This window comes from Durio zibethinus, chromosome 19, assembly GCF_047325235.1.
Source record: "Durio zibethinus cultivar Kanyao isolate XHJ-2024 chromosome 19, ASM4732523v1, whole genome shotgun sequence".
Classification (NCBI taxonomy): Eukaryota; Viridiplantae; Streptophyta; class Magnoliopsida; order Malvales; family Malvaceae; genus Durio; species Durio zibethinus.
In genome coordinates this window covers 17,740,530-17,812,618 of record NC_143180.1, presented here as the reverse complement: position 1 = coordinate 17,812,618, position 72,089 = coordinate 17,740,530, and the positions used below count along the sequence as shown (strand labels likewise).

Below are 72,089 nucleotides of genomic sequence, written 5' to 3'. Positions count from 1 at the left end.
TATGTATTAGATATGTTAGATGAGATGAAAATATATGTCAGTAAAATATGAAATAAATATGAGAAAACTCTTCAATTAAAATTGAATGACTATTTAAATTTTTATGATTTTGTTATAATTAACTAAGTTATTAAATATTTATTTCATTAATTGAATCTTTATTATATAAAAATTAATTAATTAATAACATTTATTTTTATTTAATCAAAAAATCAATTTGATAAAAATAAATATTTAAAAATTTAATTAAATAGAAATAATGTTTACCAATTTAATAAAATAAAAATAAATATTTAAAAATTTATTAATTGTAATAAATAATGTTCTCTTGTTTTAATGTTGTATTATTATTGTCTTTCAAACAAGTCAAAAGCTGAAGTCAAACCTTACATCTTACCCTTTCTGTTTCAGATAACATCATCTTCGCACCCCATGTATTTTTCTTCGATTAGTATACTATCAATTTTCTTGTTTTATTTTTTCTTTTCTTTCGTGTGAAAACTCATTCCCATCTCTTACTTTGGGAAAATTATTTTTATTTTTTGTATCATTTGTTTTCCTTATGCATGTTTTTACCATTTGCTAGATTCAATGTTTAGTATGTAATTTGGTATTTTGTGTCAAAAATTTTCAGTTTAGTGTTTGGTGAACTATGCTTAGATTTTGATCTATCACATGTTCTTATGAACCATTCGAGCCAAGTTTTCAAACAATATAAAAAATATTTGTTGTACATAATTATAACTTGTTTATCAATAAGAAAAAATATGCAATTGGTAACATTATTTATTTTTTAAATGAAGTAAATAGAAAGTATGTTTCAACTCTTGTTTTATTTTATTTTTTTAAAGTAAAAGAATTTTAAGCCCATGTTATAAAAGGGCAAACAAATCAATTTTTTTTTTACATATATTATTATTTAAAAAGTAAAGGATTATTTATTAAAAATAAAATTTTTATTTTTAAAAAATAATATATTTATAATTTAATTAAGAAATTGTGTTTTCATAATATAATATATAATGTTAGAAATCTCATTTTGTAATATGGGTGGTATATACATATATATGAAGATGAATAAACTTACAGCAATATAAAACATTTTAGTTTTATACTTGTTTTAAGTATTGATTTTAATAGATTTAAGGGATAAGAGAGATAAGTAAAAAAAATATTTAAACTCATAACTTAAACTCATCTTTTAAGTCTATTGAAATCAATGGTAAAAAAAAGATATAAAACTTTTTTTATGTAACTTAATCCCTCTCCTATCTATCTATCTATCTATATGTGTATATAATGGTATACTTAGGAGAATTTAACCTATTGGTATTTATAAAGTAGTAATTTATTATTCATACTTATCTTTCTCATAAATTTATAATTTAATAGATACAATTAAATTATCTTACTTTTAACTCTAAAAAACACAACAAATAAATTTTTAAAAGAAATTAAAGTAAAACAATTGTTATGTATTAAAACAAATGCTATATTTATTTGATTAGTGAACTTTCAATCAAAATTAGTATTTGATTGACCTAATTAAGAAAATCATTGAAATGCTTTAAGTCAACATACAGTTATAAGAAAAAAAAATATTTGAAATGAAAATTAATTATTTATTGTAAGGTTTCATTATTTTTTTAAATTAGAAAAGTTATCCAAAATATTTTGCAGATGCAATTTTTTATTGACATTTTTTGGAGAAATTATAACATGAAAATTTAACAAATTTAATAAAATTTCACTAGATAAGAAAAAGAATTGTTTTGACATCTATTTGACAGTATATTTTTAGTAAAGCAATTGTATGAATTGAAATATAAAAATTAGAATAAAAATATTGTAAAAAAAGAAAATACATGATAAAATGTTGAACATAAAATTATATTAAATTGATGTTTTTGAATTATTTGGTTAAAATAATTATATCACTTACTTTAAAACTTGTATAACTTATCTTGGTGTATATCATAAAATTGAAAATAAAGAGTTACTTCTGTCTTTTAAAAATTTCCATTAATAATAAATTTTATTTAATTGTTTGTTATGTATCATGTCGGATATTAAACAGCAAAATTGTCTAAGTTATTTTTTTAAAAAAATTTTGAAATCATCAAATGATGATGCATATATTAGAAAACACACATTAAACACACCACTTATTTCTTATTTAATTTTTTATTCAATAGCAATTGAATTAACCATGTCCAAATAGTTGATCATGACAAAATTGTTAACAAAAGGCATCCATTCATGGCATAAGTAAAAGCAATTAATATCTTAATTTAAAAATTATGTTGTCATACCAAAAAAAAATTATGTTGTTGATTCATGCAAAGCAAATTAAACAGAATATATATAATGGAATAAAACTACATATATTAAATGTAAATAAACATGATGTTCGAAAAACTACAAATGAATGGCAAAATTGTTAAGTAAAAGTAAAAAAAAAAAAAATCTATGTTTTCTTTCCTATTTCATGAATTGTGAGATTTTTATCTTGTTGTATTATAAAAATTTTAGATACAATATTTTGAAATCAAAAAGAGATTCTTGCCAGTATGAAATTCAAGCCAATAGAAAAGTAAATAGCTTATCATCATTAAGAATGAATAAATTATAAATGGAGTTTAATTGAATATGCATAAAAAAAATACAAAAGAGAAGTAATACAAAATATGATAAGGTAAAAACATTTATTGGTTGAAAAAAGGTAAAAAAAAGAATAACAATAACTAAAGTAAAAACAATATAGTTTTATTGTTAACAGTGATTAAAAAACTAAATCAAACTAAAAATAATTAAAAATAAATATCATTGGTTGCTATATAAAAGATTCAATGGAATTTTTTTAATAGAGATTTACCTAATCACAACTAAGCAAATGCATTTAGAAGGTTTTGGTGAACCTCTGAACAATCTTAATACAAGGTGATTCTCTATTTATAATAGAGAAGCTCTTGTAAAATTTGAAGTAATTTAAGCAAATCAATTATAATAGGTTATTTAGTTATCAACATATTTTTAGTTTTTATTTTCAAAAATATACTTTTTATATTTTAAACACTTTTGATTAGGAGTAAATTGTGGTTTCAAATTAAAATGTTTTATATGGTAATTAATCACAGATTCCTAAAAAAAGACACCTATATGGTATATAGCAAAAAATATGTTTAAAAATAATTAAACATTTATTTTTATTTGAATTCTTAATATTAAATGATTTATATATTTATTTAAGCTTATAGATTACCTTATTAAATACCAAAATTACATTCATTAGTTGGAATGTCAATGCAAAAAATGGCGAATTGACAATGAAAATCTATTCATATCTTAAAAAGTAGAATTGAATATTAGAAAGTGAATATTCTTTTATAGAAACATAATTCGAAGTTGAAATTTATAATAGGAAAAAATATTAACAAAATTATTCTATATACTAATGATGACAATTAAACTTTTATTATCTTCTATATAAATTTAATTGAAAATGATTTAAGACAAATAAAAATAAATTTGTTTAATTTATTTTTTTGAATTATTAAAATACATTTATTAGAGAACACATGTCAATTTTTTATATTGTTCACATGTTGAAAATGTAAACTATCCACATTAAATTATTTCTTTTTGGTTAGAAGCTTCGGCTTTTATATATTCGTATAATATATAAGATTATTAAGATTCCAAAATCTCTCTTTTTATTTTTTTATGGCACATTAAATATACTTTATACTTGACTATTCTAATTGTCAAGCATAAATTACTCTTAATTTAAAATACTATTACCTTGATTTGATTCTTAATTTATTTTAATCATTCAAAAAATAAATAAGATTTTTTTTTACGTATTAATAAGAAACATTGAATGTAGTTTATAATATTGAAAATAATATATTTGAAAATAAATTTATTTTATCACTAAATTTTAAATTCTAAATTTTAAATACATAATTAATTATGAACACATGCTAATTTATTAGATTGTCCACATGTCAAAAATGTAGACTATTCACATCAGATTATTTCCTTTTTGTTAAAGGCTTTGGCTTTTATATATTTATGTAAGATATAAGATATGGTCATTTCATTATATAGCTGTCAATCTCTAAGGCTTTTGAGATACTTTTAATCTGTAGTTTATACATAGTATTATTTTATTTTATAATTATTTTTTATTTTATCAAATTTTAATAATAATTACTTAAACAAAATAATTATTAATACTAGAATTTTACAATAATGTAATATTTTATTTTAAATTTCTTTAAATTTGTTTTGTAAACAAACTCTTTAATTTTAATAAACAAACTACAATATTTGATAATTTCATATAAAAAATAAGAGTATATCACTTATAATTGTTGTAGTGCAATTAGTTGATTATAATTCAGTATTATGTAAAATTCATAAAAAGTTACGAAAAACTTACATTTTTAAGTGATAAACTTTATATAATTTTTTATTATATTTGACTAATTACTAAATTGAAGTAAAAAAATTATAAATAAAATACTTTCAAATCTTGTATTTTGTCTTAGTAAAAGTTCCAAAGAATAAAAACACTACAAGAAAATGGTATTTAGTGCTAGTTTTTTAGTGACATTTTTCAACAAACGTTATTAAGTTCCGTGTTTTTACAAGCTTAGCGACGTTTTTATTGTAAACACCACTAAATATACATATAGTGGTGTTTGTAACATAAAACACCACTAATAAGAAGCAATTAGTGGCGTTTGTTTCTCAAAACACCATTAACCAATAAAATTAGTGGTATTTGTATATTAAAACACCATAAATGAAATCATAAAAGTTGATTAAATTTAATTTTTTTGGGGAAAAAAAGAATGCAACATTTTGATGAATTTTAGTTTCATTTATTTGAATAAATGCCACTATTTAGAACATTTAGTGGCTTTGTCCTTGTAAGTGTCACTATTTGCTCAACTTTAGTGGCATTTTTTTTTTGTAAATGCAACTATTGTGCATTATTTAGTGGTGTTTGTAACAACAAATGCTTCTAAATTTTTCCCAAAATCACCTATTTAGTCGAGCCCCTAGATTGCTTTCTATTTCATTTCCCCTTTTTTCCCAAACCTAGATTGTTTCATTTCCATTTTCATTTATTTTTCATTTCTATTTCCTTTTTAATTTCGTTAATTTTTCTTTTATTTCTTTAGATTCAAGGGGAAGCATTCATGTTTCAATCAACCAAACAAGAAGACAAGAAAAATTTAAAAGGCCCAAAAATTTTTTTTTTTTTCAAATCTAAAATTAAAAAGGAAGTTTGGGAATGGGAGAAAGCCTTTCTTCCTTTTACATTTTTTTTTTTAATTCTTTACCTTTCTACTTCAAATCTCAAAATGCATCTCCTTTGTTTCTCTCTCAATTTCTCAAATCTTTATTTTTTAGGGGGCTTATCACCGTATTTAACTTTGGGTGTGAGAGAATACTCTTTATGCATTCAAATTTCAAAGCTCTCAACTTCTGAGTTTTGATGAGTTCAAAGTAGTTTCTCTTTTCCCTTTCATGGTTTTCCCTTTTTTTTTTTTATAAAAAAATTAAGTTTGTTGCTTTTGCTATTTCATATAATATTTGATTCTTTGCTTATGAACTTTGGTAAATTATCTAGCTTTGGGTTTTGCTTAGTTTCTATTAAATTATAATTTTAGATGTGGATAATCAATTTAATATTAGTTGCATTTAATCTTTAAGCTACATTATATTTTTTCTGACAACTGAGTATTTGCTTATTGCTTAAGTTAAGTGTTTGAAACTTAAAGGGATATGATGTGTGATTGTATAAGGGGCAAGTTTAGTTGTAGCAATGCTACAGTAGTAGTAGTTTATGAATATTTGCAATGAGAGAAAGGGTGAAAGAAAATGGGTTTAGAAAAGTTTGTGTTTTCAGAATAGTATAGAAAACTCAAAGCATTCTGATTGAAAATTTAACATTTCAACTACCTCATGATGGTACCGGGACTAATTATTCTTTGCAAATTTCTAGTTTTCTACCATTGAATGATATAGTTTTTTTGTTTTTATCTTTTTATTAGAGAAAAGAATGTAGGGAATGTTTTTTTTTTTTTTTTTTTTTTTTTACTTACTTTGGGCATGGTAATAAGTAAGGAGGGGGCAAAAAGGTTATCCAAAGATTTTAGTAGCTTTGGGCTTTACTAATTTTATTATTTCAAATTATAATATGAATTATAATTATTAAAATTAAAAGTTTAATATTTTTCAATTAACTTTTTAATTTTATTTGTTGTGTTAAGATATGATTTTATGCCTAAACCGAGTAATGATACCAACTTGACTTAAATTTATAACCACATCATATTATCCATAAATGGAGTAGCAATCTTCTGACTCTTTTTTAATGAGGACGAAGCTAGATTTAATTCTTATTTTATATAAAAGGAAGGTGCTAACCAATATTTAAATTGTATGTTGCATTCTATCCTAGTATTAATTCTTAACTTGGTAACAAATTGCACCAGTCGATTTTGTTGTTTATATCATATAAATGGCTTTTGTTTTTTGAGAGTTATATCAACACAGAACTAAAATAAAGAAGATTAAGTATTGGGAAACTCAATTCAAAGTATCAATTTGAAGAACTAATAATAGTTCACCTTGAAAAGCATTAAACTTTGTTTTCTTTCAAAAATTGTTTATACCAATTTGAAGCACTTTTTATCCTTTAGAATTTTCCCCTTCTGCTATTAGAGATTCATCACTTTATACCAAAAACTTAAAAATAAAAATAAAAAAAACATAGATACCAACCTACAAGTTAGCTATGAAGCTTAAGTACAACAACATCATATAGTTTGTTTTAAAAATTTGTATACAGAATGGAGTGGATTTGTCTCCCAACAATAATAAACATTGCACATATATCACTGAACATTATTTGCTTTATGTATTTAATTTGATTTTTTTCTTATATCGATTAGTAGTAGAACTCTTTAATTGTCATTTTTTGTTGTATTTATATTTTTTGTTTTTGCATGTGAGTTTTTTTTTTTTTATTATAATATTGTGTTAATGAATTTTATGAGAAAGGGATAATTCAACTTTAGGAGCCCCATACTTTTTATTTTATATTATACTTTACTCATATGATAAGAATGAAATTTCATCACTGTCAAAATTTAAACATTAACCTTGTTGATTATGGATTAAAGTACTACCTATAGCTATAAAGCATAAGCTAAGCTATTGGGAGGAATAATTTATAGTTTAAAGGTAAAAAAGACTGTAAGGGGCATCTTATAGATTTTAAATTAGAATGACTTTAATTAGAAAGCAATACATTATAAGCTTCAAGTTTTATTTTTATTGGTAAAGACACAATCATGCAAACTATAGGGAAAGATTATTGATATGTATGAAAAGTTACAATTTATGTCTGTTTAAGACTTTTTGTACTGTTAAAAGTCAAAAATACAAATTTGTAGTTATTTTTCTATTTTAATAGTTTTGATAACTTCATTACATGATATTAAACTTGTCTGAATGATTAAATTTGGTTTCCATAATTGATATATGTGAAAAAGTTACTGTTTTGTCTATTTTGGACTTTTTTTTTCGTTAAAAGGCAAAAATACAATTTTACTATTATTGTTATATTTTAATAGTTTATAGCTTTAATACATGATATTAAACTTATCCGAATAATTGAACTTGATTTTCACGGTTGATATGTGTGAAAAAGTTACCATTTATGTTTGTTTATGATTTTTTTTTGTTAAAAGGAAAAAATGAAAATTTGCTATTATTATTCCATTTAACAGTTTGTATAGTTTTAATATATGATATTAAACTTGTCTAAATGATTGAACTTAGTTTTCATTATTAATATGTGTGAAATAGTTGCCATTTATGTCTATTTAGGACTTTTAATGTCATTAAAAGGTAAAAATACAAATTAGCTGTTATTGTTCTATTTTAACAGTTTGGATAGTTTCAATACATGATATTAAATTTATCTGAATGATTGAACTTGGTTTTCACAGTTGATATGTGTTGAAAAGTTATTGTTTACATCTATTTATGATTTTTTTTTTCGTTAAAAAGCAAAAATATAAATTTACTATAATTGTTTTGTTTTATCAGTTTGGATAGCTTCAATAAATACTATTAAACTTGTTCAAATTATTGAACTTGATTTTCATGGTTGATATGTGTGAAAAGTTAACGTTTACATTTGTTTAGGACTTTTGGTGTCGTTAGAAATTAAAAATGCAAATTTGCTGTTATTTTTTTGTTTTAACAGTTTGGATAGTTTTAATACATGATGATTGAACTTGATTTTCATGGTTGATATGTGTGAAAAAAGTATCATTTATATCTATTTAGGACTTTTTATACCGTTAAAAGGAAAAAATGTAAAATTGCTATTATTGTTATGTTTTAAAAGCTTTGATAGCCTCAATACATGATATTAAACTTGTTTGAATGATTGAATTTGGTTTTCACGATTGATATGTGTGAAAAAGTTATCGTTTACATCTGTTTAAGACTTTTTGTGCCGTTAAAAGGTAAACAAATTTGCTGTTATTATTCTATTTTAATAGTTTGGATAGTTTCAATATATGATATCAAACTTTTTTGAATAATTAGCTTGGTTTTTACAGTTAATATATTTGAAAAAATCACCGTTTACATTTGTTTAAGATTTTTTGTGCCATTAAAAGGTAAAAATGCAAATTTGTTGTTATTATTCTATTTTAACAATTTGGATAGCTTCAATACATGATATTGAACTTTGTTTTCACAGTTGATATGTGTGAAAAAGTTATTGTTTACATCTATTTAAGATTTTTTTGTTGTTAAAAGGAAAAATTGTAAATTTATTGTTATTGTTCTATTTTAACAGTTTGGATAATTTTAAAACATGATATTAAACTTATTCGAATGATTGAACTTAGTTTTTACGATTGATATGTGTGAAAGGGCAAAATTATGATTGAACTTAGTTTTTACGATTGATATGTGTGAAAGGGCAAAATGTTGTTATTATTTACATTTGTTTAGGACTTTTGTGTCGTTAAAAGATAAAAATATAATTTACAATTATATTTCTGTTTTAACAGTTTAGATAGCTTAAATGCATGATATTAAACTTGTCTGAATGTTTAAACTTCATTGCCACTCTTGATATGTATGAATAAGTCACGGTTGATATGTGTTTAACAATAATATGTGTTTTTATATAGGAGATTGAGATGGATGAAAAAATTGGATATATGAAACTTTTTTAATTAACCCACACACAAAAAAAAGATCTTACCTTATTGTGAAAACATAAGAAATTATGGTAATTTGTTAGATTCATTTTATATAGAAAGTAAATATTTACTATTTTAAATATATTATGAATTAATTATTAAACTTGATAGCTTTATCTAATTAATTTAAGTGAGAAAGTGAAAAAGAAAATGACTGTTGAGATTGAAATAGCATTTGATAGTTTTATCAACATGCAATAATTGAAAGATCAGATTTTTACAAAAGTTGCTAGAAAAGAAAGATATGGACAGTTTTAAGGTTTTGGATTGGGTACAACACCATCTAGCTACTATAGACATAACTCTAAATCATTCTTAGCAATTTAGTATTCATAAGACATCTCTATATTGAGAAAGGGGTTGCAACCTATGCAATAATGTTTTGAGCAAATGAAAGCAGAAAAAAAAAAAAAAACAAGAGCGTGCTAAAATTGAAGAAAATAGTGCTAAAATTGAAGAAAAAGTACTAAAATGGACCAAAAGCACACCAGATTTCAACAGTTGCATGATCGATTTGACAGTCTTATGAATTTTATGCAACAATAATTTTCAAGAACTAATCTAGGTGATCCACCAACTCAGGTATTATATTTAGTAACTATTTATATTTTTTAATATAAAAATAGCTTATTATTAAGTGTTAAAACTTGTATTATTTTATTTAGTAGGTTCTTGAGCACGTCAATGACCAAAGTAAAAAAATCCTTCATCAAATGGTAGTGTTCCAAGTCTATTAGTCATCAAATGCATTTTAAATTTTTGGTTAATTTACTAAAAAAATTTGAATGTTATTGCAAGTATTAAACTTTGTGTTACATGTATATTAGAATAAATTATGTATTTGGATATTTAAATATTTATAATATTCAGTTTATAAATTTAAGTTTGTTTTTATTTCTTTTAATATTTTTTATTTAATTATAATAGTAAATATTAAAAGAAAATAAAAAAAGTAAAATTTTTAATTTAACGACGTTTGCATCAGAAAATGTTGCTAAATTTAGTAGTATTTTTTTATATAAATGTCACTAAATTTAGTAGTATTTGTACTTAAAAACACCACTAAATTAGTGATGTTTTATCTTAAAACACCACTATTTTTTCTTATGCCAGTATAGTCGACACTTTTAATGGAGTTTTTGGTAAATGCCACGAATCTTTTAGCAACGTTTATAAACACTGCTAAATGTGAAAAAAATGCCATTAAAGACCTAATCCCCTTTAGTGAAAGTTATCATTCTAACGAAATAATATCTTTATTCTTTATGCCTTTAATATTATTTTGTTAAATGGGGTACTTCATGCCACATGATCGTTTTTGTTTTTATCATCTATTAGCTTTCGTTATCTCTCATATCTTTGTACATAAAAAAATAATAATAATACTAATGTGAAATTTGTTAAATAAGTAGCCTGTATTAGCACAACCTCATATGTCAATATAGTGGCTTTCCTTGGTTTCTGCTATAAGTAGACTTGTTCAAGGATCGAATTATTCGCTTAAGCTTAAAAGTTTGTTTAAATTTTGAGAGGATTTAGATATAAAATTAAATTTGTTAAATGACAAATTTGTTAGTCCGCTAATGACATAATGATATCAATTCTTATGTATTGAAAAATTATTTAGTCTCCATTGGTGGCAGAAGGTTATTGTGTATCAAAAATCTGTTTTCGGAAGTTTTTGAAAGATTCTGAAAATGAGCGTTTGAAAACCATTGAGAAATTCTGAAAATATATTTCTAAAAATTCTTAAAGGTTTTCAAAATTGGATATCCAAAAAGGGATTCTGAAAATAAATTTTTGATATATTAAAAAAATTTCTAAATATCCATTTTTAAAAGCCTTCAACAATTTCAAAAAATTCATTTTCGAAATGATTAAGTCAATGCTCCAAATCACACCTCTAAATTTAAAATTCTAAATCTTTGGAAACTAAATATAAAATCAAACGAAAAAACAAAAAAAAAAAAACTGAATTACCTATAATTCTTAGTTATCTAACATCAAAACCAAGATTGGAGCTTGATTGGAAGCTGAATCCCTAAAAGGTTTAGGGTTTTGGTGAAGGAGAGAGGGGGTGTATAGTGTTTAATTTTTTTTTAAAATTAGTATTTTAATTTGGGGTATAAAAAGAAGAGGAAATAAATGTTAATAACAGTGAGATATAATGAGAAGAAACGGAGAGGTAAATAATCCCTCCATGATAGTTCATGGCGTGTAATTAACACTGTTGATAACACGCTGAAAATTTTCAATGTATATAAAATTAAAATTTTTAACAATTTAATTTTTTCTTGTATTTGATAACCTACATTTGAAACCACTTGTAGATTTTTTTCAACAAAAAATGTTGAATAAATAAGTAGATAGTTACTTATTACTCATCATACAATACACAGTTAATTTTAATTATTATTATTATTATTATTTTGTAAACTATATTATCTCTAACAAATGATTCTCAATGATTTACATGAATAAGGTATAAAATTTAGTGATTTGATTAATAAAATATAAATCGTATAAAAAGATATAAATAAGCTATTTTTAAATTAGCAGTGAAAAAAAAAAAAAGGAATCCACTTCATTTAAAAAAATTTATATGTAAAAAGGATACAATTTTAAACACTTAAATAACTTCAGCCAATTATCAAAGCAAAATATGCATTAAACAGAGGAGTTTCTTCAGGGTCAACATCAGAGTAACACCACATTAACAAATACAGCCGCCAGCCACAAGCCATTGCCATCCTACACTTGTTATAAAACTCGCCATCATATCGCTGCTGAAGGAAGCTGCCATGCTTAAACGAGCCATTCAGTAACTTGGTACAATAAAACACATTTGTTGTGGTATTGCTATTGATCAAAGAAATTATTCAGTAGGAACCTGATTTGATGGATTGAAAATTACATCTTACAAATAAAAGGTTATCCCTTATGAAGGGCGATGGCCAAACCGAAGAAGAGATGTATCAAAAATATAATTTCGACTCAAAGATATGCTGCAAAATTATCTACCAGATTCTAACAAGAAAATACTTCCAAACTTGACCGAATTTCTTTCCCTTCTTTATGCTATCAACAAGTACAAAAGAATATGGGGGATATTAATGTACAAACATATCATCAATCTTCAAACTAGAGTTATTTTCCTTTTCCTCAACTGTTTCTTGGGTACCACAAACCTGATCATGAAAAAACAAACCCCACTGATTTACATTATATGCTGTAAAAGAATGACCTAATAGATGTGAAATTGCCATTAGCCAACCAAATGTATGTCAGACTTGCTACATGCTTATGCACCTCAGCAATCCTCGGCTCCATTCCAAAATGATTCTGGCATAGGAAACTATACAATACCAACAAAACCGTCTCACACAACTTTTCCATCAACTTCAGAAAGTGTCTGCTCTTTTAGTTCAGGCAAAAAAACCAACACAATGCAGCTCCCGCATTCATACTATCTATGATTACCAGCCAATTGTTTAGAAAAAAAGATTGCTCAAAATGTAGTGAATGCACATAATTGGAGCTATTTGACACGGAATTCGTGTCTGAATATGCTTAGATTCTGGGTGAACTTGTCCCTGTTCTTTGAATCTAAGCTTCGGTTAACATTTGTCATAAGCTTGTCAAAACAAACAGAGAGCCTCTGCTGTTGATCCACCGGCTGCAAAATGATGCATGTTATCACATGATGGACACCAAAGGAAAGGTGTAAAAGAAAAAAAGTAAAGGCAAAGACAGATAGAGAAGACAAAGAGAGGCCAAGGATAAGTGACATGTAAACAGAAAACGTCTTGTATCAAAATTAAGAAAATATGTTGCTCATTCAATGCTGCTAAGCAAATAAACCTATCTTGGCAATTCTTTTTAAACATGATGTTCATTAAAACAACTATAAAGACAGAAGAACAAGTACAAAATATTGTACAAAAAACTTACCTGTGAAGCCAAAATTTGAGCTTTCAGATCAGCAAATATCTGCAGGACAATAGCAGTGCTGTCAGCTAAATATAGAAGGAGGCTTGCATTATTATTAAGATTGTAAAAGTTCAACAAGAAGTGATCAACTCCAATTTCGCTTGAGACTTTGATCAGTTTCCTAGTATCAGCAAGCACATAACAAAACATGATATTGGGGCTAAAGAGTAAGGAAACGAAGAACGCAATGGGCACTATTTTAAAGCAGTCAAATCCTATTATGCAAGCACAACAGAGTGGAAAAGAAAGAAAAATAACCTGAAATCACACTATTATAGATTAAGACAACAAAAATGATTTATGCCCAATATTATATTCAATTTAATCATAACGTACAAATAAAACAATGATGGATTAAATACTATGTATTTTGAGAGAGGGAGAGAAAGAGCAACAATTTCAAATAACAATTAAGAAAAATATTGCAGCCAAACGGATTTTTTTTTTGGTTGAAGATGGGGTGTACGAAAAAGATCTAGTATAAACTTAGAATAGAACCATGAAAAAAAGGGGACTGTGATATGGAGCTGAATTTTTTGACCTTTTGCTTTGAAATAAACTAACAACAAAAAGAGGAAGCCTTGAAAGGGAAGGAACATGAAGAGGATTACAAAGAGGAAATATTGAGTAAAATCTTCACTGGTTCTATTTTATATTTAACATTTCTCTTTAAATCTTGGTAGTCAAATGCAACAGGTGCCACACAAAGACAAGGCACTACTAGCTAACAAGAGCACTCACTTGAGGGGAGATGAGATCAACTGAAAATAAGTTAGTAAAAATCTTAGAAATTGAATATAAAATTCTATGTGATATTTATGGTATATGAACATCATTTTTTTTTTCCTTTTTTTTTTATTTGCAGGGGTTGGGGCTGCAGGTGCTAGTGGTAGATGAAAGGCATATCTTAGTTTGACGGTAGAAGTTATGCTTTTTACTGATGTCATACATGAAATATCCATAGCATAGTAATACGATTGCAATTAGAATATCTCATGTCAGATGGGGTGAGCGCCTAGGTGCCATAGTCAAATGCCGTCTAAAGGTCACCTCACACCTAGGGCTCTAAGATCCTTTAGCAGCTTCTAGCTTGTTCGCCTGCCAAGACAACTGCCTTGTAATTTTAAACGCATCTACTTACCTTCATGACATTCAATAAAAGCAAGAGAAAGGTAAGCATCTAAAACATCAAAGAACCAATAAGAAAAGTACAAAGCAGACTTCCACCTCCCAATGCTACCATAAGTTTCTCGAAGAACCCACTATCTAAAACTTCCTCATCTCCAACATATATGAGAAACTGATGTGATTTCATCACAACTAAAAGAATGTAGCCCTCATATAGGCCAATGCTTTTATAGCTCCCCCACCGTCCCTTCTTCCCCCTCCTTTTTTACCTCCATGATATGAGAGTTTTACAGACAAGGCCCATAGGCCATTGTTGACCAAACCGAACCAGAGCAGATGGTTGAACTGTTTCAAATGAAAACTGTTACCCTTACCACTCCAGATGTAACAGCAGGGGGCATGCAATCAAAATTGGTAAGAAACTAGCGAAACCGGCAACTTGCTGACTTGGAAAAAATAGTTGTTAGAAAGAAGTAAACGCTATCAAAACTCAAATCAGATATCTTGTAGTTTAAAGTGTCAACTATAAAATAAACAAAACTCGAATATGCGATATGAAAATTTCAGATCTAAGAATTTCATAACAGATAATTCATAGTTTTCATAGCAGATTTGATACAAAATTTCATACCAATATCCATGTTAGGCTGCTGGCTTGGGCAGTGATATAAAAGGAGGAAGAAACTGAGGACAGTAAGTGCAAAACAGAGTTGATAGTCATGGCTTGGGCAATGATATAAAAGAAAAAAAGATAAGAAAGACCAATAGCAAAATGGAATTAATAAAAGAACAGAAAAGAAAAAAAGAAAAATGAACAGAAATTAGGTGTGCTAATGTTGAGCCTGCTTTGAAATCACCAAAAGTTTGAATTTTTGTGAAAAGATGAAAAGAACAAGGATTTTGGTCAAATGGAAGCAGCTGGAAGCACTAACACCACATTTATTATTGATGTAACTAAAGGTGAGTTATTAAAGCATGAGAAATTGTATGGTAATATATGTTGAAATCCTTTAGACTGGGCTGCGCAATCAAATTCTTTTACTAGTTGCTTATGAAAACACTGCCTATGGAAATATTTTTCTATCCACATTAGTAATGCTAAAATTTTACAGACAAGACCAAGGATTTAAGTCATATGGAATGAGAATGCTAACACAAAATTTACTCATGTTCTGTTACCAATCTCACGGTACAGTCTATTGACAATGTTCAAAGCATATAATTGTCAGAAAAAAAAAATAAACCATCTGTTGGACCCAAAATAGAAAAGAGGATATAGCAGAGAACTTAATCAAAAGAAATTGCAAATCATTACCTGCTCACTGATAAGAATTAAGCTCAACATAGGCCTGCTAAGACTCCATTGGTTGCCACAATCCTCAAATAAAACTATCTCGAATAGGGTCCTTAATATCTGTAATAGAGGAACATAAAGTAATTGGACTGTCTAAAAAAAGAAAGTTTAGGAAAGAAACCATAAAATATGGATTAAGACAAGAAGCAACAAATGCGAAAAAAAAAATGATCAAACGAAGAAAGACCTTATTTAACTTATTTATTTGTACACAACCAGAATGTTAAGACAAATTATCAAACAACTAAGAATGATGAGTTTTCATTTTCATTCACTTCAATAAGAAGGCAAAAACTTGACAAAGAGAACACCCTTTTTACAGTTTACGGTATCTCACATTTCTATGTTTTGACCTTTAATTAACTTTGTAAAATCATTTCTCATTAAAATGATGGTGTTAAATGACCTCCATGTGGTTTTTCAAATAAGTGCTTCAAATAACCATCTAACTATCATCTGAAAATCATATGTCGAAGGCTAACAATTTGCTTGGTTGAGGGAACGGAAAAAAATGCGATTTTATATGAATATCACACGTGACTTTATTAAAACTATTGCAATATCTATTCTAAAATTACAATAAATACTCAAACTTATTTAATTAAAAGGTATATATATATATATATATATATATATATATATATATATAATGAACGAATTTTTCTCATATACGTTGAGATACAAGATAAATACCAAATATAGAAAATGCTCATAAAATCTAAATAGCAATCAAACAATGCACACACACGCCCCGGGGGGGGGGGGGAGATGAAATTTTAAGCAACCTATTTAAGCAAAAGAAGTTGTTCATGTGTTCATTTATATTTTCTGAATGTTATTTTAAATAAGAAATAAATTAAATCTCTTAATGTTAATTAATGAAGAAAATCTTGCAATTAATTTCATTAAATATTGAGAATAAAAAAGAAATACAATAATTCAAATACTTATCAAAATCTTTATTATAAAAATAATTCACAGTTTAATCTGTCATAGAAATAGCACTTATCTGCAGTAAGAATTAAAAAAATGTTCTTAATAACAGATATTAGGCTCATGGTTCTTTATCAAAATCTTTATCGTGTTTACAGAACTTCATACAGTAGACCTAGTACTTCAAAAGATTTACTGATTTGTTGTACTTAAGTAGAATGTAGTATTATTATTAGATTTATTAAATTGATGACTGATAATTTCAATTAAATAAACACATTATACCTTCAAGAGTTCATAAACTTTACTAACAAGTTTTATATAGTCTTCGTTAATAGACTTAGAGTTGTTTACATGATTCGTGGCCTAAAAGGATTTAAATTGCGGTTACGAATACGTTTTCGGTTGCATTGCGTTTATTGCAGTTGCGAATATAATGAATATCATCGTAGTCATTAAGGTCATTATAGTCGTAAATTTTTTTCAAATTTGCACAACTTGTTATTAAACATAGTAAATATAATTATAATCATAAAAATTTCTTTTTCACGATTTTTAAAGTAATTAATAACATCTTATGTTATTTTATTTATGTAAAAAAATTATTTACAATTTTTTGATATTATAGCAAAATATTCACATTTAGAAAATTAACAACTTACAAATATCAAAATAATAAAATAAAATCCAAATAAAATAAAAATAAAAAATCAAAATTAATATATTAATCATTTAATATTTTATTTTTTCATCTAAATTATAATATAAAATACCTTTCAAATTTACATTAAACTGTTTCATCTCAAATTTCTCAATCTAAATCAAAATTAATTCTCAAAACTTTTCAATTTTAGTCAATTATTTCTTTCTAGAAATTTTGCCCCTAAATTTAAATAAAGAAAAACTAATTTTTGATTGGTCAAGCATAAACTGAACCTACTGCCCACCAAACTCCCCACTACTCAAATATTTCTTTCAATTAAAAGTGTAAAATTCCCCTGCATACTCCAAATGTTTTGACTCAAACTTCTTTTATTTTTCTTTCAACCCCTGCTTCTTACAATTCCTGCAAACCATCCACCAGCCATGGCAGCCAACCAACCTCCAAGCTTCCACCCTCCTCCAACATTCCACCCAATCCATGCCATGACTCATCTGATTTCTTCTCCAATCCAACCACCATAGTCCCAAACCCATGCCCACAGAGTGCTCATTGATGGGTTTTTGAAATTTTAAAGTTTGAAGCAAAATCTCTCTAAGGTCTAAGTTTTTCTAAGTTTTATACCACACAAATTTGCAGAAACTTAAACAATGAAGAAAAGGTAATTTAAATTTTTTATTATTACTTGATTTCAATAATTTTTTTTGATTGAGGCTGGTTTTTTCATTGAGTCATTGTAAATCTAGGATTTCTTTTATGTGTTTGAAGCTTTACTTTGTTAATCTTTATTGAAATTTTAATGCTTGATGATGCAAAAAAAATTTCTTATATTAAATTCTGAAAAAAAAGGGAATAGCACCGATTGCGTCCCATTATTGCCGCTATTATCCGCTATGGCCTTTTTTTGCGGCCGCAATGAACCGCTAGAGACGTGAATTTCTTCACACTCAATATCGGTTGAATGGCGGTAGCGGAGGGTGCCAGTTCTGCTAAATAGCAGCCGCGTTATCGCTATTGCGCCACTGTTTGAATCCATGGTGGTCTATAGCTCTATGAGGCATTTATCACTATAAGTCAATCTCATACGATGTATGTAATGTTATGATAGATAAATATTTCTTAGGATGCAATGCAGTACACCATATTTCACAACGTAGACAAGAAAGAGTTCTGAAACAATGACTGTATATTGTACTGGAATCAACTTTACATGACGCATCAAGCTGTAAAAAAGAATTTAAGCAATCATGTGGGACATAAAGTGTAAAGAGTTGTTATGCTGTTAAGTTATATGGTGTTATGCAACAAAGAAAAGATGTATTAGAGTTTATAGAGGACATAGATAGGAGAATGAAGTAACCCATGGCCTCCTCAACACAAGTTAAAATAATAACAAAGGAAACATAAAAGGTCAGGAAGTCCATCACTCACTTGTGGAAACAAACTAGGACAGTCTGCAATATGCTGGGCAAGTTTGACAGCAGCAGGTGAAGTAGGTGCCTCCCCCATAGTGATGTTGTTAAAGTACAAAGCAGCCAAATTATCAACAACAGATGCACACTGAATTGAAATATTCATACTCTGAGATTGAGTTTTAAAAAGACTATATCTGACATGAAAATTTTCAATAAAGAACTTAGTTAAATTCTACTTATGCAATCATGAAACAGCTTGATTATTATTTTTTGTTTTCACAAAGATCCACACAATGCACAACAAGATTCAAACCTGTGATGAGATATTTGTATCCAGGCCTTTAAGACCAGATTCAAGGGAACCAACAATATGCATAAAGGTTGCCGTATCCAAATTCAATATAAAACTAATGTGGCTGTTGGATAGAACTTCTAGGAAGGAGAAATAGGCCCTCGTTAGCTGCAAAAGAATAAGAAAACAACATGATATTGCCATTAGTTATTGTAATAATACAAGACATTCACATAACATTATAACAAAGTTAACATCATACCTACATATAAATATTTGGTACAATTGCTAGAAGTGCTAATAGTGCCTCAGTACTCATCTTAGTTTTGGTTTGGTAGGGGAAGCTGACCCACATTTAGGTCTTCAATTTTTTACTTTTAGATCTCTTTTTTTGGGTGGCTGTGGTTACAAAAGCAATGTTTGCTCCTTACTCGTTTTTCTAATTATAGATCCACTTGGTTCTCAACTTTTTTTCACACTCTACAATGCTTGTATTATCCCTTGAAAAATCTCTTCCTTTTCCCAACTACCATTCTTGCAACTTACTACAAACATCGGCTAAAAACCTTAAGTTTACAGTTAAAACAACAATCCATTTCAAAGTTCAAATTAACTGGTATTAGGATTTTCAAAAAGAAAAAAATAAACGTCTACAGATTGAAGAGAATGCAAAACCAAAAGTATATAGAAAACCAACTAAATCTAAGTTTGGCCATCCAAATTTACAAGAGAGACACATAGAAGAGAAAATGGATAAGGGGAGGAACAAAGAGGAATGTCTATTATTGAGAAATTTAAGGTTTTTACAAATTTTAATGAGAGGATTGAGCCTAAAAAATTGATAATTCAGAATGTAAATTGTTTTGGAAATGGATAGTAGAGAGGATTGACATTAACAAAACAGAAGATATGAAAAGGTTGAATAAACGTTGTGAAAAATTAGGGAGCAAAAGTTGAGTGGTTACAACATTAAGGAGGACCACAGAAGTCTTTGAAGTGAAGAATTACAAGAGAAGTGGTTGAACCTGAAAGCAATGGTAGCATATCATTTGCTAGGGAGTTTACATCATAGCATTGGCTGAATGATGATGAAAATGTTAGATATCCTCCATTTACAAATATTATTTGTTTCTGCTCCTAAAATTTGGTGATTAGTTGACGCTGGTATTGATATACACATGTCCATGTGTATATATAATTCTTTCCAAATCAGAAAATCCACTTAAATATAAACATCAACAAAGTCAACCAGCAAAATTACCTGTGTTACATTTTTTATTCAACTGAGATCCTTAATGAATTTGACTTCTTAAGTTATAAGCCATAAACCACAAGTCCTTTGAGTGGAGGTTTCCCAACAGATTTGGTACTTATTAGACAGACACTTCAAACACTAGAATTGTAAACCATGTTTCAGTGGAAACTCAAATAAAGAATTGCAGTCAAAATCCGCATACCTTTCGATATACCAATACATCAGCCAAAGGAATTGACAGTATCGTCTTTAGAGAAATGTCAAGCACATCAGAGAGTGCTCTATCACCATAGAGTTCAAATACACCAAAATTTACATAGTTTCCAGCAAGAGCTGCCAATTTGGTGGAAAATGACAAGCTAATCAGTAATTTGGTGGAATCTTCAATAAAACACAATATGCAACAAATACAACTTAGATGGTACCAGTAACGAGAAGGTCAAAATTAAACTACTGAAGTAAAAGAATACTTTGATGTTGGCAAATAGTGAAATAATACCTCCATGATATAACAGAAAACCAGTAAAAGGAAACTTTGCACCTAAATTATCTAATTTCTTTTTTTTTTTTTTGGATAAGTAAATTAATTTCCTTAAGGAAATACTCTAGTGCCTACTTTGCTGATAAATGTTTGTATAAGCTAGTTTTAATATCAACCACACTTCCATTGAAGAGGACAAATTTAAAAAGTTTCAAAACATCTAAGGGAACCATGAACAGTATGGGATAATGAGATGATGGCATGATATGAACAAAAGAATCTTTTTGAGCAATATGGGGTATCTCAGCATTAAACATCTTTCTGGCTATCACTTGAAACTATTCCTTCCACTAGCTACTTGTTTTTGGCTAAGTAACTAGTCTAATTTCCTTTAGGAAATACTCTAGTGCCTACTTTCCTGATAAATGCTTGTATAGGCTAGTTTTAATATCAATCCCACTTCCATTGAAGAGAATAAATTTAAAGAGTTCCAAAACATCTATTGTAACCATGAACAATACGGGATAATGAGATGATGGCATGATACGAACAAAAGAATCTTGTTGAGCAATATGGAGTATCTCAGCCTTAAACATCTTTCTGGCTGTCACTGGAAACTATTCCTTCAACTGGTTTCTTACTTCAAGTTCAACTAGCAACCCCCAATCCCAAAAAACTAGGAAAGCAAAAACAGGTCAAAATCAGCACATCATGGAACAGAGCAAAAATTCTACAGCCCCCAATTTTCTTACCAGTAGCCAGCTCAAGCATTGGGCTGGGCTAGTGGGATGGTGGGTTGCTGAGCCTGTGGACAGCTCAATACTACATGCTTATGAAACTTTAATTACTACAAAACTTCCTAAAAAGATCGACACTACATGCTTGCATTACAAAACTTCTTAAAAGGCTAGTTCACCATAACATTTAAATGTTTACACCAATTAAACATCTCTATCAAAAGAGAGTGGAAGCACAGAAATAAAAGGAAGAAAAAAAATAAAAGAATAAATATCAATCTAATGGAGCATGTGCATAGCAAAAATAATGAAAAGTTGAGCTCTGTACTTCAACTAACACCAAAAATAGAGAGTGCCTTAGGCTTTATTGATCTTCTAGACCTAAGAACTTAGACTAGTATAGGGTTTACCATCCCTTGGTTCAATTTAGTGCTCGGTATCTTCATTTGTCAAAAAAAGAACAAATAAATAAACATAACATTTGCAGGTTCATATTCTTACCCCTTGCAAGAACACTGAGTGAAATCCATATCCCCTTGTACTTGAAAGCATATATATCAGCAGGATTAGGCAGAGATAAAATCCTTGTCCCATATGCTACAAGTAGTTTACTGACTTCACGGAAAAGAAGAATCCCATTAGGAGAAGATGAGTCAAAAGTCAACCGTTGTGCTTTGTTCAAGACAAACTCAGCCATGAATTTTAACAATGGAGTGGTAACCTGCAGTGTTAAATCAAACAATCACATACCCAGGATTAGAGTTTATTGGCAGATACTAATGCCACAAATGCACCACACACAATAACTTATTATCTAGATGGATACAAGTGAATATGACTACAAAAAGACATGCAGAAGTTACAATTAACCCCAGTTCACAATATCTTCCAGTCATACATGAGGGTGAGAGAATGGTGGAGCAACTTCAACAACCAAATTAAACAACAAAGAAACAAAAAATTGTTTCCTGCATATTACAGAAAGACATTGCATAGACAACAGATACTCATGCTTTTAATGTTAAGTCCTGCTCATAAAACAAAAATGGGAAAATTTTTTGCAAAGGCCACAGGATGAACGCAGCATTAATATTTTGAATATCCTGACAAAAAGAGTACAGCAAGAGTGTTAGATGGATGAACAAGGCGAGACCACAACAAATAAAAAATCCAGGACAGCAGCAGCTGAGAAAAAACTGGGAAAGACTCCAGGAATAGCAAAGATGGTTGGGTCATCTACAACATTCACTCACTAATATGAGAGCAAAATTGTTCTAATTAACGGTAACACATGAATTGTGGGACTGAAAATATGTATCTGACCTAATGCTAGAACAAAACAACTTCATAGGATTTTTTGTCCAAACATTTATATGTATAAACACAACTTGCTAAGTAAAGACCCTTGCTATAATTAGAGTTATGAATTTACCTCTGGTGTGTCAGTCCAGTGAGAAATACCTTTTAATATAAGTGGCATGTGCGCAGGGTATAGCCAATCAAACAGAAGACCATATGTTCTACGACTGAAGGGATTCAAGAAATAAAAGAATACATTATTTGAGGAATTGTCTAAATTTAAAAGAATTCACATATTGCACATCTACGAACCTGTTTGTGGCCATTGCAATACCTCTAAGATCCCTCATTAATCCAATTAAAGCATACTTAACCGCATCAGTACGAAATACTGAATCAGGTGTTGACTCCAAGCTGAGAAAGACCTGAAGCACCATGAAACATTATTTTAGTGACTAAAGTCAAAATGAAAAGATAAATAATGGAAAAACAACAGAACAATGTCAATGGAAAAACCATCAAAACAGAGAAAGGGCATTAATGCACATTTAAGTTGTATAATAAAAACAATATGTTGACAAAGGTTATGATACTAATAATGGTACCAGTAAGCACATCTAAAAGAGATAATTTTACATGTCACTTTGTGTGTGTGTGTGAGAGAGAGACAGAGAGAGAGAGAGATTACTTGCAAAAGTGGCTCCATTGAAGACTTGAATTTCACAGGGCTATCCTCCATAAATATTAACAAACCAATGGTGTAATAGAAAGTTGTCCTGCTACGAGAGCATCTATATTCTTCTAGGAAAGGAAAATGCTCTTTCTGAAATAAAGTTCAAGAAAAATTTTCATTCTTGAGAATTCATGTAAGTTCAGACAAACAAATTAAACTGATTACACAAAAATTAAATATGTTGTGAGTGGAATTACAGTATGATTTGCAATTATAAATTTAATAGTCTCCAGCTTCAGAAGCAACTTTCCAGTCATGTATCTGCCAAAATTATGCATTGGTCAAACAAGCAAATTATTGTATGGGGAATTGTACAAGTTTTATCAGACAAACAACAAACAGCTTTAATTCTATTAGACAAACTGAGAAAATCTTACCCAGATGCCAGCTCCAAGAACAAACTTAGTGTGTGATCAATGACTTCCTCACTCTGAAATAAACACCAATTAAGTTAAAGTATGGCCCAACAGCATGATATAACCAAGACATAGCAATAAAAAGAAACTCCACCTCTGTGTAGCACTTCAGGTTTGTTGCTATCTTCCCAACAATCACATTTAAAAGTAATAGGTGATCATGGAGTCCAAGCAGCTCTGATAAACGGGCATACAACTGCTGTAACAGAAAGTGAAAGGCTCAACTAATATGCAGGCCATTAAATTTTACAAAGAATAAAAATGAAATTTGTTTTACCTTAGATGAATGCATCGCTTGATCACCAACATAGGACTTGCGAAAATGCTGAAAGAAGGTGAGAATTGCTCGATCAAGTCTTTGTTTACTTAACTCCCCATACCTCTGCCAAAATGCCAATTTGATGGAATCAATGACAAATAAATTTGTAAAGTTCGTGAAGTCTGTAGATTAATAACAATACTTCGATGCATAAAAAAAGATGGCTAAAACATCTTCAATATGTGTTAAGTACCTTACCTTCAGAGATTGGTGATTGTAAACATCATTAATGGACAATTAAGAGATTAGATATGCAGATGTTATATAGCAGAAAATAATCTTTCAAGGTTAGTATGGAAGGAATGAGAGTGCATTTGGTGCACAGGAAAATGGAGAGGATAGATAAAATAAAGTGGATTGGTTTAGATAATATTATCCTATTCTATGTTTGGTGTGTGAAACATAAAGAGTAGGCAAGGACATTTTTGTTAGTGGACATTTTTCTTCAGCCATCCAACTTCCAGCATAAAAACCAAAAGCAATGGTAAATAAACAAAATTCTGACATGTTAAAATGAAAACATTGACCCACATCTCACAATAATAATCAAGCCACTTCCATTCATGCAACAAATTAACCATAACCTCCTCAATCAACAGAATTTGCATGTCAAACCTTGGAATAAAACTAAATATTTTGATCATATACACATCAATAAAGACTCAATTTTAATCCAACCATGCACACAACATAAACCAACAATCTACAGATTAATGATCTATGGATAGAAAAAAAGTTGTAAAATCTTATCCTTCAAACAAATAATCCCCCCATTTTCTAAAATAAGCTAATATTAGTAATATTTTTCTTCTGATGTAGCACCTAGATCTTCCCACTTTAAAACAAGACAGAATTTAACACTGTACTCCAAATAGTTGCAATTACAGATTCAAAAAGACAAAACCTATACATCTTGTTAAGCATCAACCTTAAACCAATTAGTAATAAGTGGAAAGGTATAACCTGAATATAAGGCTTCAAAAAATCATCAAATTAAACTGATGTGCAGTAACAGCGCTTAAAACTTCTGACATGTAGGCCCAATACTAACAACAGAAACAAATAACCCAAGGACATTGACAACTATCAACAAATAACAAAAAGCAAAAATAGCTTGGGCTACCATGATAAGCACCCAATGTAAAACCAATTGACAATAGGTAAAGAGGATCAATTTGAATATAAGGCCACAACAAACACTAAAATAACTGTAAGATAAGACCACTTAAGACATTCACTCTTGACAATTGCTAAACATGCATCTTACACCACTCAAATGCACCTTATGCATTACCAGACAAATTTCAGCTCAAAACTTTGGGTAGATGTGCTTGGTACATTAGAGATCAAATATTACCCATAACATCCGTAAAGACTATCTTCCAGTCATCACCACTCCTTATCATGGTTGGTAATCACTTCTTAGGTCAGATTCAGAGAACATCATAGAATCAGTAACTAACTGAAAATGTTTCTTAAACAAGGTAAGGAAACCAATATTTGATGGAACCACACATCCTCATGAACCATCCCCCATGGGAGCAAGGCTAGACAAGCATGACAGATTTTGCTCTCTATCAAATTGTTTCTTATGGAATAGGCATCCTATAAGCTGGAAAGTAGGCTAATACAGCTCTAGAATCAAATCAATTGCATATTAGACAATCATGGTTTTTAGTAAAACAGGTGGCAAATCATTGCTAATCATCCTTATGAACCATCCCTCATAGGAGCAAGGCTAGACAAGCACAACAGGTTTTGCTCTCTATCAACTTGTTTTTCATCTAATATTATATAATAGGCATCCTACAAGCTGGAAGGTATGGTAATGCAGCTCTAGAACCAAATCAATGACATGTTAGATGATCATGGTTTTTAGTAAAACAGGTGGCAAATCATTGCTAACCAACTCTTGAGATTCTTCTATCAATTGCTGATCTTCAAGACTTTGCTCTAGAAATTCATTGATCTGATCATTCTACACAAAGTCACAAACTTGCTAATTATAAGATAAAAAACTCAACATTCACTACTCTTAACTTCAAACTCCTACAGGGACAAAATATATGAACAGTTCTATTTTAACAACTTTCTTTTGTTGATTGCCACTTCCAGAAATTGCATAAGCATTAAGCTTAGCAAGAAGTTCCATGTCATGATCACATTACGAAGGTTAGCCCAAGACATATGAGCACCATCCTTTAGCAAAAAGTCACAGAAAGCATTATCATCAATATAAACATTTAGTAAAATTCTAGGATGCTCTTGCATCACAAAGTTAGCTTATACTCTAGTGGAGAAATTGGAAAAGCAAGTGTTGCTATGCGAAACTAGTCAATTTTATTTGTTTAAGGCCTACTACATTTAAAAACTAAATACAAAGACCACTATTAGCTCACTCATTATACAGCCAACACATCAGAGTGAAAAAAAAAAAAAAGTTTAAAAGAAACCCAAATAACAAATCAGACCCTGAATTATTATTTCAAAATTGTCCCGAACCTAGGTATCATGTTAAACCTTTTCTTTTCCCTTCCCCCTTTAAAACAAACAAGCACACCAGCTCCAACTCATTATTCACCATCTTTGTGACAGCAGTGGTCTGCCAAGATGACATCACTGATTATAGCACTTCATCTTTCTTCCTCTCTGTTTTAGCCTTTCTTTTTGTTTTCTTCTCCCATTGAAACACATAAACCTTTTCTATCATAATGCACTATGGCACCAACAATCCAGAGATCCTGTCTATTGCCAACAAAGTTGTTGGCATGCCATGAAGACATGCCTAGTGTCACGGTCCGCGCGTTCCTCCTTCTGAAACCATGCGACCGTGCGGCACCAAGACTACTCGTAGTCAAGGTCAGCCTTCAACGAGTCCATTTTTCCTTGGACAGATCAATTTCGATCCTTCAAGCTGCATACTCATGAACCTTTTTTGACTTTGACCCCGTAGGGTCGCTCATTCCGAACTCTATAGGGAGGAACCCAGCTTCCATCGCTCACCAGCCCACGATTCTCAAAAAGGCCCCGAGCACCCATCTTTGCCCGCAGGGCTCAAGGCCTCCATCACCGACCCTCGAATACCTGTGAGGCTCGCAGCCCCGATTCTTATGATATTATTACTTCTTGACATGGTGAGAACCTAACACCATGCCCGCCCGTATCGTACGCAAGCTCCCGTATCAAGTTTACGCAAGCGCCACATTTAAGCTGGTCAACAGCCAGCTCAGAGCCTCTAGGCTCATCTCATCCCACGGGACTCAATTCTTAAGGCTAAGGCCCTTAGCATTCGTGTAGGCCGCCTGCACGCATGATTGACACCCAACATCATGCTAGTCCTACAAGGGGGACTTGGATGGACTGCCCCAGCTGCAGCACACCTCTACCGATTGGCCACAACGGTCTAACAGCGTGCCTACTTGCTAGCCCGCACATCCCTCAGGCTCGATGGCATCCCTCCTACGCAAACACCATCTCATGATCCTTCCGGCTCAAGGAAGGGAAACCGAAGGGCATAACGATCTCTACCGTGTAACCCCATGGCTCAACACAAAGGAGCGATACGAGGCCGGCTGGCCCTAAACGTCCCCGGGTTTACCATGACCCGAGGAAACATCGTGCCACGCTCGTGACCCTACGATGCCCGCCCACCTAAACACCACTAGTGCCTAGAAGTAGCTCACTTCAGACTAGCCAAGCCCCCGCCTGCCCACTAGCCAAGGGGTGGTGGAAAGCTGACACCAATCATCCCCATAAAGAGCGTAAAAGATTTTCTTAGTCTCCTACCAGTGACCGTACGATTGTCCGAAATGGGAACACTTTTCTCTCCAGCCATCTCAGGGCCTTTCTCCGACTAACTCAGGGCCCCATAACCTTCCTCTTGGTCACCACTACTCCTTGATTCTGCTCGTTGCTCCACCAACCCACTCGAAGGTGCCCGCACATGGCTTCGACCGACAGCACCTGACTAGCTAGCTGGTCCCAAGGGCACCAGCGCACTGCCTCACACTTGCTTGCGTATCTTGGGGTTTATGGCTCATACTATCCACGCACAATATTCCCAACATATTCCCATGCTCAGAATGCCCGCACATTGCTTCCACTGATGGCACCCGCCGGGCTACTTGGCTTGAGGGTGCTTGACCACTGTCCCGAACTTACCCGCGTATCTTGCGATCCAGGGCTCCCACTGCCCGCACAACACGTTAGTAACATGTTTCAAAGCTCCAAATGCACGCCCGCATCTCTTAGAATCACTTTCCCGCCAGCTTGGTCTCAACCGCTGCTCGGTTCAGGTGGGGGAGACGTGATTCCCTGTGGGACTAAGTCAAGACAGAGGAGCCTGAGCTGATGGAGCATAGTGTTTGAGCTAGGAGCAGAGACCGAATTAGCGTGCGCTAAGGTGCCATCTTGAGGGCGGTTGGCCAAAGGGCCACACCGAGCGGGGTGACCTTGGAGGGGCCGAGAGGACCCAAGTTGGGAGATGACCAAAACGCCTGAATGCCACTGTGCTAAGGTCTATCATGTGGGGTGCCGTATGAGTGCGGTTGACCTAAGCACCACGTCCAGAGGGGCGCATCGAAGAGTAGATGCTGCAAGCGTGCAGTCAGTGTGAGGGGTCACGTCCGGTGGGACACACCAATGAGTGGCAAAGCGGGTGGTCATTCATTCTACTGAGGGTCATTGATCAATGATGGTGCCTCGAGGTCACAACATGATATGATCAGGGATGAAGCAATGGTATGGCCCATATGAAAAAACCAAGATAGGGTTAGACGGTTCGAGCTGGAACAAAGCAGAGCGGCATGGGTGCAACAATGTGACCAATCTACATCAACAATGGACGAGTATTGTGGGCGGTGCCCCATGTGACGGGACCTCGACCCAATCCTTGAGGGCACAAGTGAGAGACATATGAGTAAATGTCAGCTGTGTGCAACAAGAAAGTTGGGTGTGGTCTTGGCGTCGATGAGGGCATCGACATAGTAAGTGGGGGAGAGTGTTATGGCCAGGCCTTGGTCCTGCCATGACTGACCCTGAGCCGAGCAATGATCGAGATCAAGCTGGCGGGAAAGTGGTTCTAAGAGATGCAGGCGTGCATTTGGAGCTTTGAAACATGTTAATAACATGTTGTGCGGGCAGTGGGAGCCCTGGATCGCAAGATACGTGGGTAAGTTTGGGACAGTGGTCAAGCACCCTCAAGCCAAGTAACCCGACGGGTGCCATCAGTGGAAGTAGTGTGCGGGCATTCTGAGCATGGGAATATGTTGGGAATATTATGTGTGGATAGTTTGAGCCATAAACCCCAAGATACGCAAGTAAGTGTGAGGCAGTGCGCCGGTGCCTTTGGGACCAGCTAGCCAATCAGGTGCTGTTGGTCGAAGCCATGTGCAGGTCCCTTCGAATGGGTTGGTGGAGCAACGAGCAGAATTAAGGAGTAGTGGTGACCAAGAGAAAGGTTATGGGGCCCTGAGTTAGCCGGAGAAAGGCCCTGACATGGCTGAAGAGAAAAGTATCCCCATTTCGAACAATCTTACGGTCACTGGTAGGAGACTGGAAAAATCTCTTACGCTCTTTATGGGGATGACTGGTGTCAGCTCTCCACCACCCCTTGGCTAGCGGGTAGGCGAGGGCCTGGCTAGTCTGAAGTGAGCTACTCCTAGGCACTAGTGGTGTCTAGGTGGGCGGGCATCGTAGGGTCACGAGTGTGGTACAATGTTTCTTCGGGTCATGGTAAACCCGGGGACGGTTGGGGCCGGCGGGCCTCGTATCGCGCCTTTGCGTTGAGCCGTGGGGTTACACGGTAGAGATCGTTATGCCCCTCGGTTTCCCCTCCTTGAGCCAGAAGGATCATGAGATGGTGTTTGCGTAGGAGGGATGCCATCGAGCCTGAGGGATGTGCGGGCTAGCAGGCAGGCACGCTGCTAGACCCTTGTGGCCAATCAGTAGAGGTGTGCTGCAGCTGGGGCAGTCCACCCAAGTCCCCTTTGCGGGACTAGCATGATGTTGGGTGTCAATCATGCGTGCGGGCGGCCTACACTGATGCTAATGGCCTTAGCCCAAAGAATTGAGTCCCGTGGGATGAGATGAGCCTAGAGGCTCCGAGCTGGCTGTTGACCAGCTTAAATGTGGCGCTTGCGTAAACTTGATACGAGAGCTTGCGTACGATACGGGCGGGCATGGTGTTGGGTTCTCACCATGTCAAGAAGTAATAATATCATAAGAATCGGGGCTGCGAGCCTCACAGGTATTCGAGGGTCGGTGATCGAGGCCTTGAGCCCTGCAAGCAAAGATGGGTGCTCGGGGCCTTTTTGAGAATCATGGGCTGGTGAACGATGGGAGTTGGGTTCTTCCCTATAGAGTTCGGAATGAGCGACTCTACGGGTCAAAACCAGAAAAGGCTCATGAGTATGCAGCTTGAAGGATCGAAATTGATCTGTCCAAAGAAAAATGGACTCGGTGAAGGCTGACCTTGACTACGAGTAGCCTTGGTGCCGCATGGTCACATGGTTTCAGAAGGAGGAACGCGCGGACCGTGACACCTAGGGTGTTTCACTATGTAAAACATAGATCACAAATCATTTTATCAATAAAGATAATCAATTTTAACAAGTCCAAGCAACATAGTTATACAATTATAGTGTGAGAACAATAGGCTTCAACATCAGAATCATACAAACTGCTTTTATAATTTATTGAAAATGAAAATAATCTAAACTGAGTTTCCAGTCCTGGTATACCTGACGGTGTAATCCACTATCAGAGACATTTATTAACTGCAGAACACGAGCTGAGAGTTCTGCATCAAGCACTTCTTGTGACTCCATGCTGCATGAAAGAAATGCAACAGATAGATTGATAACTGCAAAGGGTGCAAGCCAAGTAAAACCAAAGAAGTTTGGAAAAACTAAAAGTATCCTCTGAAAGTTTGAACCCTATGACTAAAATGTACATACAATTTCGTATTTAACAATCAAGTGAGCAAAATTTTCAAGAAAGATCAATTAATTTGTTCATTTAGTTCAAACCACCTCTAAAATTAAGGCTTTGCTTTGCAAGGATGGAAAAGGGTGAGGATGGAAAACTTGTTAATCTAATAGTTAAAATTCATAACCACTTTCCTACTCTACAGCTTAACCATTAGATTAAGAAGTTTTCAATCCTTACTATCAAGCAAAGCCTAAATGTACCATATCAACAACCTGACATGTTCATAGTTGCTTCTATTTGCATTTTCTTTCTTTTTTTATTTTTCTTTTGCTTTTTCAGTTTTCTTCTTTCTATGTTAACTACCACAATTTCTCTCCCCTCCTCAGATTTCCCCTAAAATCCTTTCTTGTTTTATATATCTCTAAAATCAATCTCATTGCAATGTCCTCAAACTACACACCCTCAAATCCTTTTTTTTTTTTTTAATTTTCCTTAGCATACTCTTCAAAGCTAGTCCAGAGCCCCCAATTCTGCAGCTCATATAATCTTTAGAGGTATAGACAAATCTCTCCCTTTAAAGCTCATTTCCATAGAGAAACATAATTATTTAATTACTTTTGTATTTAATTGAATTTTTAAAATTATATCCAGAAATTTGTTGGTTTAGTGGAAAACAGAAGAAACACAGGACATTGCAGAAGAGCAGCATTAAGTAAAACGAAGAAAAGAAAACCCTCCAACTGTGAAACTAGTCAAGTCAAAGGTCAGGCAGCTAAGAAGTCGGTTGTAGTCATTCCAAACCCCACAATTAATTTTTAGAGGGGCTATAAGTTATAACAGTGATAAAAGCAAGATCTCCTGATATGTCCTCATGTTGCACCACAACCAACAATTAGAACTTGAGACTCCAACATAGAGGTCATGAGTTTGAATCCTCAAAAGAGGGGTGTGAGTTAAAGGACGGGAGAGGGCTACTTCCCATTGCGTAGCTAAGATAACAATTACCCGAAAAAAGAAGGGGTAAAACCAATGATTAATTACCTGACAACCGTTACAAGATCCAAAAAGAAAAAAAAGCCCTCATCTAATTTCGGGGCAGATTCAAGCCACTGACAAGAGTTCTTCCCTGATAAACAGGTTTGAGGAAATTGAGTTCAAAACTTTTATTTTTCTCTGTGAAACGACTACCAGGAATTCTCAAATTTCACTTGTGGATATTAAGGTGGATTCAATTTTAAAATTGGGATTTTAATTTATTGGGTTGTCCTTTTTTCTTTTAAGGTGTCATATTTTGTGACTGTCAATTGTTATTTGGTTTCATTAAAAGGCAAACTAAAGCAATATTTCAATTACTATGAGCTAACTATTTTCATTCTTAATCAAATTTTATTTAATTTTTATCTAGCAGAAAAATATTATTTTCACGTCAGAATGCCACATAAGATGAAATCTGGCATTAGTGTTAGTATATTGCACTGATGTGGCAACTAATGTGATCAATTTAATGCCTATTCTAATAGAAACTGATCATTATTTCTTGAAATTATAGTCACTTGAGTGCTAAAATTAGAATGTTTAGGGCATTTCCATTATTACGTCCAACTTTAAGGAATAATGTAATTTTAAAGTTAAACTAAAATAAAAAAGGAAAAATAGTTTCTTACCTACAACCGGTACATTGTTTTATCTTAAGAATGGCAGCAATAATATGAACAGTCCAAGTAAGTTTAGCTTCAATAACAGAAAGTTCATTTTTATCACAGGTCTGTAATTGTGCTCTTTCCTGCAAATGAATTGAAAGTATTGAGTAGGGTTGAACCATCAAGTGAAAATATCTATCAATATGACAACTCCAAAACGAGGCCTCACCCATAAAGGACCATACCGTGTATGACTGCAGAATAGGCTCCATCATGTTTATTATATACAAACCACTGCTTTCATACTGCAACTCAAGGAAATAAAGGAATTAAGAAGCAACTAAAATTTCATATTTATGGCAAAAAGTATACAAGCACACTTCAAAAGATCAGGCACTAAAAGTATCATTCCCTCTTCTCATTTTAGATATCACAGCTGACCAGCATAAGTTTTGAATGACATAATAAATGCCCTTTGACTTAGTTTTTTTTTTTTTCTTGCATTAAAGTTCTGGAACTTTTTTCCCAACTGCTAAAGTGTAATGGTTTTTAAATAGTAAAAATGGAAAACTGAAAGAATAAAGAAAAGTCATAAATTCTAAAATTGACATTCATTTGGAAACATCTGAAAAAGGCAAGACGTCAAACCTAAGATAAGGGAGTTAAAGAAAAGCTTAAAAAATCTGGACCATATCAAACAAAATGAATATAACAAGAGGTAATGGCAATTAAACCTGGAATCTGCAAAGGTAAGGAAAGCAATCCAGCTGATCCTGAAGCAGTTCAACATTATCTAATGGATTCTCAGAGAGATCATCAGGGAATCCAGCCTACAGAACAAAAAGAAAAGGAGAAATCATATTTTCAAGTTATATCAATCGATCCCAAAGGATAAGAAAATGACATTATACCTGCACAGAATTGAATCTTGATGTTAGAAAACTCTCAGTGATCTTAGGAACAAATTCATCAAGCAAACTCGGAGCATCACCCTTCAAATATGGAAGAGATGACACCAATCTGGACCACAGACCTAATAGGTAGTATACACTGCTACTTGCCCACTGGTATGAAAGCACAAACTCAATTAAGCTTCTGTTGCAGTTTATGAATCACAAGTAAATGGTTCAAGGTTCTCCAACAAATAGTTCACAAGTAATGGCTCAAGGTCCTAGAAAAATAGTTTACAGGCAGTTGGAGCCCTCATTAAGACATACAAGAGCATAAATTATTATACTGAATACTTAGGTTTTGCTTGGTAGAGAGAATGGAAAGGGGTGAGGATGGAAAATTTGTTAATCTAATGGTTAAAATTCATAACCACTTTTCTACTTTGAAGCCTAACCATTAAATTAATAAGTTTTCCATCCTCACTCTTTCCATCCCCTCTACCAAGCAAAGCCTAAAGTTATAAACATCAATCAACCTGCCAGGATTGCAAAGACTTCAAAGTGAACTCAGCCACCAATCTTATCCAATCACTGTAGCCATCCACATTCACTAGCTCTGACAACTGTGACAATTTTACAAATCTTGCTAACATTAGCAGTAATTCTTGTAATTGCAAAGCAAGGAATCAAGTTCATTCACAAGTGTCATTAAGTAAAAAAAACATATGATCTGCGAGTAACTCAACTAAGGTGATAAAATCAGCTAGCAATTCACTGGTTTAAAATCAGAAATAGAAGAATAAAGAAAAAAAAGTAATATATAAATAAGGCAACATGTCAAACTATTGCATATATCAAAGTTATAACCATCAAGACTGTTTACAAAAATTTCAGCAACTGTATGGCACAAAGCAACCAGCATGTGCCTAGATGTCAAACAACATGCATGAAGGCTACCACAAGAAGACATGAATGGACTAGCATAGAATAAGATGAACAAAAATCAAACCAAAGGAGACCAGATGAATTTGTTTTAGATGATTAACCAAAGCCACTTTTAGCATTCACTTCCAAAACTTTTACCAGCCATTTAGCTTCTATAAATCAACAAAATATGTAATTGAATTTTAAGGCAGTGCTAACAACAAATGACATAAGCATTGCAAAGTAAAATAAGAATCTAACTGTCTACTATTTACCAAATGATTATCAAGTTCAGTTAGTTAGCTTCACGAAATTCTGCACTTAAGCCTACATCACCAGCCATACAAACTGAAAAATATAATCTCTAATAACCATTCTATTAAGGCTTTCCCAAAAATAAGTGGATGTTTGGCCTAGCTTATGGAAGAGCTTTTCTAATACAAAAGTAGAAGCAAGGTGTTTGGCTCTCAAATTTTCAATTAAAACTTATGCAGGAAGTCCATTTTTGTTTTAAGACAAAGCTATAAATTAATGCTTTTTCAAAAAGTACTACCATGTAGTAATAAATATTTAATGGGATTTTTTACATTCTTAATTTACCCTTCAACAATATAAAACCATAAAGAGAATTAAATTATTTCACACTTATGTTTTCACTTGTTTCCATTTTTTTTAACTTGAAGATTCAAAACTACAACCTAACATGATTTCTTTTTCGGCCTTTCACACAGTTGGCCCCAAGTTATAGGATATAAGGCTTAGTTTGTTGTTGTTGTTGTTTGTTTCAATTTTTCACTTGGTTGCATGGTGTTTTTATTTGATTTATTTTTTATTTCCAATTAAAAAAAAAGGTTCTTTATTTATTTAATTTCACTTTAAAACTTATGACTTCGTTTATTATAGTTGAGTCAAAAATTCTATCAAATAGTTTTCTAAATCCTACAATGCTTCTGCATTAAGTTTTCCCAACACTAGCTTAACTTCCTTTTACAGCACTTATAAGCAACTCTACTCTCCCAGCATTTCATAGAGAAGTTGAAGCCCAGCTAAAAGGGCTCCAAATTCTAGAGATTCAACAGTGCATATAACTATACACGAACTAAAAAATTGAACTACAGAGACCACATGCAAAGATAAAGTTCATCAAACATACAAAGCAACATACTTGCAGTTATCTGACATACATAAGCTACAAACAACCATGTGGACTTATACACAGCTAGAAGATTAACGGCAATAACAAACATTAAAAAGGGTAATATAATACACACACACACACACACATAACCTATATAATTACCTGATAATTCACCCGAAAACGTCCAAGAAGGCGACAGTACTCATGGTAATTATCATGATCAGCAAGACCTGATATCCAGTCCAAATATGATTTAGAAGTGATAAATAGTGAGGGAAATTTTTTTTAATAATTAAAGAAAAAAAACCCTAAAATAATAGAATGCATTACATCGCTTGAGAACCCAATTCCATTTCACAGGGCATTAGTGCTCAAGAGTCAAGCTATTGGTGCAAACTTCTCAAAAATCAGCATAAATTAACCGTTATTACTAAATTCTTCATGAAGCGTATTACAATTAAGCTACATAAAACATAATTACTAACAAATTTCACCACATAACAAACAGATAACAACAGAAAAGTTCCACGCATGAAAAGGGCTTACACAAGCATATTTTAGTTTAGAGTTATTACCCAGATCCATGAGTAGATAAATCCAACATCATTCAATTATTTTTCCCAAATCGTTGATTCATACCCAACAACAAATAGAGGGATCAATAAGTCACATCTTCAGAGAAACATTTCATCCATCCAGATTGAAACATAACAGCAAAAATTGCAAAATTTCATTCAAGAGAAAATTCAGTACAAGGCAGTCCAAACAGCTTTGTAAGCATGTGTTTGAAGGCCATGCCAAAATTGACCTGAATAGCCACAATAGTACCCTGGAAAATAGATGAATGCATCTGATTTCCCATTTTATAGTAACAACATAACTTGAGGAAAGCAAATATATATTCTGCTAATCCAGGAACAAATAAACAGAGAAGAAAACTATTGAATTTATCCAGGAAGGTAAATAACCATAGAAAAAGATCAAAAACAAAGGATTCAAATAAAGCAGAAACATATTATGCTTTATATCCAAGTAAATACCATTGAGACAACTAAGTAATAAAAAATTTAATGGTAATTGCCTACAAAATTAAGTACCATTAAGACAACTAAGTAATTAAAAATTTAAAACTAATGGCATACAAGCAAATGATACCTTGTCCTGATTGGAGAATTTCTTTGGTTCCTGTCATTAAATGGGCCAAAAACTTCGAACGGGCTGCGTCATTTACAAATAAAGCACGTCTTACAGATGCTAGTCTTACCAAGCATTCCAGTGCCTAAAATAAACGTTAATATAAGTTTGAGTACAGGAAATCCCTCAATTATCAGCAAGGAAAAATCAATTCAAAAAAGTGATAATTAGTTGAACTTACAACTTTCAATAGAAAAAAACAAGTTATGGTTTGAAACTATACGTTCAACACCACTACAAGAAGCAATATGAAAAAAGTGCAACCACTGACTAAAATATTTGCTCATACAGAAGATTTAGTCAAAATTTTAGGAATAATCAATGAGACTCTTTTTCTCATTTTTGTGAGAAGACCTAACAAATGATATTACATATGCAAGAAGAGCACATCATGCACATCCAATTGGGTTAGACAATGAATTATGCTGAAGTAACAATATAGCAAAACATAACGGGCTAGTAATTACAATACAGTTACACACACACAAACACATATCTTAATCTGATTTCTCTAATTCCACTATCCCAACAGCCACTAACACTGCAGCCTGCAACACTGCCTGAATCACCTTCAAACCAATCACTCTATCAATCACATTCTAACTACTTCTACACTATTGTTATTTGCTGGACAGTGACAGTCACCCTAATTGTTACCATAAACAATATTTCAGGATGACAACTTAACACAAATTCAGGTGCCAAACTGCATTCAAGCCCTTAAATACACACAATTCCACATACAAGTATGCATACATATATAAGCATGTACTTGATTACTAACTATAGCTAGCTACCTACTGTGCAAGGGACACTAATCGTACTAAGCCTTTTTGAGCCTATCTAGTCACCTCAAAAAGGAGTTCCTTAAAATACTTGAAGTGCTCTTTGCTTGAACCAACCTTGCACGCTAATTCATTACTGTTTTTATGGCTGAAACCCTAATTCATTCCTCACCAGTGGACTTTTTATTTCAACCATTGTAAGTGTCTGATATTCCTTTGGCACTATGAAAGAAACAAAACAATCTATATTATGCATTATCACACTTATTCTAAGAGCAATGGTAATTTGTGAAAACCGCCATATGCCTATATCCATCTCTCACTAATAATTCAAAATACACGTATCAACCGCATTCATGTTTTTTCACATGCACAAGCAAAGGATAGATTATATATTAACCTTATAAACTTGTCATAAGGTAGGCTGTGAATATTTTCCAAAACAGATCCATAAAATTATTAACACCGTGAACTGCAAGACCCAATGTTCTGTATTTTCTTTGTTGGCAGCATGCATCAGTAAATTATTTTGTGCTATTTGCCTATTTTCCTAACTACATGGTCTATAGTATGTAAAACAAAGAAACATAAATTTCAAATTGAAAAAGAAGCTTGTTCTAGATTTCACTTTGTTTAAAGCTTCATATTCTGTTTACAATGGAAAGGAATCTTGCAACACCTTAATATATTCTATTTTTAGTAAAAATCTTCAATATTCCTGTTGTAGCAAGAGTAGTCGAAAACTCAAAACACTCCAGAAATAATCCAAATTCTCAAATATCCAGAAAATATTAATAATTCATAAATCCAATCCTACATGAAACTAAAACAACATAGGTATTTTATAACTAGATACAATACCCTAATAAAATGAAAAATACCAAATATAACCCTAAAGCCCTAATACTTGAAAAAGAAGTGGAATTACTAATTAGTATAAAATAACCTAAATAATCTAAATAATCTAACTATATGTAACGATTACAATCAAACCTGTAAAATATAAAACAAAGTCCTAAATAGCTTAATTCCTCAACTAGCATTCCCCTACTCCCTCAATTCCACTGCATCTTCAGGATTCTAGCCCCACCTCAATATGATTTATACTAAGTCATATCTATTATCTTCATGTTTTGCTGCATTTTGGATGATTCCCACCCCCACCTTACTATATACTATTTTACTTAAATCTTTGTATTCTGCCACATTTTCAGGAAGTACAGTAGTTCAGCCCCACTCAATAATTTTATATTTATTTAAATCTTCAGGTTTGGCCGCATTTTCAAGGACTTAGCCCGACCTCAATATTTTTTACACTTTGCCCCACCCCGGCTAAACCATTATTATCTCCAGATAAAGATAGATACGACCCTTTTTTCCCATGGAATTTAGGTGAAATCTGCCCTCATCTACAAAACCATTTTTATCCCTCAACAGAATCAGCATTAGTACCATCTGAACAGTTCTATTTTAACATCTTCTAACTTATCAAAAACAGAACTAACACAACCACCAAGCATGGATAGTAAGAACTCCCGCAGAATAATGATGCATCATACCTATATACTAATACTCATGCATAACCTTTTCAACAATATGTTAATTTCAAAGCTTAATGCTATCCAGACAACAATTTCTGGTCTAGAAGGGATTCTGATCCTAATTTAGAACCTAACAAATTGAAAGAAGTTCCAAACAGTAAGGCATAGTTGCTTCCAACAATTTGAAAATATATATATATGGTTAAAAAGAAAGGAAACTTTAAAGCAATATAAACTAACCTCCTTTGAAAGAGGAGCTTTAGTAATTGAATAGTAATCAAAAAATATCTGAAGTGTTGAAGAATCCTCCAATACAGGCCTCCAAGTTGATGGAATCTGTAAGGTTAACACCAAATGCTTGATTATTTACAAATAATTCCCAATGAGAGACTTTCAAGCAACTGAAAGTTAAGAGAAGTGCACAGCTGAGAAAATATTTCACAAATACCTGAACTGTACCAAACTCTTCTGAACTTTCATCAATTGATGTCCCAACAAAATCAAAGGATAAACATTGAAGTGCAAGAGAAAGTGCCAGCTCTTGCAGTCGACTTGCAACTGTATATTTCATATCACACAAGAATCACCACAAACAAATCACATGAAAAATATGAAAAGGACAATAATAGGGAGTTGGGAAGAAGGGAAGGGATCAAAATAAAAACATGAGCAAATATAAGCATGTTACCATCAGTTTTCAGGTGACGCAAAGATGCTAAAGATATTTGGAATATTTGAAAGAGTGACTGATCCCTGAAGGAACAAGCTACCCTTCGATGATTTGTTGATGGCAACCCTGGATTAGGCTGAGAATTAAGGTGTCAAGAAATGCACAAGCATATGGAATAAATTCATTGCAAGTGGATGTATAAATAGTAATTGAAAAGAAGTTGCAAGTAGATGTATAAATGATTGTACTTGAAAAGAAGTTAAGACAATGGAAAATAAAAGTACAAAACAGAAAAAGTACCCAGTTCTGAATCCTAGGTGAAGTTAAATAACCTTGAAATTACAAATTAGGTCCAACAAAAGTAACAGCATTTCTAATTTTTTTTAAAGGGGGACCAGAATACTGGATATTAAGCCTACCTTCTTTTTTTATTTTTTGATGGAATATATTAAGCTTATCTTAAGGTTTCTTCTAATGCTATTTCCTGTCAATGGTAGGCACATTCATACAATACATAAACAACAAACTACACCAATGTAATGTGAACTGGGGAATGTGCCTAATTATAAAGTGCAAATCAATGACCTCCCTCAGTAGTCAATAGAAAGATAGCACCGGATTCTTGAAACATATCAAAGAAAAGCCAACTATAACTACTTCTGCCACACATGGATGCATCATCTTAAAAATTCTTGTTCAATGTTTGATGTTTAATTCAAGGGTTAATAACCGTTCCTAAACTTCCAATGCAAACTGAGAACAAGCCAAGAAAAATATCTTTGGAAGAGTAATTCACTCATTACAACTTCATTGGATGAACATGAGAAAATTACAGGACAAACAGCCAACAAATGTAACTCTGCTTACAGTTTTCAGCTATCAATAACATAACTGCATAAAAATATATACAAAGTCACTGGCCTATCAATAATATGGTGATCAAGGACATGCAGCATGTTCCATCCCATAAATTAAGATATTGAAAAGTATATACTTTCATAGGAATTCCATTGCAGTAACATATTAAAATAACAAGTTTCATACCTTCAGATAATAGTTAGCACTATCAGGCATCAGAAGGATAAACTAGGAAACAAGAAGAAAACTAACCTGGTTCATCTCGGAGACAAGTTGATTCAGTATCTTCAAACCAATGGCATAATGTTCAGGAGTTCCCTGGTATACCATAATGACAATAAGAAAGAAATGTCAGCAAACTTTAAAAACTAACAACCAGGACAGGACAGCAAGTAACAAAAGCTTCAGAAGCAATACATTCATCAATGCACAAAAAAGTTGCAACACAAACATTTCCAGGAGATATCAATAAAATTGAAAATTTGAGGATGCTAATACGAACAAGCAACAATGTTGACACAGATAAACAAGATAAAAACATGTATTTTGACTCCAATAGAGGTATTGCATTAAGAAAATTATCCAAAACAGTTTGGCCAAGCAGAAAAGAAAAAAATACATAATGGGTTTAGAAAAGTAATTCAATATTGGAATTCATATTTCAGGGAGAAGAAGGAAGTAAGAAAGCTAAAAACTATGAAGCCGAAGACTTGTCCATCACACATTTCATATGTACAGGTGCGGATCTATGTGCCAAGTACAATCATCGGAACTAAAAAAATGACCAACTTTAAACACATATGGTGTGAGATATATTCGTGGACATGCAATAAGGTACCATTTTATTGTTACTCTTACCACATTGTTCTTTGCATCCTGGAGAATTTACATTTATAACAAAATGCATGATTTCCCTTTTGTATAAAACAATCAAGGTAACAACAATTGCCTTTTAATCAGTTATCATGATCTTGATTTCTTCCATTTGCTTTTGATTTATAGCAATCTATTAGAAAAAGCAACAACTAAACCGCGAGCCTAAAACAATAATGAAATTACCAGGCTCAAGAAGTTGGTTGACTCTTTAACCACATCGCGGAATCTTTCATCATCAAACCATCCAAACTTCGTCACCCGACATAACAATTGAATCAAAGATGCGGTAACAAAAGGTTGCAATTTGGGTCCTCGAGTGGCCAAATAGTTGAATATATAACTCCCTATAAATATTTTAAAAGTAAATAAAAGATAAAAGCATTTCAAAACGTTAAAAGGAAAGTGAAAGAAATATACTCCACATACAGATATCGAGACGAAGGGTCAAAGCGAGACTATGATCAGTGACTTGTTTCAAAAGACTAGAACTAGCAAGCATCAAAGCATAAGGAGTCATAGCATTTTCAAGAATGTATTGGCATTGCGATATGTAATCAGTGTTAACCGAAAAGCATTTCAGAGTGTTCTCCGCATGAGCTCTCTCAGCTGAGTCCTGCGAATTGTATAGCCTTTCGCATAATGCTTCTAACTGCGCCAAGTTCACCATTTCTTGATTATCTGAAGAAGAAAAAAAATCAGAAACAAAAAAAAAAGAAATATAAATCGATTTGATCGTTTCAAAAAAAAAAAAAAAAGGGAGGCGATGGTTTTAGTTTTACCTTGTTTGAATCGTAAGTGAAAGATCTAGAAAGCGGCAGTTTAGTGGCATGAAGGAGAAGAAAAATATCGAAGAGGGAGAGCGAGGGTTTGGTTTTTCTAAGATGGGAAGGAGGAATCAGCAACGCTCTTCTTCATTTTCTTTTTTTATTTTTTGGTTTGCTTTTTTGTTCTGGGTTTGTGGATTTTTTTGGTATGGTTATAGTGTAGGTTTTACTTAATTTTGACCGCTTGATTTGATTACTCATTCCTAGATCAAACGGTCGAGTTTTAATCAACAAAAATGATGCTTTTAATAAATTTTGGTTTTATTTTTATTTTTTTATATTTCCAGTAAATAAATACAGATAAAAAGTCATTTGATTATATTTTTAAAAAGCTACTTAATTATTACTTTTTTTTTAATGTAATCACTTATTTTTTTATTTTTTTATCTCTTATCATCTATATGTAATAATATGACACATGTTCATGTGTTAATATCACATTAGTTATTATATGCTGTATAATATTAATATGTCATCTAACAAATCATGTGACATTATAAATTTTAAAAAAATTTTAAATTTTGAAAATTAAAAAATAAAGATAAATTATGTTTCGATTGCTTTATTTTTAAAAAATATCTATATCGATTACTCAATTTTAAAAATTTACAATTTAATCATTTAAGAAATTAATTCTTAAGTTTTACAAAAAAAAATAAAAATAAATCTTTGATCTTTTCATTACATAAAATTAAATTATAAATTTTTTTATTTTATTATAATTATACCATTAAAATTTAAAAAATATATGAAAATTATCTCTTACCAAATTACTACAATAGCATTATTTCAAATCCTTGTCACTCATCCCATCCTAATAAATTACGTACATATATTTCATAATGTCATGATGTCAAGGTGTTAATTCCAATGAGAGTTTATAATTTTAATTTATGTAATAAAATATTAAATGAAATATAAATAATGAAATAATAAAATAATTGATTATATTAAATTTTAAAAGAAAATTAAATCCTTAGAAAACAACGTGGTCACCGAATTGTTAAATTTAAAATGTTTAAATTTATTTGAATTAATTGAATGGCAAATACTCGAAGAAACAATATTTAATAATTTTGACAATTAACTAATATTCATCTATTTTTTAAATTTAAATGGTATGATTATAATAAAAAAAGTTTATAGTTTATTTTCAAGCAATAAAATAATGATTATTTATTTTTATTTTTTATAAAATTTAATGACTTATTTGAATATTATCTCAATAAATTTTAATGAGTAACATAAATAATAAAATAATTTATTATATTAAAATTTATAAAATTTGGCAATCAAGTCAAAATAAATCTCTGTGATAATAAATTATTATTAACAATAAAAATCAAAATATTAATAAATTTCTCAAACATTAATGATCAAATATTAATAAAGTTCATATTTCATAATATTAATATTCTAATTGTAATAATTTGTTGTTATCTATCTTTCGTTTAATATTTTATTGCATGAAATTAAAAAAAAATTTCATTGTACTTAAAACCTTTAAATTACGAAATATGAAATATTTGAATTTATTTGGATATGCTAATTAATATAGATTTGAAGTAATGCTATTTTAATAAATTTGGTGTTTAGAAAATATTCATTAATTATTTAAATTTAAATGGTATAATTATAATAAAATAAAAAATATAGAGTTTAGTTTCATGTATTAAAAATATCAAGTACTTATTTAAATTTTTTATAAAATTTGAAGACTTATTTGTTAGTTATCAAATTATAAATTTTCAAAGTTGAATAATCAAAATAAAAATTTTTTAAAAATTAAGTGACCAATGTGCAATTCATTTTTATATTTTTAATTTCTAAAGATTATTTTTTTTTAAAATCTATAATGTCATGTGGTCAGCCAAATAATGTAATTGTGACACCCAAATCTCTTATTGAAATTATTTGAGATTTTGTTATGATATATATATAAAAATTTAAATTTAAATTTGTGAGATATTTTTTATGAGACAAAATCGTAAAATTTTAAAATCAAAACGAATACTTCGTAAATTAAATGCTTATTATTTTTTTTAAATGTCAGTACAAGTTGCTTAAAATTTTATATTATTCTGAACTATTTTACAGTGCTTATTATTTATTTATTTTGTTAATTATAACGACTTTATTGATTTAAATTAAAGGATACAATGCAACAAAATAAATAATAATTATATAAAGAGCTAGAAATAATATTTTTGAATTGGGTTAGCTCTTTTTTTTTCGTTCGGCATGGGCCTATTAGGCTTGATTATTTTTGTTGGGCCAAGACAGATAATCTTAATTGGACGTGCACTAAAAACCACCTGATTCTTTTCTTTTTCACCTCCAAAATGTACATAGTTTAAAAATAAAATAAAATTTAGTCGTTATATTTATATTTATATTTTTGGTGTTTGGTCAAAGTAAAAAAAAAAACACAAAAAAAATACAAAAACACAGACAAACGAGGAGGACTTTGAAATTGATTGTTCTTAAATTTGAAAATTGATTGCTGAATTTATTTTAGAAATTCTTAGGCACCAATTCACCGAAAAAAAGAAACTAAAATTTGAAGGTGTTAAAATTGAGTCTATTTAAATTAAGTGAAATTAAAAATTTTCAAATATTGAAAAATACTAAAATTCATATATTATATTATATGTTATATAAAAATTACGTATTATAATTTATGTCAATACAAAAATATAAAATATTTTTTTTAATTTATTAAATTCATAAATAATAACTACTAAAATTTTAAGTCTGTGTCCTTTATCCACTTTTTATATCAAGATGATGTTGTATTATCATATCATGTTTTACATTGTCAAAGTCTAACATAACAGTGAAGCAATTAGCAATACAAGAACCAGAAGAAATCCAGCAAAGAGAGCAAAAAGGCGATTTTGGTTGAAGTTTTGAATCAATATAAGAAAGTCAAAACACCAAGCAATCCCGAGCAAAAACAAAATTTGGCATTCAAGCCTAATTTTCCAGCTAGCAGTACGCAGCCTCACATAGTCCCACAAGCAATTCAAAAACCTAAACCCATCAAGCAATCATCAGCAATTGGCCACAAAGTATCATAGCAAACAAAGCAATTTGAAAAACACAATCAACGTCAATTTTAAAAAACAAGCTTGCAAACCTAAAACCAGCAAGCAATGGAAGGAACCAAGAACACAAGCTGACAAGCACTCAATAATTAGCTTAACAGGATTGAAAGATGGCAGGAACCCCAATTCAATAACTCAATCTCGGCTATTGACAACAACGAGAAGCAATTCGAACATAAAAGATTTGAGAGAGCAAGAATAAGCAATAGAGCCAAGCAATTTCCAGGAATGATCAACAATCTCCCAAGCCCAATCTGTCTTGCAAATCGAGAACACCCAGCAATCTAAACAATAGAATCACTAACGGGAAGAATGGAAAAAAACCAACACAGACTCGGCAAAAATAAAGCTGAGAATTAGCCTCTGACAAACCCAAAAACAATAACCTATTTAGCAAACAGCCTCCAAACAAAAAACCCAAAAGCCAGCAACAGCACAAACCCAAACCCAAAAGCAAGGAAACACAGGCAATCATCTAAAAAAAGCAAACAATCAGAAACTTAGAATCGAGACACACACAAGACAGTGGTTCATTCACAAATTCCAGCAGTAAAAAAACAAAATCAAATCAAATCAGTGGTGAGAGGTTCTAATCTTTGGTTTTAAGTTTCTCGAAACTTTTGAGGTTACAGAGAAGGCTGAAGAAGGGACCCAGAAGAACTCCTTGGTGGTCTCGGAAAGCTAGCATACAGCGACAAAGGTAGTTGGCCGTAACCAGTTTCTGGATTTTCGAGTTCTGCTGATTTGGTATTGTTCTTGAGAGTTTGAAGATGGTTTGGAAGTTTAGAAAGAGGCGGCGGTGGTCGTGATTTAGATCTAAGCTTTCTTGGGTATAGTTTTGAAAATTCTAATCTTATTGCGATGCTTAATTGGTAGAAGAGAAGGTCGCGTGGATTTGAGAAATGTCTTTTTGGGGGTTTCTGGCGTTGGTAGACAGCACCAACTAGCATAGGCAGCGGCAGTAGTAGATCGGTTTTTGGCATTTGGAATTTCCGATCAGGCTTGCTGCGAAAAAGTTAGGAGAGATTTGAAAAGAGAAGCAGAAATAGAAAGTGCAAAAGCGCTTTAATTTTTTATTTTTATACAAAGAAACACACCGTTTTAGAGAAGAAATGAGGCTTTAATCTGTTTGTTTAGATCCGATCAGACCTGATTTGCTTGGCAAGCTTTTTTTTCATTTTTTTCTTTCGATGTTTTCATTTTTATTTTTATTTTTATTTTATTTATTTATGTTTCTGTTTTCTTTTTTTTTTTTTCATTAGTTATTTTTATTTTTTGAATTTCTTAATTCTATTTTTCATTTTGTTTTTTAAATTACTTTTTTAAGTTATTTTTTATATTCCATTTTATTTTTTAATTAATGATTTGATTTTTGAAAGATAATTATGAAAAAAAGAAATTTTGAATTTTGTAAAATTTTAAATTGTAAATATATTTGCATAATTTTTTGTATAATATTTTTATTAATATTTGTAAATAAAATTTTTTTGTCTGTTCATAAAATATTTAATATTCAACAATAGAACCTTTTCAAGAAAATGATGTATCTTTCTTGAACACTCTTTAGGTGAGAAAATTTTTTTTTGTGAAAGCCTAAAGATTTTTATCTAATATTTAATTATCAAAATTAAAGAAATAAGAATAAAAGATCATTTTAATTTAGGTTTAGATAAGATAATATAAGACTAATTTGGTACCAATTTATGGATGTTGTTGGGGTGCTAAAACTTTCTTCATACGTAATTAATTCTCGAACTTAGTTCTAAAGATGTATACTAGAACCTATTTTTATCTCTTAGGTAAGTTTAGGATAACCTTAAAAAAAATAAATTCACTTAAATGGCTAATCACACTTATATAAAAAAAAATATTGATAGTAACTGCATTATTTTTGTGTTTATTGCTTAGGTTCTTAAACTTAAATATTATGACAATTTAGTCACTTCACTGGAAATATTATAAAGTCAAGTTAGTTGTTAGTCATATATTATCTTAAAACTTATTTTGATGGTTTTTATTTTGATTATTTATGTGTATGTTTTTCATGTATACTAATCCATTAGTTTATTCTTTTGTATCTCTTGTATATTATTTGATTTTGGGGCATTGAGATTTATGAATAAAATGTTAAAAAGTTCATTTGTTCCTTTACACACACTATACTTGCATGTTCATGCATAAACTCTATACCTAGGCTTTTATCCTTTATGAAGAGAGAGCAAGTACTTACATTCTCATAAGGTAATAATCTTCGCATGAGCTAGTTAAAGATTCTAACCCAAATTGAACCCTTTTCTTTTAAACTTATAATAGGTGAGAATTGGGATGCCTTATTAGTCTATCATGAACAATGATGTGAGGAACAATTTGATAACCTTTAGATTGTCAAGACCTTCAAACCCAGCATGTAGACAAACCCTAAAAATCTAACCCCAAGTTAGAACCCTACCATTCCTTTTATAGAAAATCTTAAAATAAGACAATGAGAAGATGTATTTTGTCAATCACCTTGTATTTGTTTATGTTTATATTGTTGTCAAGATAATTTTGAACTTATACACAAATAAAATTGCTTTCTAATTTGTTTTTTCTTCAAAAAATAAAAAAAATGAAAAATGAAAGAAAAATATGTGAGATTTTGAATTGGAATGTATTATCTTCTTAATACATTATCTAGGTTTATATCCATTACATACATGCATTTGTACACCTTTTTTTGTCCACATTCATTCATGCATTATTTCACTTCACTTTTTCATGTATAAAAAGATTGAATGCCTAATTGTTAATTAAGGGTAATTTTTTTTTCACTTTCTTCAATTTTGTATATGGTTTTGAATATGTATTCTTATTTTGCATTATGCATATACATTTTTAATCCATGAAAAGATCTTTATATGTATATTATTTAATTTGTTTGAGGCATTCTTCGCCCTCTTCAGTTTTGTACATAGTTTTGAATATTAATTTTTATTTTTCATTGTATATTGCATACATATATTTGCATATACATTTTTTATCCATATAAACTTTTTCATATATAGATTTTTTTTTTTTAACAATCTTTGCCTTTGAAATTTTGTACATAATTTTGAATATGAATTCTTGTTTCTCATAATGTATTGGATACATGTATTTGTATATATAATTTTTATTTATATAAATATTTTTGTATGTACATTATTTATTTGGGGCAATTTTTGCCCTTTTTAGTTTTGTACATAGTTTTGATTATGAATTCTTATTTTTCATTAGATATTGCATGCATGTATTCACATAATTTTTTATCCACCTAGACATTTTTGTATATACATTATTTTATTTGTTGAAGGCAATCTCTGCACTCTTCATTTTTGTATATATTTTTGAATATGAATTCTTACATATAAATTTTTTTCATTCATATAAACATATTTGTATATACATTTTTCACTTTTTAAAGGCAATTTTTGCTCTTTTTGGTTTTATACATAGTTTATTTAAAATTGAGTTCTTGTTTTTTGGTTTAGAATTGAATGACTTTTAGTGTGTGTTAAAATTACGACATGCTTTCATGAATTAAGTGGGATTTGTAAATATTGAAAATTATTTTCTTCATCCTTTTGACTTTAGGATTTCGGATAATTAAAGCTTACATAATTTCTTTTCATGATTGAAAAAATGTTTTTATGTTGACAATCTTAAAAGAATTGGTTGTTACTATTAAGAATGAAATACCCAATCATTTCACTAATAATTTCATATGCTAATCTAGTTGAGAATCATGCCATTCAAAAACTTGACTCCATAACTTTCATAAAACTTATTTTCACTTGACCAAAGGGATTTTAAGGTTGATGATCTTCATTAGGGCTATAAGTAATGAAAGAACTAAAATTTGCAAATCTTTTTTAAAATTTTTTTTGTAAGCCAATATATGAGGCACTTTATTTAAGATTTTGGATTTTGGTGATTTGATTGGTGCCAATGCTATTACAAACACATAGCTACCTCAAGTTCCCTCACAAAGTTTGAACCCCTTATATTCTTTCTTAGGGCATAATTACTAAAAAAGCCATGTTCCTTCATTTGTCCACTATCTTGACTTGTGCAACATTACTTTCTTTTTTCAATCCTTTACCCAAAGTTTTCCTTTGCCTACATATTGGAGCAAACTCACTAAAAAGTCAAAATTACCTAGTTTCCCAATATTTTTATACCATATCTTAATTTGGGTGGTATTTGTTTCATCTTTGATTGAATATAGATTAAATGAACAATTAGAGTGGATTATGAAAATGAAGATTATACATTGACCCTTCACTTGGTATGGCAAATTAAGATGATACATTTTAAGCATAAGTTGTAAAAAAAAAATGAAAAAAAAAGAATTGATTATAACATCATGCATGTGAGATATTCAAAAGATTCCAAACTCAAAGAGAAAAAAAATCCTCTCCTAAGAATTGCTTGTTAACCGATGTATCTATATGTGATATGATAAATGACTATCTTTCATATTCTCTTCAAAAAAAAAAAAAGATATCCCCTTTTAAGCATATTGAATTCTTTTTGAAAACTCTAACCAAATGTCACCATCCATTATAGGGGGCAAGTATAAGTGAGGCTTTATTTGAAAAAATATTAAATCCAAAGTTAAGGATAAGGAAAGAATCCTTACTGTCAAAAGGCAAGTTTGTAGTAAATAGAATTCCAAACTTTTAGACTCAATTTGTTAAAAGTGGAAACATGCAAGGAGAAAAAAAAAGAAAAAAAAAGAAAAAAGAGAAAATTAATGAAAATAAAAAATGAAAAGAAGAAAAAAAAATAACAAATGCATGTTTTGAGAAAAAGAGAAAACATCTTTGGGAAAAAGATGATTTTTAGTTTGATCACCTTCAAAAACACATTTTTTGGGTATATTTCTCCTTTCTTTCAAAGCCTTAACCCTTGGCCTATGTTATGTCATTTGAAGAACCTATTTTGATCAAGTGTGGATATCTAAGTTGAACAATTTTTCTTAGGAAATCATCATCATTATTTGGTTTTGGATGAATTTTGATTTTCAAATGCATAGAAGAATAATAGAAAAAAAATGAAGCTTTAGGACGAAGATTCGAAATGGTAGTCTAAAGTAAGATTGAAAATTTATAAGCAACTCATGTAATTTCATGCAAAGCAAAAAATTAGAGAAAATAGTTTTGAATGAATTAATAAGCAATTGAAACCTTTGAGAAACCCAAAAAGGTCAACCTTAGTTTGAAAATTAGTTCTAAAATTTGAGCATTTTTTTTTCTTAAAAATTTTGAGCCTATTATAACTAGTATTAATATTTTTTAAAATGCCACTTATTAAGAACTTAAAAGAGTGCAAAGTGGATTATGCTTTAAAAGGAACTTTTCATTTTTGAGCTTAAATGAAGAAACATTAATATTATTTTTCCCATTCAGTGGCAAAGTCTTTTTTGATAATTAAGATCTTGATATGTCAAACTATTTTTATCCTTTTGGAAATATTAATTTACGATTAACCTAATTCGTTCTAGATAGAAATCACCAGTTTTTAAGAGATCCAACTATCATATATTTTCAAAGGAAAATTAAGAATTGATACATTTTTATTTTGATTATGGAAGATAATTATGTGGGGTAACTTTTTATTGTTTATGATGATAAGATGAATACTTTAAAGAATGTAGAATGGAAAAAGATTTTTATGATTATTTTAAGGGAAACTTTTATTATCATTATGTTGGGAGTTTTTGAAAAAGAACATTCAAATTTGAATTATTGCATATATGAATTTAGATGGATCAAAGACAAATCATTTTCAAACTAATATAATAGGAGTGATCGTTCTGGGGTAAAAAAAATTCTTCGTTTTGAAATTGCATTTGCATAATTGCATGGATCATGCATTTGCATCTTTTAGTGAGCTTTTGAATTATTGTTTGGATTATTGCTTTGCATCATTTAGTGACCATTTAAATCATCATTTGGATCATGTATTTGCATCATTTAGTGAGCTTTTGAATTATTGTTTGGTTTTTTGCATTTGCATCATTTAGTGAACTTTTGAATTATTGCTTGGATTATTGCATTTGTATCAATTGCATTGATCATTTCATTTGTATTTTTGAAATAAGACATTTGTATTTTTGGTGAATAATATGTCCATCTAAATCATAGGGTTAGATATTGTGTTTGCATTTTGATAAGAAGCATTTGCATTTATGAGATAAATGTTTATGTCTATATTTAAGCCTAATTTAATTGTCACATGAAGAGGTTGAAGCCTACAAAAATGGCCTATATCATTTTCCTAATCATGTTTCCTCTATGATTTTACCTCAAAAAATGATCAAAACAAATTCTAGAATTATAAAACAAAACTCTAAAGATTAATGCAAAAACAATCTCATGCTCTCATAATCAATATTAGATAAAAATGTAATTTAATGTTCAAAACATCACTTACAAATGAATACCATATTCAAGAATTCACTAAACCTAAGTATTATCTCATATTTCACACACATTTAATCTTTTCCTAAAGCTATATTCATTATCAATCATTACCTATCATTGGCTTCATGAAGAACTAATAAAGAAAAGTATAATAATGATTCAAGCTACCACTAATCAAGCTTAATTTCAAGGCAAAAATCAAGGAAAATTCAAAAAAAAATTTCAAAATTTGAACAATTTTCCCATACCCTCAAATTTAAACAACACATTGTTCTCAATGTGTAAGCATTAAGTAATAAAACCCAAAAGAGAGGAACAAGGAAACTCCCCTATCATTATAAAGGCTGGTGACCTTCTATTTATTGCTTTGGCTAAAATTAGTGTATCCATTTCGAACTCTTATTTAACCTTTAAAAGAAAAAAAACAACTACACAAAGAAACTACATCAATATATACAAGAAAAGATAAGCAAAATATATAAAAACAAGACATAAAATGTAAAGCTTGGGTTACCTCCTAAGAAGCACCTTATTTAAAGTCGAAAGCTGGACTATTAGAACAAGCTCAACACTATAGGTTCATAGTAATTAGTCCACACATAATTTCCAAATCCAACCATTTCAAGACCTCTCTCTTTACCCTCTCATCAAAAATATTGTCTAATGGTGGATCATGTGAGAGAGTAGGAGTACTAGTAAACTTCTCAAGAAAACCCTTAACTTAACACCTAAAAAGACTAAGGTAAATGGGTTTTGATTGTGGCATTCAGTCAATCACTCTATCATCAATATGAACCATATCATATCCTTCTTGCATCATATCCACACCCTCTCTCCTAGAATGACTATGACAAGTATGATTAAACTGAAACTACTTAATGACTAATAAATTAACTAAAAATGAGATCCTAGCAATATCAACTAGACCATTAACCCCCAAACTTCACATGACTCTGATAAGTATCATCAAAATGAAATATCATATAATTCGATGAATCTAGATTTGAAGGTTTAATCACTTTAAAAAGAGTGTTAGGATCAATTAAAGGCTCACCACTCGAAGGTAGTGCAAATTGAAAACTAGAGAATATCAATATTTTACCATCATCCTCACTCTAATCCATATTCTTTACTTCATCAACTACAGGGAGTCTTCAAAATGTGAAATATGATGCTCTAAGTGTAAAACACCATAAATCACATCACTAAATACCTCTACCCTTGAGCAGTTATTAGAATCATTAGGGAATGGTAAAGTTTTAAAAACTTGAAAAGTGACCTTCTAATCTTGAACTCACATGGTCAATTCTTCTTTTTACACATTAATCAAAGTCCTTATATTGGTTAAAAAGGGTCTCTCTAAAATAATCAGGATCTCATGATCCACCTTCATATTTAGACCATAAAGTTAACAGGTAAAATGAATTTTTTTACCCTAACCAAAACATCTTCTACAATCCCTCTAACGTATTTCAGTGACTTGCCAGCCAACTGTAGAGTAACTGAGGTAGGTTTAGCCTTTTCTATGCTTAATCTCTAAAAAATAGACTAAGGCTTTAGGTTAATGCTAGCATCTAGGTCACACAAGACTTTATCAAAGGACATATTGCCTATAGTACATGAAATAGAAAAGCTACTAGGATCTTTAAGTTTCATAAGTAGTCATATTTAAATCTCAGATGTACACTCATTAATCAATGCAAATGTCTTATAATCCTTCAATCTTCTATTTTGAGAGATAATGGCTTTCATGAATTTGTATAGCTAAGCATATGTTCAAGTGTATCTGTAAACGGGATATTAATGTGCAACTTTTTAAACACTTTAAGAAATTTAGAGAATTACTTCTTCTCTTTTTGCTTTTCAAACCTTTGAAGAAAAAGAATATAAAGTCCTGGTGGCTTAACTCTAGAAAAAGCAGACCTAGATAGATTCAATATAGCACTAAAGGATGGAGTCTATAGTAACTAGGTAAGAAAAGATATTATACCTTTATCTTTTTTCTTGGCCTTCTCTCTATCATAAACTAAGTTTCTATAAGGCTCATCATCATTAAACTTTTCATTTGCCATATCTTGAGAACCTATTAGGCCTTAGCCATTAGCTAACTGCCTACCACTTTTAGGTGTAATTACTTTGCAGTGTTTCTTCCCCTTTTTCTTAGGGTTGATCTTTATGTTACTAAGTAAGGTGTGATATGGTCGGGGTACTAAAAAGGATTGCTAACTAACCAATCTATGTCTTTATATTTTTTATGGATGCAGATTGGCTCTGAAACATAGTATTTTGGGTTTACATAAATGAAGACTGAGCTCTAATAAAAAAACCTAAAAGATCATCAACTGAAGTTTTTTATCCTAGGGGTGGCATAGATGGATATTAGGTTTATAGTGCTGTAAAAGCTACTGTTAAAAAAGTGACTACTAAAAACTTGGTGGGTAAATTGGTCTAGTGTATTGAGACTGCTGTAGTGCCTAAAGGGATTTAATAGACTGAACTGGATTATTCCTTCAACTTAGGCCGTATATGAAAACATGAAGGTTGTTGGGTTACCTAAGGGTTTATCTTAAATAATGGATATTCTCTAGGTCGGTGCTAGAACATGACTCCTCTAGGTGTTCAACCCCGCATACATCACACATAGCTAAGAAACTATAGATATAAGTAAACCTAGAATGACTAGGACTCAACTCTAAGGGTGTAACCTTACTATGTAAAGTCTATACAAAGTTGGCTAAAAAATTTACCTTAGCACTAATCTTTATAAGCTCACTAACCTCATACACCCTTAAAGTTTTCCTAAAATATTGTCTTTCATTAGATCACTGATAATTATTTGTCGCATTATCCTCAATAAGCTCATAAACTATGTCAAAAGTCTTACTCATCAAACAACTCATGATGCAGCAAACACCTCTTGATGTAGCATCTAAAAATGTCCTATTGTTAGGCATTAATCCATTATAAAAGATTTAAATTTCTAGCCATTTAGATAGTCAAGGGGTGGACACCATCTTTTGAGCTTTTTGTATCTCTCCCACGCCTTATACAAGGCTTCTCAATCATGTTGGGCACATATAGTGATCTCATTCTTAAGCTTGGTCGTCTTTGGTTGGAGAAAAAAATTTAGCCATGAACTTTTACACTAAATCATCCTAAGTGGTGATAGAATCTAGTGGCATTAAGGCTAACCAACTTTTGGCTCTATCTTTAAAGGAAAATAAAAATAATCTAAGCTTTATGGCATCCTCAGTAACATCATTCTATTTAAATGTATCACAAATTTTAAAAAAATTCCCAAGATAAGCATTCGGATCCTCATTTAAATAACCACTAAATTGCATGGATTGTTGTATTATCTAGATGATTGTAGGTTTAATTTTGCAATTATTAGCTTGAATTGTTGGCCACTAATACTAGGTGGAAAACCGAATATTGGGCACAACATAATCCCTAAGGACTTTAATGTCTTGCTCGACCATAATAATGATAGGATCAATTTGTCTCTCCCTCTTAATCCTCTTACAAGTAGCCTTAAGCTAAAGGGATCAACCCATGATTCCTAACTATGTTTATACATGGGCCATAAGAACACTATATCTAAAGATCATGCTAAAAATGGAAACCTAAGTATATACACCTAATAAAAAAAGGGTCAACAAAGAATCCTATGATTTGTACACCTAAAACTGAAGCAAACCTAAACTCTAGCCTAAAGTATGTACACTAAAGGGAGCCAATCTATAAAAAAGCATAGTAAAGATTAATATTAACCTAGGACTCTTAAATCCTAATTCTTAGCAACAGTGCCAAAAACTTGATTGGAAAAATCCTACAAGCGCATAGGCTATCAAGTAATAATAGAGATTGTAAAGTCTAGATGTCGATCCTACGAGGATTAGTTAAAGAGATTCATAAGCTAAATACCTATTATCCCCATACATTTCCAAAGTTGGTTCAATCAAAGAATATCCATGAAAAATAAACTAAAACAAAATTAATAAATAAAAAAACTAATATGAAAAATAATGGAAATTCAAAATGTAAGTAACAAGCTAAAACCAATAAAAAAAACAAGTCATGAAAATAGTCCATTATTCCAGTGAAATTAAAATGCACAAACCGAGACATGAAGTGATAGCAACCTATATCTAAATGTAACCGATTTTAATAAAACTAAACCTAAAATGCAAAATCAAATAAAAGCTAAGATAAAATGCAAAATGTAAAAATCAAATGTGAAATGCAATTACAAACCTCTCATGAAAATCGTGCCTACATTTTAGAAGTAGAGAAGTTGAAATTAACACCTATGTATGACCATAAAAGGAAAAAGAAATCTACAACATGCAATATGAACTTTCTACAAACACTAAGCAGCTATATTAAACATGAGTTTAAGAATGAAGACATGAAAGAACCTAAAGAAATCTACACGTTGATGTAACAAGATAGAACCTACAGCTTTGACTATATGATGTAGACATGACAAACATAAAAAAAATAAAAAAAATTGAAAGCTAATCCAATGGACCTTCAATTAAACTTGAGATGTAAGAGATTAAAGAACTAAATGAAAAGAAAAATCACAAAAGAAAGCATGCAAAAATTAGAGAAATAAATGAATAAAAACTAGATTACATCTAGTGTGTACTGCAATTGCATGAAATTTTAAAAGTAAAAAGTCAACCACCAATGATCTACTAGAAAAGAACTTCACCTAAGCTAAAACAACCTAGATTTATGAGTTCACTACCTAAATCAACAAGAAAATAGTATGAATCAATAAAGAAATCAGCTAAAAAAACTCGATTTCAAAAATAGTGCAAAATCTGAAAAATAAAAAAAAATCTAAGAAAATGATCCAAACAATAATGACATGTATAGAAATAAATTGAATCAAGTAAGAATCAATAAGTGAACAAGTAAAACTAAGGATTTAGAGTGAAAAGAAGGCAAACAACTCACCAAGGAGAGAGCAGTTCCACACCAAATTTGCTAGATCAAAATTGAAAACGCACTGTCAAAGCATCTAGTCAGATTTTTCAAGCTTGATCTGGAATGCTATGGTGTGAGTTTGATGCTAAATTTTTAATATGTTGTAGCTAATTGAAATAGAAAACTATAAAAAAAAATTTAAGTAAAAACAAGTAAGATTTGAATGAGATATCATTAAAAAACTGTAGGTATGCTAGAACCAGTAGATTCAAAAATGAATTTGAATATCAATGAAAAATTAGTAGATTTTAGCTAGAAATAAATAAAAAAATGAAGATCAATAAAAATACTTAAGGAAATGTAAAAGTGCAATCAAAATCAATAGAAAAACATGAAGATCAAAGGCTGTTTGGTTACTAAGAAAGTAAAATGCAATAAAGGAAAGTATAGAAATTAAATAATAAGAAAAATAAAATCCAAAGCTAAAGTCACTCTAAAATAGCTGGATCCACTCTTATTTATAGGCATGTGAGTTTTGAATGGAGCCCCAAAAAATCTTTTCAAAATATCTACAATGAGGTGTGCTTCTAGAGACTTCTTTCCTCTTTACTTTTGCATTTGGTGCATAGTTGTTTGGCTTTAAAACTTTTCACTAGTTTGCAAGCTTTTCTTCATGCATTTTTGCCATGCCAAAATGTCCTATTTATAGCCAATAGGAGCTTTCCAAAGTGGTAGCTCATATGCTCCTTAAAACCTCCTTTAAGTCTTCAAAAGATGGCACCAAAGTGCATTCGTTACATAGGTAACTTCCAACGTGTAAGCTTGCATCTTTGTTACCTCCTTTTGGCGTTAAATGCAACCATTTGTTCTTTAAATTTTTTTGCCAAAATTCAAGCCATAAAAGGGAAATTTTATGCATTATAGTGATTGAAAAAAAATTTGAAAATTTATCATATAAAAATTAACTTCTAACTTATTAATGCACACATTACCTTTCAAGCATGTATTAAGATCCTAAAAAGGTACTGACGCATAATTGAGCTAAGAAAGATAATTCTAAATGAAAATTATAAGAATTGGGACTTGAAATATTGTTTCATGAAGTTCATGTGAGCTCAAAAAGCTATAGAAGAAAAGGGTAAGAAGTACTCCTTTAATAGGCAATGAAGCACAATTACACTAGTTGTGACCTTTGCTAGCATTTACCATAATAAATCCTCCAAAATATGTCCAAATTGTCTAAACTTTCTCATTTTCTCTATTTTCACCTATACATGAGACAATTGTACATTTAGGAGTATTTTACCACAATTTTAAAAGAACAAGCCAAAATATAAGTAAAATTGCACTAAAAAATAACATGAAAATACTAAAATTTTAGTGCAATCAGTAGATGTAGAAAAGAAAAAAATAAAAAATAAAGTTTTCCTTATTTATAATAAACACTAAAAGTAGATAAAAATAAAAATATTTTATTTGTCTCAAAATAAAAAAAAATTAAAAATGTTCTTATGTTTACATTTTTGCCATTTCTCCCAAACTTGTTTGCATTAAAAACAATGAAATCATCTTTTTTTTTCTTTAATTTTGGCCTATTTTTATTTTCATGTTTTAAAAAATATCTTTTATTTTTTCAAGTAAGTTTTCTCACACATTTTCTATTTTCTATGAAAATGAAAAATAACTTTAATTTCATAAATAAAAAACATGCTTATTTTTTAAAAATTTTTGTTTTTTCATTTATAAAAAACTTTAATGGATCTGACAATCATATGGTAGTCACATGTGCATCAAGTTGTTGCCACATGTGTAAGTTAAAATGATTTCATTAAATGAAGCAATAGTTTTACTACTACATGTCATATTTTTATTAGTTAATACGTCCATTAATAGTGTTATAGGTTGGACTTGATTAATACATAAAATTAAAATTCAAGTACCACATTGAATAATTTTTTAGTATATGCATCACATTAGACATTTTCCTTTACTATATGGGCTAAATAGGACATTATCCTTTTAGCATTTTATTGCTAGAATATTAAAGAACAATTCAAAACACCTAAAAAACTCAAACAAAAATAATATCTAAAATCAAACTAAATCCTCAATAATGCTCAAGTTAGTCTAAATTCCAAAACGATTCCCATAATAAGCTCCTTTAAAGTTTAAATATTGTTGTACCCAAAAAAATAAATGAAATACTTTGAAGAATAAAACTAAAAAAAAAAGAAAAAAAAACTAAAATTGCAAAATACCCAAAAATAAATTAGAAAAACAAAAAAAAAATCTAAAAGAATTCACTAACAATTATAGATTAAAAATAACAAAATATAAAAAGAAAAGAGGGAGAGAAAGAGAGAACTTGCTAATAGAAAAGATACCATTCTCAATGACTAAAACAAAGAACAAGAGAAAATGAGTAAAAGAAGCAAGAAGGAAGAGCAAAGAGAAAAGAAAAAAAAGAGAAAAAGAAAACGAAAAGTTGTGTCAGTGTGGAAACAATGAAAGGGACAATGTGGATAGCTAGGATGAACAAGAAGGGAAAAAGGAGAAAATAAAAACTAAGGTTTTTAGAGTTTTTTTTTTTTTTTTTGGTATTTACTAAATTTAAGAGTCTAATATTATGTCAATGGACCACATGACCTTTTAGGTTTTAATACTATACTAAACGATAATTTTTTTGAGAGAGAAAATTATGCCCAATGTATCAAGTTAAAGTGGGCTTTGAATCATTAGACAAATTCAAGTTAGATTGGTAACTAGGTTGGGTCAAGTTAATATGCCACCCTTTTTAGTCTATTTTTCTCCTTTTTTTTTATTATATTCTACTCCAAAACACATCATTTTATTGTTGACATTATATATTATATTAGGACAAGCTCGTGCTCTTCCGTAAGGTCTAAATAACCTTTAATATATAATTATCAAATATTATGGTATTAAATAAAAATTATTACATAATGCAACATTTGTATAATTGAAAGCTAAAAGTAATTATAAAATATTAAAGAGATTGATTGAAGTTAGGTACATAATCCAACATTAAAAGTTAAGGCATACATCAAGAATTTAATTCATGTTTAAAGAAAAATTCTTTACATGCAATAACTTTGAGCTATGATCGATCAAAACTCAGTTGACGTTTCCCTCCTTTGTTGTCTTTACCACATTTTTTTTTCTTCGTTCTCTTTATTACCCTAAACCCCTTTCATTCTCTTTGTTACCCTCAGCCTTTAAACCTTAACCTTCTAAAGCTTAACACCCTATGCCGCCTATTAACCATCAAATATATGCACCCTAAACACTAATGAAGAAAGAATAATAGCTTCCTCGTTATGTGACCCACGTTGCTAATAGATCAAATCATAGAATATCATGAGTTTTACAAATAGGTATATTAACAAATAGGAAATAAACGTTTAACAAATAAAGATCAATGAGAAAGGCAATTAACCTCTACACCTTAACATTGCATAGTCTTTTTAGCTATGAAACATATTAATTATATTAAAAAAGTAATTATCATTTAAGCAGCAACCTTCCAATTAAGTCACATATCCTATAAACAAATCAAACCTTATAATATAGCGAGTTTCAAAAAGGTATTAAATCAAAGTTAGAGTAAATTTTAGCATCAGTCACTAAACTATCACTAGAGTATCAAATAGGTTAATCAACTTTGATTTGTATCAATAAGATCATTAAAGTTTATTAAATGTATCAAATTTAGTCACTTAATAGATTTCATCCAAACCATTAACAGGAAAATAATATGATAGCCATATAAACAGCCATGTCAGCTACCATATAAGCCAAAATCGTGTAAAATATTAGTTCACTTTCTTTTTCTTTAGTCAAATGACTATCCCTCTATTTGACTAGACCTCAAGATTGGATTTTCCCCAGATGAAACTGTCCAAAGTCTCTTCACCGTGTTGCTGTTAGCCACCATTTAGACGCCAACCTTTTCTTTTTTCGCTCATCTTCCTCTTGAATAGATTAAATTCTCTTAAATATGGTTTGTTTTGATGTTGCAAATGCCAGTATTAAAAATTAAAAAAGTAGACTTTCTGTCATTCGAGATTAGTTTGACAAGCTCGAATAGCCTCAAGACTCTCTCTCAAAACCTCACCCAATTTGTACACCCCCATCTTAAACAACATAAACATGGCCCCTTTACAAACATTCCCCGTAGGAAGCAACGTCCTTGATTTCTCCCCAACATCATATTCCTTATCATCAGCCATTTCCTATGCTATTACATACGCCACTGCATTCTCATGCTTCAGATTGGATCCTATTTCAGGCCAGGTAGTCAGTGAAAACACTCTACCATTGTGCAATCGTGCCACCGAGCACATGGCATCAACGGTGGAAAGTCTTCTAGGGCCGACTGAGGCTATGAGAAGGTACGTGAAAGTAATCGAAGTAGTCATGTTAAAGACGAAGAGAGAAGGGAGGCCCAGATGAGCTAGGTTCATGTGCCACGGGTTGAGACTTTAGCTCCGAACCCGCGCCACTTCGAGATCCGGACATCCACTCATCCGACGTCTCAGATCAACCTAACCGTCACGGTTCACACCCTTGTGAGGTATTATCCCCTCTAGCCCCTCTAGCTCACGGTTTTATCCTACAAAGGGTGCTTCACAAGAAAGAGATGGTGGAACCCTTATATACCCCAATGACCCTCCTTTTATGTTCGATGTGAGATTTAAAACTCTTCCTTAGGTCCGTGACATTCTCCCGCACCCAATCTCGTGACGCCCTCGTCACGGAGGCTGGCCACCCTACCTACTTCCCTCGAGGTGCTTGGCGTGGATCGAACAGTTTAGGGCTGGCTCTGATACCACTTGTCATGGGTCAAAACTTAAGCTCTAAACCCGCGCGGCTCCGAGACCCGGGCATCCACTCATCCAGCGTCCCAGATCAGCCTAACCGCCATGGTTCACACCCTTGTGAGGTATTGTCCACTCTGGCCCCCCTGGCCTTACGATTTTGTCCTACAAAAGGCGTCTCACAAGAAAAAGATGGTGTGAACCCTTATATACCCCAGTGACCCTCCTTTTATATTCGATGTGGGATTCAGGACTCTTCCTTAGATCCATGACACATGCATAGGGCTTTTAGCATTAGACCTTCTTGGCCTACTCCAGAGATAAAGACGCGACCCTTTTGGGTCGAAGCTATGGAGGTCAGCTTGGCTACCATAAGGTATAAGGTTAGTGGGTGGGCAGTGGGTTTAGATGAGATAGAAGCTCTATGGTTGCATATTTGCGAGGCTAGGCGTGCCATTGAAGTGTTCTCCGTTCCATGGTGGTAGAGTTTTTGGGTTATTGAGTTAATAGAATTTAGAAGATCGTCTCTGGTATATTGCTGCTAGGTCCTTATCTATTTGAGTCGTTTATTTTATCTTTTGTAAAAGACAGATGACAAGATAAATGGAGAAAAGATGCGTGCTCAATAACATGAAATTTTCTTCCTCAAATTTGGGAATGAATCTTTAATTCATTATCAAATTCACTTGGAAAAAATGACAGTAAATACTTAAATTTCCCGCGTTGATTTGCCACTGTCCCAATTGAATCTCCATCATTTCATCATGGTGAAATGAAAGGCTAACATAAATTTTGGCTTATGTGGCAGTTGACACGGCGTCTACATGGCTGTCATGACAATTTTTTGTTAACGTTTTGGATGAATCTGTAATAGTGATTGAATTTGGTACACTTAGCAAACTTTAATGATTTTATTGATACAAATCAAAATTGAGTGATCTATTTGGGAATCTATAAATAGTTGAGTCACTAACGCTGAAATTTACTCATCAAAGTCATAACCTATAAAAAACACAAACTTAGTTTGCAGCAAATTATATGACAAAATTATTCACCTATATCATCATATCATCATAATTTTTTAGTTCAACATCCTAAAACTTACCCTATCAAAGCAATTGGAAATAAGTTTTTCGTCCCTTCTTCAATAGCATATCTTAACCAACAATGTCAAAGCACATCACCTTAGATCACAATTAGCTTGTTTAGTAACATTTACTAAGGTTTGTGGTTTGGAACAATGAGTACTTTCAGAACAAAGTAAAAGACATAACAGTATAACACATGCTAATTGCAAGACATAAGCCACTTGCCTTCCTCTTTGATATTCCTTTTCCCTCTTTTGCTATTGTTTGTTCCGACGTCCCTAACCTTTAATAGAACCAAAAGGTAAAACGCATCCATCAATAACTTTAAAAGCAAATAAATCATGAAACATATGCTCTAAGAATCCATAATTAGGATGTTGATCAATTATCAATGAAAGGCAATAATAAAAATATGATGCAAACTCCATAAGATAAAACTTGCATAAAACATTAATGGACAAAAGTTATATCATTACGCCTTCCAGTTAGCCTAATACATAAAAACAAATATAAAAAAGGCCAAAGGGAAGAAAGTTATCTGCATTAAAAATCACTGGAAAACAGGTTCTCTACCTTTCTTTTAGAAAATATAAAAAATATAGCCAAATGACTCCAAATCATTTGAGGAATACAAATTCTAAGCCTTCAAAGCAAATTTCTTAGTCCCATAATATCCTTTGTAATGAACTTCTTCTCAGCAAGCTCTTTAGCTTTGGTGGCATCATCTTTATGGCACTCCATTTCCTTTTCCAGCGTTGCTTTCTGATAAAAGAGCTACCAATAAACTCTTAAAAATTTTAACCACTCGACTTATCAATTCGGTAATTCCTCAACTTTTATACTTACTTTAGGGGAAAAAAATATCTTAAAGCCTATTGGAAAACTAATACAAATAGCAGGACAAAATCCAAATAACATTTCATATAATTTTTTTATAACTTTTCATATAATTTTAAAACATTCTAAATAGTTTTCTTGTTTTAAAACTAGACAGAACCCAAATAGCTGAAAATTATAAAAACATTTTAAAACATTTTTTAAATGTTACGGGGTTTTTCTTTGTCTTTCAATTTACAATTTTCTTGTTAAACCATCTTTATTATTATAACAAAGGAGCTAGAATAGTGCATAACTTATTGGTCTTCTTTCCCCCTTTCCTCCTTTTTATTTCATTCTAGAACCTTCTTCTTTCCTCTTTCTTTAGTTTTTTTTTTTTTTTATTAATTTTAGCCTTTGTCTATAAAATGCCACAAACATCCTTAACAAATTATGTAATACTTTTTTTTTGTCCTAAAAAGAACACGTGTCATATAAATAAATGGTTTGTAGACAAAAATATATAGAGGTATAGATAAATACTATAATTGAATATATATTTACTATTCATTTCACAAATTTACTGTTACTGGCAGAAATAGTTGTAGCCAATTTGTCTTCTTCTACAATATTTCATTGGTGTTGAACTAGGTACCACTTAATATAGTCATCCAATAAAAAAATCTCACAGCCATTACTATAGATATTGATAGCCTGAATAAAAATTCATTTATTATAAAATAATAATAGTTTTTTTATCTCTTTACCAAATATCGTAACCACATATTTTTTCTTCTATTTGAATCATGTCAATTTTTTTTATTTTTTAATAAACATTTACATCTGTTTTAATGATAAACTAATATTATGCTAAAATTTAGTTCTTAGCATAATTAGTGGGCTTTTTCATTATCTTAGAAAGCAAAATGTCATGGAACCTAAGCTAATGTTTACATAATCACATAATCATTATATTAAATTTTATCTCCCTACTATTTTTAAAATTTATTTATGCTTGAATTAAAAATTATATCTTAAAGAAAGAATTAAAAATAATACTAAATTTTGATAGATTTTATATGTTAATGTTTGTTAAGATTAAGAAGGATAAAAAGTATTATTACTCAGGCAAAATTAAATTTTGAAAAGAAAAAAAAAAGCATGTTGAATATGTTTAGTTAGGTTATTAACAAACTAATTAAATTATGCTTAGATGGGAGGACAAAATGAAGGACAAACTAAGGCACAAATGCAGTGAGGTGTACCCTTATCCAAACACAGCCTTAATTTTGTCAATGAAAATTCTTATCCTTCACTTCATTTAGAAAGGTTAAATTACTAAAAGAACAAGTGAATTATTTTAATTTTTTAAAATAAACTTTTATATTTTTATTATAGCCAAATAAATTTTTATACTTGAAATGTATCCAAATAAACCCTTATTTCGAATGAAAGAATAATTAATGTTTTAAGTATTAATTAGTCTAAGGTCTTATTTGAATACAAATTAAAAATTAAGAATTTGTTTGAGTGCAAATTAAAGCTTAAGAGTTTGTTTGAATGTAATAAAAATATAAAAATTTATTTAAATAAAACTATAAAATTTAAAGGCTTTTTTTTATTATTTTAATCAATTAGAAACTAGTAATTGTTTTGCACATTGTGACAAGTGTGAAATTTATTTTATTACTTTATTATTTAAAAATATTATATGTTTCTTAAGTATCTTCATATATGCTAATATCACTATACTATTTTGTTAATAGCAATAATTCTAAAACAAAAAATTAAAATTAAAAAATAAATATATTAAAAATAATTATTCATAAACTACATAATTTATATCATGAACATTCTTACAAGTGTGGTTAATATTTTTTATTTTTAAATATTTATATTTTATTATATAATCTAACATACATAAATATTTCATGGTATAAAATATAATAATGTTTAAGTCGTCAAAACATTCATTTGCAAAATTTCATTCATTGATTAATAACAAAGATCATGATTTTTATTATACTTCTACTTATATTCATTTAAATGATTATATATAAGATATTATATTTAGAATAAAAATGTAACAAACACAAATTTTAAAATCATTTCCACAGTTAGTAATTAAAATTAATTGATTTTTTATTTACATTAATAATACCAATAACATGATTTTTTTTTCTTTTATGGACTATTATTTCTTAAAAAGCTAAATGCTTAAATTGGTAACAACATTTGAGGAATTACTTAATACAATATTTTACTTTTTAATTTTAACAAATCGGTATCTAATATTCAAGACCTACCAATGAAATACTTATATGGATGAAATTTGGGATGTGTAGTACATGCATTGTTAGTTGTGCTAGGTGACTATCATACTTGCCAAATAATACAAATAATATGTCAAGTTGATGCTTACATGTAAATTACCCTTTTTGAAAGAAAAATTAATTAAAACTCACATAATAAATTAATTAAAAAGTTAAAAATAAAAATTTTCCTTGGCTAAAAAATTAAAACCCATTTTCTAAAAAAAAAAAACCCTTTTTCTATTTCAAAAATTCAAAAGAGGCTTCTTTGATGTTATAGTAGACCAATAGAATTTTCCTAAAATTTTAAATTATTCAAGCACACCTAGCAATTTATCAAGGCTTGACAAAAATTAAACTGGTTCAATATCTCACAGTAACAAAATTTTCAGGAACAAAAATACTAGCGAGTTTCAACTTACGTCCTTGTTAGTGAAAGAAGGAAGGCCCAAAGCATCCATTGGTAATGTGCTAAAATATGAACTAACAATAATAGGGGCCGAAAGAAAATAAGGCATTGAATAAAAAAACTACTTGAGATACAGATCAATTATCCTGGTTATGTTTCACTACTACTAATATACAAAATAATTAAAACTATAGACGAGTTCAAAATAAATTGTAGATCACTTACCATTGGTCATATGAAAAATGCTTAACCGGCTCTTGTCCTTTTGTCGAGGTGATTTTTGCATTTAAACAAACAAAGGGTAAAGAAAAAATAATTAAAAACAAAAAAAAGAAAGAAAGAAAGGAAAGAATTAAACGAGAGAAATTACATTGCTTTCACTTTCACATAAGCTAGAAAATTATCGAGTCTCTTTAGAATTATCATTTTCGGTCGGGTTGTAACTTGTAGCATTTTGAATATTTGAGACACCATACGCCCAGAAATTTCCCACCCATTTTGCAATAATTAATTTTGTCAAAAAGAAAATGATTCACTTGATTTAGTTGTCAAAGAGAAAACAATTTACCATTGCATTTCTCACTACAGCTCCTATGAGTCGAATGTTGGCCTTCAAATGCATAAAAGGTCAATATTCAGGGTTTTTTTTGCATGAACCAAAGTGAAGAGTCAATCGGTTTTGGTTGAATCGATCGGTAAAGGTAATGTTAAAGATTTTAATTTATGGTGAATCGATTTTGGGTGACTCAAGAACCAAGATTCTTTCTGTGGCAATTTTGGGTTATGGGTTAATCACGTTTGGGTGAAAGAGATTTATCATTAATAATGATTTTCCTCAAATATATTTTGTATTTTTGAAGGAAATTTATTAAATAAATACAGAAATTTATTTTCATATCATATGATAAAATATTTAACAGTTCACACAAAATTAACTGCACGTATTTTAAATTTCATACATCGAAGTATTACGTTGTTAAATCTTTAATACATTAAGTATTGATTTGTTAAAATTTAAAAAATTAAATTTTAAATTGAATAACCTTTTAAATATTGGATATTAAATTGAACATTTAACTTATTAAAAAAATTATTTAATTATTTTTTTGTAGTTTATTTTTCTCATTACCAGTTTTCATAAAAAATTTCTAATTTTAAAATTTTATTTTGATTGAGTTTGTGTCACAAGTCAAGTGACAAACTCAAGTGACACAAACTCAAAGCAAATGACACGAACTCAATTGATGAAATTATTCAAAGATAAAAAATATAAAATAAAAAATATATTTAAAAGGTATTTAAATCTTTTGCTATTTTTTAAAAGTAAAATTTAAATTTAAATGTTTTAAAAACTACCCACATCTGCTTAAGAAACCATTAATAACTTCTTCTCTTTCATAACAAGGTTTTATTTTTCGCATAACTTTTCTCACTTTCAGCCACAAAGTGGCTTCCACTAAGTGGAAAAAAAAGGTTGAAAGTCTTGTCTTGTTTGTTAAAATCAAATAGACCAAGTGGCAATGATCTAAAGTGTAGTATTGAAAATTACTCAATAAAAATTTCAATGGAAGGAGTTGAATTCTTCTAATGTGTTGAACTCTTTTAACTGCTTAACTCCTTTAAAATATATTTATATTTACATGAAAATTTTTGTGTATATTACCAATGAAAATATATATTTTCAAGTTTACTAAAGTGGAAACATTATTTTTGAATAATTTATTATGCATGTATATTAAAAAAAAGATTTTTAAAAATTTGAAAATTCTTTCTAATGAAGTAAAGAATCAATAGTTGATTTCCTTATTAATCGTTAATGTGCCCCAAACATGAAAACTATGATGTGTTTTGTTTAGGTTCGTTTAAGCAAAAGAAAAAAAAAGAAAAATTAAAGTTTAATTGATTGATAAGTTTGCATGCTACAACCAATCAAACAATGGATGATTCATCACACTCTTAGAAAAAATGAAAGAAGAGTGATAAGAATCAAGATTAATTCATCACAAAACAAAAATATTGTTTGGATAAGAATTAAAAAAAATACAAAAGATGCAATTCAGATTATTGTTACTCAAAAAGATGGTCAGCTATTACAATAAGAAGGCATATTTAAAATGCCTAGTACAAAAACCCATATGTGAAGCCCATTATATGCAAAGCCTAGTTAGCATAAAAAAAAAACTCATAAAAGCTTAATTATGCTAAAGTACCCTTATAATTAAGTAAAGTGATCATCTTGGGTTTATTTCCTTTAAACATCCATGTAAGTTGCATTCTGCCTTAACAAAAACATAAGGGCCGTTTGTAACTTTTTGGCCCTTGGCCATATATCGAGTAATTAAGTTAAAAGTAGACTCAATGGGGCCTTGATTTAACATACCATCACTATGATCCATATCAACCTTTACCAAGTCATCATGGGTCTCATTATTTCTCCTCGACTGATGATTTGTCCTTAAGTCAAAGTCTTCATTATCTTTCAAATATGGTGGCAAGTCTTTTACATTAAAAGTAGCAGAAACATTATACTTACTTGGTAAATCAATCTTGTATGCATTATCATATACCTTGGTAATCATTTTAAAAAGATTTTCGGTTTTAAGCATGAGCTTTGATTTTTTTTTGTTTGGAAACCTCTTCTTACACAAATGAATCCAAACTATGATACTTAGATTGAATTGGACTTGTTTTCTCTCTTGGTTGATAGCCTTTTCATAAACGATATTTTTTTTTCTCAATTTCTACTATACACTCTCATACATATTCTTTACCATCTTAGCCTTTTTCTTACCATCCAAACATATCTTTTTATCAATTGGTAATGGTGCTAAGTTAAGTGGTGTTATGGGTTAAATCCATATACCACCTAAAATGGTGAGTGTTTGGTAGCACTATGCGCATTTTAATTGTAAGCAAACTCAACAAAGGCTAAGCATTCATCTTAATTCTTCAGGTACTTGTTAACTATAGCTCTAAGTAATGAAGAAATAGTGTGATGCACTACCTTCGTTTGACCATCAATTTGTGGATGACAAGTTATACTTAAAAGTAATATTGTACCATTCTTTCTCCACAATGTCTTCTAAAAATAGCTTAAGATTTTTGCATCTCAATTAGACATTATACTTTTGGACATTTCATGCAGTCTAACAATCTCTCAAAAAAATAAATTAGCCATATGAGAAGCACCATCGGTTTTGTGACAAGGCACAAAATGTGACATATTTGACAATAGATCAATAACAACCATAATCAAATCTTTACCTCTTGGTATCCTAGGAAAACTAAGTTCAAATACATGCTAACATCCACCTATGGCTATTTCGAAGCTAGTAATGGCATGTATAGCCGATGCGTACATTCCTTGATTTTGGTTTTCTTACAAACCACAAACCTTTAAACAAAACGCTATATATCTCATTTCATCCTTGGCCAATTAAAAAGTTCTTTAACCATTTCTAATGTCTTCTTTTCACTAAAAAGGCCAACTAATCCACCACTATGTGCTTCCTATACCAATAACTCCCTAATAGAACTACATAGAAAGCATAACTTTCTAAACTTGAAAAGATAATCATCATAGCTAGAGAAACCATTAATAGAACATTTCTCACAAGTAAATAGAAGCAAAGTATGAATCATCTAAATATTGACATTTGTAATTTAAATCCCATCAATTTAGCACTTAACAAAGAAATTAAGGCATACTTCCTTGAAAGTGCATATACCACAATATTGAAATTTTCTTTTTTGTACTTTATAAAATAGGGAAAAGCTTCCAAGAATTCAACCCACTCGGCATGTCTTCTATTTAGCTTATTCTACCGTTACAAGTTCTTTAATGATTCAGTGTAAATCACAAACTCTTTTGGAAATAGTGTTGCCATGTCTCCAAAACATGAATTAGTGCATAAAACTCCTTATCACAAATCGAATAATTTATGCTGGCTCCACTTTGAAATAAGCAGTGCCCTCTTTTGAAACGTCACATTTTATCTTAAAAGTCTTTGTAAAATAATAAAAAAAGCTAGTATAGGAGCAAAACATAATTTCTCCTTAATTAGCTCAAAACTCCACTTTCTAACCTTAGTTAATTAGAATACAACCTTTTTCTTGATTAATTCAGTCAAAGGAGTCAATATAGTGCTAAAGTTTTCCATAAACCGCTTGTAGAATAATGTTGACCCATGGAAACTTCTCACCTTCGAAACATTAGTTAGAATTAGCCATTCTTGGATTGCTTTCACTTTTTCCTTATAGACTTCAACTCCATGTTGTGAAATAACATAATCAAGAAATGTTACGTAATCCTAGCAAAAGTAGCACATCCTCAAATTGCCAAACAACCTCTCTCATCATAATACTTTAAAAACCTCTCTAAGGTATCTCATATGTTTGTCCAAACTCTTGTTATACACCAAAATATCATTAAAATAGACTAAGAAATTTACTAATAAACCTACACAATACAAATTAATTAGTCTAAGATCTTATTTGAATACAAATTAAAGATTAAGAATTTGTTTGAGTGCAAATTAAAGATTAAGCAATTGTTTGAATGTAATAAAAATATAAAAATTTATTTAAATAAAACTATAAAATTTAAAGGCTTTTTAAAATTATTTTAATCATTTAGAAACTAATAATTGTTGACACATTGTGGCAAGTGTGAAATTTATTTTATTACTTTATTATTTAAAAATATTATATGTTTCCTACTTATCTTCATATATGCTAATATCACTATACTATTTGGTTAATAGCGATAATTCTAAAATAAAAATTAAAATTAAAAAATAAATATATTAAAAATAATTATTCATAAATTACATAATTTATATCATGAATATTCTTACAAGTATAATTAATATTTTTTATTTTTAAATATTTATATTTTATTATATAATCTAACATATGTAAATATTTTAGGGTATAAAATATAATAATGTTTATGTCATGAAAACATTCATTCGTAAAATTTCATTCATTGATTAATAACAAAGATCATGATTTTTATTATGCTTCTACTTATATTCATTTAAATGATTATATATAAGATATTATATTTAGAATAAAAATGTGACAAACATAATTTTTAAAATCATTTCCACAGTTAGTACTTAAAATTAATTGATTTTTTATTTACATTAATAATACCAACAACATGATTTTCTTTTCTTTTATGGACTATTATTTCTTGAAAAGCTAAATGCTTAAATTGGTAACAACATTTGAGGAATTACTTAATACAATATTTGACCTTTTAATTTTAATAAATCGGTATCTAACTTTCAAGATCTAACAATGAAATACTTTTATGGATGAAATTTGGGATGTGTAGTACATGCAACGTTAGTTGTGCTAGGTGACTATTATACTTGCCAAATAATACAAATAATATGTCAAGTAGATGCTTACATGTAAATTACCCTTTTTGAAAGAAAAATTAATTAAAACTCACATGATAAATTAATTAAAAAGTTAAACAAAAATAAAAAATTTTCCTTGGCTAAAAAATTAAAACCCATTTTCTTAAAAAAAAAA

At 30.4% G+C, this 72,089-nt stretch overlaps 1 protein-coding gene, 1 non-coding gene and 1 pseudogene across 7 annotated transcripts; 1 reads left to right on the top strand and 2 right to left on the bottom strand.

Annotated features, from left to right (window-relative positions):
• Positions 1–11,955: 11,955 nt before the first annotated feature.
• On the bottom strand, positions 11,956–42,718 carry LOC111310450 (uncharacterized). Of its 6 annotated transcripts, none has more exons than XR_016330446.1 (30): positions 42,547–42,718; positions 42,194–42,445; positions 41,951–42,111; positions 41,144–41,209; positions 40,052–40,169; positions 39,812–39,921; positions 39,604–39,699; positions 36,999–37,122; positions 36,006–36,073; positions 34,318–34,404; positions 33,803–33,955; positions 33,626–33,721; positions 33,137–33,196; positions 32,916–33,034; positions 31,062–31,149; positions 24,280–24,384; positions 24,097–24,201; positions 23,964–24,016; positions 23,784–23,847; positions 23,542–23,676; positions 23,166–23,278; positions 22,987–23,080; positions 22,056–22,275; positions 20,539–20,669; positions 19,103–19,249; positions 18,806–18,934; positions 15,742–15,840; positions 15,058–15,110; positions 13,260–13,298; positions 12,359–12,984 (listed from the first exon to the last, which is right to left on the bottom strand). XR_016330446.1 is itself a non-coding variant. In XM_022909923.2 (29 exons), the coding sequence occupies exons 2-29, from the start codon at positions 42,432–42,434 to the stop codon at positions 12,847–12,849; spliced, it is 3,159 nt and encodes a 1,052-aa protein (XP_022765658.2). In that variant the 5' UTR covers positions 42,435–42,445; positions 42,547–42,718; the 3' UTR covers positions 11,956–12,846. The 6 variants fall into 6 exon arrangements, 2 of the variants coding, with proteins under 2 accessions (XP_022765658.2, XP_022765659.2); XR_016330447.1 differs by having other exon boundaries at positions 24,097–24,198; XM_022909923.2 differs by lacking the exon at positions 15,058–15,110 and having other exon boundaries at positions 11,956–12,984.
• A 12,419-nt stretch (positions 42,719–55,137) lies between these two features.
• On the top strand, positions 55,138–55,244 carry LOC149513471 (small nucleolar RNA R71). Its single transcript, XR_016330557.1, has one exon. It is a non-coding gene; the product is annotated as a small nucleolar RNA R71 (small nucleolar RNA).
• A 5,914-nt stretch (positions 55,245–61,158) lies between these two features.
• LOC111309593 (uncharacterized) lies at positions 61,159–62,416 on the bottom strand (annotated as a pseudogene).
• Between the last annotated feature and the right edge of the window lie 9,673 nt (positions 62,417–72,089).

Bases quoted from the DNA above. Each gene is read 5' to 3' on its own strand.
- LOC111310450 (XM_022909923.2), bottom strand. From the start codon at position 42,434: ATGGTGAACTTGGCGCAGTTAGAAGCATTATGCGAAAGGCTATACAAT. The intron at 31,150-32,915 runs GTAAGAAACTAT...TCTTTCATGCAG, and splicing joins AAACAATGTACCGGTTGTAG to CATGGAGTCACAAGAAGTGC. The intron at 13,299-15,741 runs GTAATGATTTGC...ATTGTCCTGCAG, and splicing joins TAATTCTTATCAGTGAGCAG to ATATTTGCTGATCTGAAAGC.